Source organism: Sciurus carolinensis, chromosome 9, assembly GCF_902686445.1.
Source record: "Sciurus carolinensis chromosome 9, mSciCar1.2, whole genome shotgun sequence".
In the NCBI taxonomy this organism is placed as follows: domain Eukaryota; kingdom Metazoa; phylum Chordata; class Mammalia; order Rodentia; family Sciuridae; genus Sciurus; species Sciurus carolinensis.
This window is the reverse complement of record NC_062221.1, coordinates 9997943-10068542: the sequence shown is the minus strand read 5'-3', so window position 1 is coordinate 10068542 and position 70600 is coordinate 9997943. Positions and strand designations below refer to the sequence as shown.

Genomic DNA, 70600 nt, shown 5'->3' with positions numbered 1-70600 from the left:
ATTCCTAGGTTTTCCATAGAAACATCTCCATTCCTTCAGGATATTGATGTTTTCTTCTTCCTGGGGGTTATGATATGGTAAATCAGATTCAGAAAGGAAGGGACAATGCCAGCATTCACGGGCCTTCCCCCTCCAGCCTCCCTCTCTCCCCTGTTCTCTCTTCTCTCTCCCTCCCTCTCATTCATTCAGATATTCTCTCTCTCTCCTCTCCTCTCCCCACCCCCTTCCTCCTTCCCTTTCTTTCCCTGCCTCATTTTCTCCCCGTTGTTCAACCAAAATAGGGTTGTGATTCTGGTCTCTTCAAGCCCTTTCAAGGGCCTTCAACTTTGGCGGCGGCAGCAGCAGGTTGCGTTGCCATGGAGACGGTACTGTATGGCTGCGGCGGCGGCGGCGGCGGCGGCGGCGCAGTTCGCATCCTGCAAACAATGCCCAGCCCAAGTGCAGGTTCCTCGCCCTTCTCCGTGCGCTTTTCCCTTCTAATGGGGCTAGTGGCCTCAAATGGGCGATGCATCTTGACATGACAACAATCCCTACCCCTCCTCTTGGTCCCCCTCCCTTGCTGTTCCTTCCTCCCTCCACTGTCTTTGATCTATTAAAAATCAAAAGAACAAAGTCACAGAGGAAAGTTGGGTTTTGTTGTGACTGCCACCGCACAAAATGGGGCTCTTCAAACAGAGTGTGGTGGAACCGAGGCCAAACAATGCTGATCCAGGATTGGTTGTAGCTACAGGTTAAACGGGACAGCTCTACCCAAGAGGGTGCAGATTGTAGTCAGGCCCGCCGAGGGGCAGCAACCCTCTCTGCCCCAAACCCACTGTTGAGGAGCTTCTGGTGGCCAGATACTTCCATTCAGGCTCCAAGTGCAATTGGATGAGATCAGGACTCTGAAGAGGTCCCCTGCCGAGCCACAAGGACCCAGAGCTAGAATACAGGCTCTGTCTCAAATTATCTTATAGTCTGGGTGTAGCGCTGAACCCCACGTACAGCTGAATGAGCTTCAGCTTCCTCCACCCTGTTTTGCACACAGCCGGTACTCAACATAGAATTCTTGGTTTTTGCTTCTGCTCTGCCGAACCCTCCGCTAGGGGGCAGGAGAGAAGATCTACCCAGCCGGGAGGGAGTGGTTAGACCGTACAAATCAAAAAACTAACCATTACACTTTGCCATAAAAAAATGGTTAGATGGTTGAGAAAACAGCAAAGTAAGCAGATACTAAATCAAGTTTTCTGTTTCCAGTGTAACCATAACGTCAGTATGATCAGATGTCATTTGCCACTTTACCTTACTGATGAGACCAACTCTGAGTTAAAACATATTTGAGCCAATTTCCCAGAACCAAAACCAACGTAAGAACCTCAGTCTCGAGATAATCAGTATTTCCTTAGGTAATGTATTCAGCACCTACCATGCAAATATAGGAGCAATATTCACTGAACTGATCACGTTAGGTCTAAGATACTGATAACATTTATAGATCCATTTTATTCCATTTAAATTCTATTTAGACAAGAAAATACAAATAGGTGTTGCATTCCTCTCAATTTCAAGTTAATGAGAAAAATGAATTTGCATACTTCAATAATTTACTTCATTTGAATTCAATATTAAGTGTACAATTCCTTTGGTAACCTTTCCCTTTTCCATATTAAAATAATGGTAAGTGAAAGTTCCTACTTGAATTTTTAAATAATAATAAAATGAGATTGTAACATAAGAAAAAGAAAACAAAACCATCTTGAAAATCTTTAAAATGCAGACAACAGGTTCCTGTTGATAGTATAAAGTCTAGCCAAATATTTTTCAAGGATCCAGTGTGCTGGTGATTCCCTGAAACATCTTAGCAATGTTATTAAGCTTTGTAGGCTAAAATACAGCTAACAAAATGTGCTAGTAAATAAACATCTGGCAAGACTAAATTTAAATATATATCTTTTTAAGTTGGGAGACAAATAGCTATGCATTTGCAGATTTCTTTTTCTTTTTTTGCGGGGGGGGGGTTGTGTGTGTGTGTGTGTGTGTGCTGGAAATCAAATCCAGAATCTTGCACACAACTAGGACTTATCATTTTTAATAATAATGACTATGGGAATCATGTTAACTGAGTTTTTCCTTGTGCATATTATTTGTGATATGAAAAAAAAAGGAAAAACTTGAGAATGTGGAATTGTTGCTAGGGATTTGTGAATATGGAAAGAATTGTACAAAACCTTGTTTAGATCTCAGAACTCTCATTCCTTGATCCTAATCTCCAAAGGCAGACTGGAAATTTCTGCCTTGGTTCTAAATCTAGAATAAATGAGATTGAAAACTATTGACAAAATAAGCTGGGAAAGAAATATGTGAATATTCTTAGCCCAAGTGACAAAGATTTGAGATTTGAGATTTATATTGTCAAATAAATTCAAATATAGAATAGGAGACTTTTAACTAGCAATATGATTACTTATGTTATAACACATACTCTCTTAACTAGTTAAATATTCCATACACATGTGCATGCACAAAAGTTCAATTGAAGAACTTTACAGTTTTTTTTCTTAGGGTTTTTCCTTGTACATTCACTTTGCATTTCTAAATAAATTCAGAAAGTCATCCCTTAGACAATTGAAAAGGCAAAATGTGAGCTAGCTGAGTTTTGGGGCTATGTTCTTGCCCCCAAGGAGAGAAGAAGAGAAGAGAAAGGTCTATGAGGCCTCTTCATGGGTAGCCAGAAAGGAAGCCAAGAAGTAACCATGGTAACCACTACTGACGCTAAAAAGGTGGTTCTGTAGGGGCCAAATTCTCCTAAACACCAAACTAAACAGTAAAATCTCTAAAGCATGTGCACACTTGCATGTGCACACATACACACGCCTACACACATGCACACACACAAGGCTCACATGCAATAAATCTCTCTGGAGTTACTAGCACTTTCGACAATCCAGTAACCAGTTCCCCCAATTCTAAATGTCATTATCCTCATAAAAAATGGTCCCTGTGTCTAGTGCAGTGGCCCGTGCCTGTAATCCCAGTACCTCGGAGGTTGAGACAGGAGGACTACAAGTTCAAAGCCAGCCTCAACAATTTAGCCAGGCTATATGCAAATTAGTGAGACCCTGTTTCAAAATTTAAAAAAATAAAAATAAAAAGGGCTGGGGGTGTGATTCAGTGCTTAAGCACCCCTGAGTTCAATCCCCAGTACCAAGAAAAAAAAAAAAAAAAAAGAGTAAAGTTACTGAGAGCTCAGGAAAAGAAAGGATCTATGTGGGGTTCCCTTTCTTCCTCTCTTTCACAAAAGATGCCCTAACCTTAAAAATGATTCCATCATCTTCTGTCTAAGAAACTAAGCATTCATCAGAATGAATCCATAGTTTCAAAGTATCTTCTTTGGGAAAATTTTGAGGTCTTTTCCTATCTAGCCAGTGTCATTCTCCTTTTAACTTCTGGGTCCTTTGGGTCTCGTTGTGCCTTCTAAATGTACAATCAGGATGACTTTATACTGCTGACATTGCTTAAGGTACCTCAAAATATGGTCCTAGAGCAGTAGCCTCATCATCATCCAAGAACTTATTAGGCAAGTTATCATGGGTTGGAGCCCAACAATCTCCTGCTGTGTTTTGTCTGTGTTATTAATAGATTCGAGGTGACTGTGAAGTTGATCAAGTTTCCAGTTTAAAAGAAAGACCAGCGGGTGGGTGGTGCACACCTGTAATCCCAGCAACTCCTGAGGCTGAGGCAGGAAAATCCTGAGTTCAAAGCCAGCCTCAGCAACTTTCCCTGAGCAACCCAACAAGACCCTGTCTCTAAATAAGATACAACAAATATATTAAAAATAAGGGCTGGGACTATTGCTCAGAGGTTAAGCACCTCTGGGTTCAATCCAAATAAAGAAGGAAGGAAGGAAGGAAGGAAGGAAAGAAAGAAGGAAAGGAGGGGAAAGGCCCATCCACTTTTGTTGATGGAAATGATAGACTTGCAAGTTTCAACTCCTGAAGTTTGGGGACAAATCTGAAAGAAGAGACTAAGAAAAGTTCTGTAAAATTGAGGGCTGAGAACGGAGCAGCCAAGTCAGAGGTCTTTGACTCTGCAGGTGCTCCTGACCCAGTTCAGGTTCCCAGCCCTAGCTCAGCAATGGGTAAATGGGGAAAGTGAAGGGGACATAGCCAAGCACTCTCCTCCAGAAGAAATCCAGAAAGGGCAGCAGTTGATGCTGACCCTCCCTTATGAAAGAAAGCTGTGGCAGGAAGAAGACACAGAGGGTCAAACACTGGAAATCAGGTTCTCCAAAACAGAGAAGCTCAAAGCCCAACAACAAAAGGCAGGTGGTGGTGGGTGGGTAACTTGGGAGCAAGCGTGGGAGTAGGGAGGCTGAGCGTGGAGTATAAGTGAGGGGCTTGTTAACATGGGGGAAGGAAGGATTGAGGCGAGGAGGCTGCCCGGAGAGATGTAAGGGATGTGAACACGTGGGGGTGATGCTGCCAAGAGGGAGTAAGAGGGTGTGTCCCTGGAACCTGGAGAGGGTGAGCAGGAGCAGGAAGGGGTTGCGGAGATAAAAAGGTGGTAAGAGGGAAGGGCGGGTGGAGGAACTGAGGAAGGTGTAGTAGATGAAAGGTGTGTGGGCTCCTGTGGGAGTGGGGAATGAAGAGTGGAAAAGGCAGGGGGAGGAGAGAGGCGAGAGGGGAGGGGTTAATGAAGGGTAGAGAGAGTGCGGAGAGGTGGGAGGGTGGGAGGCACTGAGCGGATCGGAGATGGGGCCGGGGAGGGTGCTATGGGAGAGGGGGCGTCCCTGCAGAAAGGTAAGAAAGCTGCATGGACGAGGATCTGACGGTTGCGCCAAGAGAATCCCACCGAAGGCCCCTGCTCCCCCGCCAGCCTGTTTTCAGAGCCACCCGGGAGCCAGCGCCCAGCGCTCCTCGGGCAGGCGTACCTGCCGCGCTCGCTCCCTGTGGGATCGACTTCCGCTGGTGGCTGATTAGCACACGCGCTCGCAACGCCTGGTGGCAAATTAAGGGACTCCTGAAATGTCAGGTGAAAACGTGGTTCCAGCGCCTCTCAGGGATCCGCGGCCCTGCACGTCCCCCCAGCCCACCCCACGCCTGCGCTGCCCGCGCTCTCTTCTGTGACTTTGCATTCACGAGGTTGATACAAAATAGCATTCAAATGGGACCCGGACACTTAAGAAGTCCGAGATTTTCCCTGACAGCCAGTAGGGACGACTTCCACGCGTCGATCATAAATCTCACCTCCTGACCGAAGTTTGACAAGGAATCCATTCCAAATGCCCTCTGTAATCAAATCCCTAGATAGTATTGCCCCAGCCTCCGCATCCTCCTCCAGGAGTAGGTAATTAGGGACAGAAGGATGACGCAATCGGGTTTGAAAGTCGGTGCACAATCTATTTGGTCAGAGATTGGGAATCAAAACGAAGGTGGGAAGAACTATTTCTCTGTACCAAGAAGACCAAGATTTGTCATCCACCAGGGAATGGCTCTTTCTGTGATCCCCGACTCTAGCCCGGCCTGGGTACCCATGTGCAAAAATACGGCACCTGGAAATGGCATCCTGGGCTATTCCAACTCAAGTTCAGTAATTCATAGTTAAATTTTCATACATCCAAACTATCTCTAAGTTTTCATGTGCATAGAGAATGTAATTTAACAGCAACTATGTGTTGAGGATTATTAGAACAAAATAAGCCCCATTTACATAAATTAGGGGGAAATGCCTTTGAGGAAACAGAATAGGAAGAAGGTCTAGGTTCCTTTTCCAGGACCTCCAAGCCGTGAAACCTAACTTTAATTCTTCACTTTGATTTCACTGCATCGTCAAATAGTAAAAAAAAAAAAAAAAAAAAAAAAAATTAGATCATGGCAGTTGCTCTTTTACAATCAAGTCAGTAAGAAAATTATTAATACAGAGGATGCTGCACACTGCACAGTTCTCTAACGTTTCAGTTTCTGTGTGCTGTAAATGCAAGCAGTACAACTTTAAAGAACATATGGAGTATGAAAAAAGCAAGCGAGGATTCAACTCTTAGGAAAACAAACCAGTTTCCTTAATTTTTTTCAAATGTAAATAAAAATTTATAATCTTACACTCCTTTTTTACTCTCAGAAAAATAACATTACTATAAGTTCTCAAGTATGCCCAGAAATGATGAAAATAATTTCCTTCTTTCTTCCCCATTAAAGTTACTCTTCATATGAATAGGAACAGTTTTGGCAACTAGACTGTGTCTTTATTCATAAATCACAAATGTTCCCTTGAACACGTAAAACCACCTGCATATTTTAAAATATAAATACTTAATTGTATTTTAGCTTTGGCCAAAAATCTGCACAAAACCTAGATGTTTATTAGCAATAGATGGAAGTGACCATTCCTCATCTTCAAACTAAGTCGAAGTAACTGAATAATTAAATGAATGGATGAATTAAATGCTTGAATTGTTGATAGTTAAGATATATATGAAATGTGTTTGTATATATATGGATATTTTTCTAACTTTATGTGTTTTATTAAAGTATTTCTAAAGCTAAATGTTAAAGCACTTTCCTAGCATTTGACAGGCCCTGGGTTCTACCTCCAGCACTGCAAAAACTGTTTTTTTCAAAAATTAAATAAAATACTTATATTTCAAAGTAAAAAAAAAAAATTGAAAATTTCTTGAATTCCTAAACTGACTTTTGTAAGAATTAGCTGCAAACCTAAATTCCTTGTTCATCATCATGGATTGTGAGTTCTAGGTCCCAATTCAATCATAACCTTGAACTAACCATTCACTACGAGCACAGATCTAGGAAAGCGAAGACTGGAAACATATTGCTGCCTTGATTTCTCCATGTCACTATAGAATGACTCAGAAAATGGCACTTTAAAATGTGTATTTCTGTCCTTCATTCCCAAATTCTCTAAAAGTTTGGGAGATGTTGGGAAGGGGCAACACAGAGAAAGAAGAGACTACTTAACAGTCATTTTACTGTAAGATGATTTTTTTTCAAATATAATTAAGATGATCATGTACTTAATAAAATGGACAAAACCTTCTGAGAACTCATGTGATTTCTAAGCCCAGTTAGTTGCCTGCATTGCTGATCCTAATGCCAAAATACACAGGCTACCATTTATGTTGTTTTCTAGCCAGCTTAAAGAACTACTTTAAAATGGTTCATACCTGCCATTTTGTAGATAAACTAATACGAGTGAACTAAAAAATCTGCACTACTAGTTAGGATATTCTTTTCAAAAATTACCTGAGGGCAAATGAGTTCTTAAAGGGGAATGTTGAAAAATTGTTATTTTTTATTTTCTTCTTATGTACCCTTCTGTGGACTCTTGCACTCTTCTTTCAAGTATCTACGTATCACAATTCTCTGCCAGGTACTTGTTTTTAAATATATCCTTTTCCCCTGTATTCTGGAATTGTTGTTTTTACCTTTTTACTACTTTGGTGCTGTACCTAAATTCAGTCTGGAATGTGGTTTCTCTTAAACAAATTCTCTTTTACTCTGAACCACAGCCCAATAGAAAGAAAGGAAATTCTGCCCAGAGATGAAGAAAAAGAGCTTCCAAGGGCAAGGTGGTGATCCACCTTCTCTTCCACCTGAAGACAGCTGAAGGAAACCTTAAAATGACCTTGCAGTGCCCCTCAGACATTCGAATCTGCATTTTCAGACTGTGGTTGTGCTACCCTGGTCAACTGCATCCCTCTGGAATGAAGGAAATAAACTCTTCTCTCTCCCAAAGGAATGACATTCCTTGAAGGAGTATTGAAAATGCCCTGGTTCTTTCTAATTTGTTCTCCCTGTCTCAGCAGTTCTATCTGCCTCAGAAGTTTAGCCCTGGAAATTGGTGAGGTCTTGTCAAGTCCCCGGTAATGACAAGAATGTAGAAAATTCTGAACCCAGCAAGAAACCACAGCCAAGGAGAGTTCTTTTCTTTTCTTTCTTTTTTTCCCCCCATCCTATGTCAAAGTTCAGGAAAAGGCAACTCATTCCTCTAAATCATTTCGGATCTATAGTGTGGAGTTTAAAAAGAGGATTTACACCAATTTAAAAATTTTACAAGGTGTTTTTCTCCTCCTGCTAAAGTATTTGGTTTTATTGGAGAAAGTGTTCAGAACCATAAAGCTCAGGAAATGGGAGAACTTTCTAAGTCCCAAAGGGGCTCCAGGGTCCTGAGAGTCTTTTGACTGGCCACGGCTCCACTAGGAAAAATAAACCCTCCAGAATCTTCAGGTCCATACCCCAAACCTTCCTATTACCAGTTGTGTTAGGCACTAGTCCCTCAGTTTTCTCAGTTTTCTCCACTTTTCCTTTTTTTTTCTTTTTTCATCCACTCCCCATCTTGGTGGAAAAGTCATTTGTGGCCATTTGATCAAACAACAATCTGTTGACTTCCTCAGATACAAACTTTCTTACACTATCAGACTTGCTTCTGGCCATCTTACCGAATTTTGGGGAGGGGGTGTGGGGGAGCTAGAGAGAGATGTGTATCTCACATATAAATGGTCTTCTATTTAACCAGCAACTAGCAATCATCCGACATTAATTTATACGGTTTTTACAAATACCTAAGCCATTTAAAAGGCTGCTCTGGGTCGTGTGTGGCAGGGAACATCTATCTGGTGAATAGGCAGTGTCACACGGAAGCATGCTCCCTTGTCAAGGCCGATTGTGTTTTAGGCAAACATTTGCGCAAACATAAAGGCAAAGGTCAAGGACTGTTCAGCCCCAGTATGTGCTAATTCACCTAGCGAACCAATGGGGCAAAAGTTGCATTTTATATGCTCGCCCCGCCAGACCCAGGCGCAGGAGTCGCTCCTGCTGATGAACAAAATCGCCTCTGATCAATTAGTTCCCTGGTCAATTTCTCTCCCGCTCCCTATTCAATGTCCTGGGCTTCCTCAGAAATAAAACTGGCAAAGATGTGTTGGTCAACATCTGGATCAGCTCTGCCCAACCTCTGGCGCAGCACGGGTTTATTTCCACGTTCCTGGGTAAGGGAAAGCAGCAAATGTTTACTGGTCGCTTTTTAATTAAATGCACTGCCACTCGGCTCTGGCGTCTGAAAATACATGCCAAGAAAACACACAGCAGACCAACAATATCATTCAAACCACAGAACTGAATCCCAAAACCGTGCGTCAGTGGCAACCAAGTGCATATAAACTACGCATTTGTAACACAAGTCTGTGGAACTGTGTGTGCGCGCGCACTGGGAGCCGCGTTTCGAGTTTCTTTGGGGCCACTTTCCTACATTCAGAGAACACAGGGCATCGCTTTCCGGTGAAATATGCCTCCCACCCTAATATGTCTGCACCATCTCCCACAGACCATGCCTCGTTATTTTCCCAGCCCCTGGGGGAAAAAAATACTAGTGATTTCGAGTGGATGTCAACTTGAGCAACTCGGAAGTGGAATATTTTTAGGGTTAAACAAACGCGCGCGCGTTCCAACCCGTAGGGTTTACTTTGCATCGATAATCATCTGGCAAGAACCAATGGCTGAGTTTTTCCAAATCGTCCATTTAAGGGAAGAACATTTTCCCCCGATAAACCCGAGAGTCGCAGCTGTGCGCGTCCACAAGCAAGTAGTTTACACGTGCAAAATTCATTCCTGAGAGTCTGGCGGACCACTGGCTCAGCTGTGGCGCGGCACGGCGCTCGCCTGGGGCGAGAGAGTCCAGGACTTGTTGCCTCTGTGGCCCGAGCGCGGCTCTCCAAACCTTGGCCACACAGGGCTTGCGGGCCTCTGGGACTAGGATGACAGGGCTCAAGAGAAAGAGTCTCCCTTTAAAACACCCACAGATGCAGAGCAAAGTCACAGGACACAGTCCGCCCAGGAAGGCGCGGGCAGTTGCTTTCTAATTTTTGAAAACAACAGAACACCAGTGCATTTTCACTGCGTTCAGAAACCAAAGAGAAAACAGAAGTAAATTTAACTTACCCAGACCTGCCACAATACTACATTTTGAGCGTCCTTTAAACACTTTGATTCTTCCTTTAGTGCGGCAATCTTTTCTTTCCTCTTGCCAGAAACCAACTAACAAACTAGTTTCGGTTACAGAAAAAAAAAAAAAAAGAAGAAGAAGAAAGAAATAAAGAAAAAAGAAGAAGAAGAAGAAGAAGAAGAAGAAGAAGAAGGGAAAAAAAGAAGAAAAAAAGAAAAAGCAGAAAAGAACTAAAATAAAAACAAAACCAGTTTACCCTTATCATATCTTGCCAGCTAGAATCTGTTTCAAATACTTCTCACTTCTTTCTTAACCAAAATTCTGCAAACACCACCTGGGCAGCTTCACAGGCTTAAAGTTTGTACGGTTTGTGTGAGCAAGTGTGCTAGTGTGTGTGTGTGTGTGTGTGTGTGTGTGTGTGTGTTTGTGTGTGTGTGTGTGTGTGAGTGGTGTGTGTGTGTGTGTGTGTGTGTGTGTGCTGGTGTGGGGAGTTAGTTGCTTTAAAAAGACAACGTTGTCCTTCAGAGTAATAAAAGTGTGACCCCCATCTTTGGGTGTGGGGATTTTACATGCACCTCTCATTTCAGTTAACTTTTTTCGAGCTGAGAAAAGCTGCTAGCTTACTTTAGGGAGACTTTGCTCGTTATTCATCTGTTTAGTCGCCTCAGAGGCACAAAAGCGGATCCGCGGCGTTATGAAAAATGGCCTGGGCGCGGAGAATGTCACAGTGGTCGGCGTATTATTTTAGCCTTCTTAAAAAAAAAAAAAAAAACTCAGGGAAAGTTTGCTTTTGATGAATTCAATAAAAGCAAAGCTGCAACGGAAGAGATTTTCAGCTAAAATCATACAGCATGGGGCACAGCTTAAAACAGCCAGATGGCCAAAGGTAGAGGGATCCTCTTGGTTTCAAAACCCAGATCTAGAATTCCGAAGGCTGAGCCTCTTAGTTTATTTAATCCCGCGTGTATCTTTTTTTTTTTTTTTCAATTGATTTCCCCGCTTTTTTTCCCACTTCAGTTTTGGTCCCCCACCCCGCTCCCCACCCGAGAAGCTGCTGGTGAGCCCCCTCCCCCCACGTCTTGGGATTTGCAGAAGTCACTTTTCAATTCTTCCCTGGATAATAGAGTTAAACTTTCCAGTGCCCAGCCTGGAGCGAAGCTAACTCCAGAGGCGGTGGGCGGGTTCACCGCAGGCCACCCTCAGGTTCTAGGTTCAGGTTCCGCCCGCCTTTAAGGTCTGGGGCAGCGGAGGCTTTTGAATATAAGGACAAATATGTTTATTTCAAATCCTTGCTCCCCAACCACAACCCAGGAAAATGAGAAGAGCTGGGTTCTTATCCTCACGGATCCTTCCTACTTGAACTTCAAGAGCAGAGCATTGCTTGGGTTGCTGGTAAATTTATTTGCACTCCCCCACCCACCCATAATTTTCTAGGGATGAGAGACTCACAAACTGGGGTGACCACAGTGGCTCCAGCAACTTTGAAATGGAGGTTGAAAAATGAATATACCTTTCTCTTTGAGTCAAGTTCTTGGAGTCAGATGCTGGTCAAGCAAGATCACAGAGTGGGAGGAATTAGAAACTCACTTTGCAAGTGTAACAGAAGACTGGACTTAGCCCTGGGGCCCTTCTTCTGGAGATATGGGGGTGCCCAAAACCACTCAGATTCTACCCATTAACACCAGCCTTGACAAGATGTAGTTGGGTCTGAGTTTGCCACCACCAGGAAGGCCTCTGGAGAGGTCCACACTCGCCTATTGTCCTTCAGGCTAAGCAACTGAATGTTGGCAGTGGTGAATTTTCAACTCAGACCTGGGCAGAGGAGACCACTCCTTCTAGGCCACCTGTAAAGGAATTGGGGGCATGGTGGGAGGGTCAAGACAGAGAAGAGGAGGGAGGTTGAGCCCTAAGGATGTTTTGGTCTCTGAGAGCTGTGGAGGAGAAAAGGAGGGAAGCATTGAACTGGCTTTTCTGAGAGGATGCAGTTCAAGGAGAAAAAAATATGGGGCCCTTCAGCAAGGTTTCTTCTCTGCCACTTCCGGGGGGAAGTCACCTCAAGTAAAATCCTTTAACCATCCTTCACCTATTTCTTCATCTGTAACATGAGCACAAGAAATAAAATCTGTTTCAGAGGGGATCTTTCGTTTGTTCGTTGGTTGTACATAAAACTGTGAATGCGAAATGCCTCTGGAAAGTTTGCAATAAATATTGATGTGCTGTGCCTGCTGTTGTTTGGATGGTACAGTGGGTAGGCTTTGCTGCCACAGAACCACAAATCACAGTTGGCCCCAGCCCTCTCTCACCTCTGGAGATCCCCAAGCTGTGCTCTTGGACCCCAGGGACCCTACAGAGATCTCTTTCTGACCACTTCAGTTTGGCCCCGGTCACCCCACCCCACCCCTCTTTTCCCTGCTTGGTCTGCAGACCTTCCAACTTCCCTAGAAGGCTCAGATTATTGGAATCCTAAGGGACAGGGAAAGCAACTTCCAAAACTGAACTGAAGAAACCCTCTTGGAAAGTCGCCTTTCTATTTGGAGAAAGTGAAATCGACGACCCCGGGGAGGCAGGCAGGGAACTGGAGGAAGACCAACGCGGCTACTGAAAGGACACCCAAGTGTCTTCCTGCTCAAGTATTATTATTTATTTACGTGTGCTAGGGATCAAACCTAAGGCCTTCCGCACGCTAAAGCAAGAGCTCTACCACTGAGCTACACGCCCACCCCCAACTCAAGTTCGTTTTGCAGAAGACGCTGGGAGGAAACCCCTTCTCCAATGCTGACTGCCAGGGGTAAGGTGGCGGTCCTTCTCTGGGCGGGAATCCCCAGCTGCACCTGGGATGTTGGGAAAACACGGAATCCAAGGCACGCCTCTGAAATATCCTGCCAAAATGAATTCCTTCTCCCGTGTTTTATACAACTGAGCTAAAAATCGACAAGATATGAGGTGGGTCCACATCAAGAGCGCTTGGTGGTACATACCAGAGAAACCCTGTCCCCTCCGCTTGGGGTTCCCACTTCTCTGTGACTCCCCTCGCTCCCCCGCGGGCTGGGCTGGAACTCAGAGCCTCGCTGGCGGGTTGCGCACTCTCCCGCCGGGCGACTCCCCCAGTCTTGATCTCGACAGGTGAAGGACAGGGTTGGTTCCTAATCTCTGCCAGTTTCTGAGAAGCCAACGAGGACTAGATTTCTTATCCATATTTTTTTCTTCCCTGACCACCTCAACCACTCCCAGGCCATTTCCCGGCTTAGACTCAAAGTGGAACCCTGCCTGGCGCCCGGGTTACAAATGGAGCAAGTACCCCGCGTCCTCAAGGGCAAGGGCATGGAGAGTTCCACCCTGGCTCAGGCCCTCTCTCGAGTCTGCCTGGAAAGCTGGGCTGTACGACTGTGGCTTAGGGTGCAGGCGGCCCAGCACCCTACACCTCGCCCGCCCACTCTACTGGGGCTACCAAGGCACCGCATCACCTGGAATTTTCACACTCCGAAAAATAGAGATGGGCAGACGGGAATTTCCAGACCGAACTCAGCATCTTGGTTGTCAATAGGGAAAATCGGTGGAATCTAACCTGAAACCATCTGTAGTTTTCAACTCAACGAACTACCTGTGCCGGACAGATGTGTGCAGGAGTGGGGAGGGGAGGGACTGATTTAAATAACGGTCCCAACAGACCTGCGAAGAACTGTTACGATTCACGAAAGGGCTTGGTTTTGCACTTTACCATTTTAATCAAACTATGGGGGACTCCTCCCACCTACGCACTTGGCCAGCCTGGACTGCAGTATCCAAAGCGTTCGCTTGAGCTCAGCTTTTTCAGCACCTTACTTGGACAACTCTGTTGGGTCCCAAAACTTTACGCAGGAAAAATTCCACCCCCACTCTAACCAGTCATCTCTCCCTCTTAATTCTCATTTGTTCGTGACTTTCTGGCTTGGGCAATATCAATCAAAAGAAACATGGACGATGGGTGGATGAGGTTCCCGCCTGAGGTGGGTCTCTGGCATTAATTGTCCCAATAAATTGAGATATAGTGTGCATAATGCAATGGAGCAATATGGTTATAGTCCACGTGTATGACTTAATTAAGCTATTTGCAGCTTGATGCTGCAAGTCAACGGGTGTGCAAGTGGATTAACAATTGCCGGCTCCCTTATCCTCAGGATGGTGCATAATTACTTTACTAGCGGTACATATCAATTTTTGATGATTGCGGAAGCCATGCTCAGCTTCACCAAGAAGTCGCTTAATAACTCTCCATTGTGTATTAAAAAAGTAGTGTTTGGAAATATTTTGAAGTCGCTCCCAACATTTTTATAGATTCCGATTGTGGCTTTTATTGGGCTGCCGTTTTATTCCTGATGTATTTTTTATAAAGGGGCAAAGGTTAAACTTTAAGTCAGCGCTTCATGAGGGACTTGGAGACATCCCCATCCCAGCCTTCCTTCCACTGGCTAGAGCCAGGTTACCATAGAAGGATGTAGTGGGTACCCTTAGGAAGCTTTGAAGCCAGGCAGCCACCTCTAAAATTCTATCTGATGCCTCTCTCTCTCTCTTTCACACACACACACACACACACACACACTCCCCTTAAATATAAATGAGGGACATTGTGAGTACCCTGTACGTCCCAGCACCCCTTTCCCACCACTACCAACACCAGCAATGTCCTGACTGATGGGCCAGACTAAGGAAAGCAAGGCGTCTGGTGGCACCGCAGGGGTGGTGTGTACTAACTGGGTTGATGAAATTTGCCAGGGCTAATAAAATTATGCAACTTGATGACAGAGACATTGATGTTCCTATTTCCTGGGTTCCTTCCCCTTTGTTTGGAGTCAGATGGCCCAACACCCCAACTCTCTTTTGGCTGGAGATGGGTGGTGATGACATGCACTTTGTTCCACCTGATTTACTGTATGAATCTTAAAGCTAATCATTTGACCTCTCTGGATTAAACTAAATTCATCACCTTTAATTTTATTAAAAAGCCCATTGGCTATCAATCATAATGAGAGCATGGGGAGCCAACACTTTCCAGAGAAATGTGTCAACTCATGGACACCTGGCCCTTCTAGGGTCCTTTTCCTGCCCTGGGCTGAACAGACATACCTGTGGTTTCCTTTGAGGATTCAGATTCAATGGTAGCACCCAAGGTGCAGTAGCCTGTAAGAGAAGAGGATTTTTACTGGACTAGGTTCAGAGTTGAGTGACACTGTATCCACGTCCTGATTTAGGTCAACCCTCTGCCTTTGGATTCAGGAGATGGTTTGACAAACTGTCCCAGCTTTAAAGGAAATTTCATAAAATTCCAAAAGGAGAAATTTTAGGTTCAGAGTTACTCCCCCTCCATTTCTGACAGAGATGTTATAAATCACTTTGAAATTATTGTTTATCTCAGCCTACTTATATGTCAGACTATCCATGTCATTACTTGGTGGAGAAATAAATGTAACAGCAGTTTCATTAAACGTTTTTTAGGGTAAATACTTCCAGTGATCTTTTAAACTGAACTTGACATAAATTCCTTAAAATTAAGGTTGTAGAGTCCCTGTTCTTAAGGGTTCCTAGTTGAAGTCGATTTGTTCTTGTACCTGAAGCAGGTGATGTTTCTGCAAAGACATCTGAATGACAGCGGGAGTGAAGGACAAATCTAATAAAGCCTAATAAAGCGTGAGCGTTGAAATGTCATTAAACTTACAAAGATGAGAATCAAAATCACCAAAAAGGTAAATGTCTTCATTAGTCTGATCTCTGAAGACTGTCGAACATTTCATTAATTTATAATTTATGATTGTTTGACAAATATTGAAAAGTATGTAAATATGAGCCGGATAATGTCTTTTCTGCGGGAGATGAGGAAATGACCCAAACTGTACGTGCCTGCAAGATTACACACAGGACCCAGCTCTCTGTTATCAAACTGTGCCGCCCCTTTAGCCAACATATTGTGCAAGTGACAAGTGAAATAGTGCAGATAAACCAATGGTTTAAAACGTAATAAAGACAACAGCCATTTGCATTTTTTACATTTTATTACAAAGGTAATTTACTATGACACATTTCTGAATGTAATTTATGAAAACATGTTAAAGCAATTACATCGTGTGTACAGCCCTCAGAGCTACAAATTTCAGATAAATAATATTATAGATCTTCAGAGACTTTCACTACTGAAAACAGATCATAAAGGGAACCCTTTATTTCAAAAATAGGTTGTACATGAGAAAATAATGGCATTAAAATTTAAACTTAAGAATAAAATCTTGAAGAACAATAGAAAGTAAATGAGTAATATTCTTTGCTGGAGTTACAAAATTAAATCTTCATGATGACAATTTGCTTATTTCACAGGGTTTATTATCAACATTTTTTTTTTTTTCTTTCCCAGAGTCAATGTTAGGTACAAAGAATTAAAGGTTTCTTGGGAGAGGGACAAGAGGGATACATATATTTCCTTTTTTAAGTTTCTGAACTCATTTTTTCTCTACATTTCTTCTCTCTAAAGCACATGACTGTGACAACTTTGGAAAGTAAAAGAGAAATCCATTCCCTGATGGTCACTACTGTCTGAACCAATCCTTTCAGCAGACCAGCCTGTGAGCATTTCTCAAAATGAGAGAAAATTCCATGGAGGCAAAGACAAGAAAAGTTTACATAATAAAACATAAAATAAAAATGAGGGACATTTCATTCCTCCTCCCACTCCCCACATTTTAATTTAGTTTGTAGTGGCTCCATAATATCTTCTAAATCTGAGGGTGCATGATTATGTACTTATATTTAGCCCCCCAACTATTCTTGATGACTTTTGGTTTTCAGAAGGGGAGAGTCTTCTTTCCTTCTGTATTCACAGATGTGACACTTTTCTTAAATACTTTAAAAATCAATCATATTGTAGACCTGAAGTAGGCCCTATTCCTCCTATGGGGGTGGTGGATGCCCTGGGTTCATTCCACAAACATGAGATATTCTGCAAGGCCTGCTGTAAATTGACCTGAATTGTCCCCTAGGGACACTTACCTGCTCTAACAGACTTACAGCCCAGTTCCCCTCTTCAACTTAAGAAAACAGGCTCCAGACACACTCAGATCCCAAACTTACAGCATCATCTGGAGCATGTAATAATTGTGCAGGGGTCTTCTGCCTCAGGAGAGTGTAGTCCAGGCTACAGCTGCTGACCTCAAAGCCTTCACATTCCTCCCAGTTCCAGTACCCAACACCCGTCCCCCGAGGGGATGCAAATGCATTGGGGTCTTAATAGCATTACCAGACCCATTCAGTTACCCAAAGTGGACCATCCTTAAAGGTAGGCCACTGCCTGGTCCAGATGGCCAACATTTCCTGAAAAAAGGGGGCAGGTGAGTCCTGGGGTCTAACAACCCAGATGCTTGGAATTCTTACCCACAGTTCTGGGGTCTAGCCGCCCAGACTCTGGAAGTCCCTGCCCACAGATACGTATTCTAGCTCACCTCCTGCTAGACTCCAGATAACAAAACCCTGCACGTGTTGATGATCTATCAGGTGAAGCTAGGGTCCTCTTCCCCCAAGAACTACGAAATCAACAGTCCTGGCTGGCAATCAACATTCCTGGCAGGCAGACAGGAAACTCAAAGGTTTTTAGATCCCCTTTCCTGACCTTTCTGCTCTTCTATCCTGCATTAGAGCCTGTCCTCACTGTACCACAAGGATTGCCTCACCTCAACTCCTAACCCAAGTCAGATTCGGATCTAAATTTGAAAACTACTGTCACTGGCTTGGTCTCCAATCCTTGGCCACAGCCTCCAGGGCTCTGTCGGGCGAAGGGGGTGGGCTGTGGGTTAGTTTTAACCAGGGTTAAGACGTCTTCAGCTCCAGCCTTTGTCTTTCTTGGAATGTTTAGGGGCTGCATATGCTTTTGTGTTGCAAACAGCAAGCAGGGTCCCCAGGAGTCCCTGACCTCGTGCCTTGACGGGAGCGCCGTTTCCCTGGACGACTGTGGCTGGGCAGAGAGCCCTGGAGCAGGCCCGCTGCCACTGGCACCCGAGACCTCGCAGACACGCAGCGCCCCCTGCGTATACGAAGGAAACTTCCCTCGCCATGGAAGAAGAGGAAGGGAGACGAGGAAGGGATAATAGATTCAGAAATGAATTTCACTAGTAGTGCCACTACCTGCATTCGTGGGCTACCAGAAGGATGAAATGTAATGAGAGAGGAGGGTTGGGGGGACTGATACCTGCTGATTTGTCAACTCCGATAGGCAAACAATCTCCTAATAACAAATGAAACAATGAAAGGGCTGCATTGTTTCCTACTAAGCTCTCTGTACACGACCCCATTTATATCTGCATGGCCACGTTTTGATGACTTATAGTTATATGCAAAAACAAACTTTCCCGCGGTGTTTCTCCCTTCTTCTTCTTCTCCTCTGCGTCTAAGACTTTTCTTTCCAAACAGATGATTTTAAAAGCAGGCAAAGGAAAGGAAAGGGGGGGGGGAAAAAAAAAAACTACCACCATCACCACCCAAGAAATGATAAATAGTGTCGCATAGCTAATGGCTGGAGGGCGCGTTTACCAATTCATAATCATTTATTCTTGGTGATGTATGGCTCTTACTCTTAAATCTGAAAAGCTTCTATTTGAAGGTGTAAATAGCTTCCCCCACCCTTTCTTGCAGTAAACCTTCCTGCATTAGCAGTGATTGATCTCATGTACAATTCGTCCCAGAGTGCTATTTTACAGGGGGAACACTAGCTTTTGGAGATTAACTGGGGAGTCTGTTACATATTAATGAAGCCGGGAGATATACTAACGTTTTGGTAATTTAGTTATTTGTGTCTATAGCTATCGTCGTTATTTTCTTTTAGACCCCTGCGGTTGCTATCTATCGAATTAAAAAGTGGTCCTTAGAATTATTTTTTTTTTCCACTGGCAACTAAACGCCATTTAATGTGAAAAACAAATGTTGACTTCTCTCTTGAAGGAAGTGTGTTTCTTGGCAAGACATCAAAGTGTTTTAAAACTGTATTAGTGGGTTATGTTAGTTTTCTTACCCAGAGCCTGAGCTAAAGTAATAACTAACAATGAGAAGAAAAAAAGAATATCAGGCCTGCCTCTATCCAAGAAAAATTATTTGATCTTCTGGAATATGAGGAGAAATTTAAAACTTTAAGAGGAAGGTGTTCTGGCAGGAGGTTCCTCTAAGTATTTCGAGGTCCAAACTGAATCAGTGTTGGGAGTGGGGTAAAGAGAAGGAGAAATGAAATTGCTCATTGATTTGCAATCTGATCATTAATATCCCACCAAATGAGACATCAATGTCATTAATGCTGTATGTTCAGGGATAGAGGGAGAGGTAGGGTGAATTCCAATTCCAAATAGAAGTCACATGGGTAAAAAGGGTGCTTCATGGCTCAAGATAAAATGACAGTGATATTTTGATTTCCTGGACAATTTTTGTAGCAAGTTGTTCCGAAAATGCCCTCTAACTTCCCACCAAACATCTGGGGGTTGTCTGTGGCAAGGAAGTCTTTCTAGGTTGTACCCCAACTCTCTTGCTCTGTGAAGGACTCAGGACTGCAGCTGATTGAAGGGTGAGGTGAACAAGGGAGAAAAGTGTTTTCAAAACACCGTGGTCAGAGGGAAGTGAACGCCCCACATCTGCCTGGCAAAGAAGCTTGGGTCCCTCTTTCCCACTGACACGAAGTCTGAGAACCGCCCGCTGAGTGTCCGAGAGCCCAGCAGCGAGACTGCATCACATCCCTGAGGGACACAGCAGTCGCTGGATGCCTAGCGTATTAACCTTAGCCCGATCTGTCTTACTACTGCCTGTCCCACACCAGATCCCCTTCCTCCCCCGAAAGGAGGCCCCTTTGCAATCCCCTCCCACAGCCTCTGTCACCACCCTACTCCAAGCCCTGATGTGGCGCTCTGGGCGACCCGGGCCTTCCACTAGTGTTTGATGAGAGGGCGGCTTCAAGAAGCAGCAACCTTTGCGAAGCTGCGAAACGGTGAAGCGTGATAGCGCCCGTTGGTCGGGGCGCGCCCCTTTTGTTTTCGGGGGGCGATTTATGTTCTTTATAAAAATGTGGTTTGGAAAAATAGAAAGGGCCTTGAAAACGTTGTTACAATGAAAAAGGGACAAATTAGAAGACATTTTCTGTGATCAAAGGCGAGAGGGAGAGCGCGCATGGGCATTCACAAAGCTTGACTTATTCACTCCCCTCCTTTGCAAGCAGGGGCAACAAGCGTGTCCCCCATTGACAAGGAGCGCTATTCAGACTGCAGGTGCGAAGTGGGCCGGCGCGCCCGGCCACATTATGTCAAGGTTGTTGGAGATTAGTGTTCGGCCTTAATAACTAAAGCGCTTGATTTACATTGGAAAAAAGCCCCCTCAGCCGTGAAAACAAAATCGTTGAACGCGTGATCATTGCGAGGGCGGCTGATATCCTAATACTAGCATTGTTCTCAGTCGGGCCCAGGCGCGCCGGCCTCCTCATGAAGGGCACGTCCAGTCCTGGGCTGCTGGCCGAGGACCAGGTCCCCAGTCACATCCCCTGTCGGGGGGTGGGGGCAGAAGAAAAGGTGATATGTGGAAGTGTCATCGAGGCCGGAGGAAGACAGAGCTAGCGAGAGTCCCCATTTGGGCTGGGCCTTGGCATGACCTGGGATAGACTAGACAGTGGGCTCCAGGTTCGTTGACCGTCAGGTCAATGCTGGGGCGGCTTCACCAGGGTGGGAGAGCTTGTCTTGAAGCGCCCTTGGTAATACGGGCTTTAGTAACAGGTGAAGGTCATTTGGGGGTAGCTGGGAAGCTGAGGGAACTTACAAAGCACTAAGGTACACCTGAGTGTTCCGGGTGGGGCAGCCTCCAAGAAGGCTATAAAATCTTCTGGCCAAATTTCCTTCCTGCAAGAAAAGACTATTTCAGAAACTCCCCAGCACAACCTGCAGCCCATGCCTTGGTGATTTTGCCCCCCTCTCCAGGTTTTGTCTTCCCAGGGAGGGAGGAGGAGTCCACCTTGGCCTTGGTACCGTGTGCCCCTGTGTGGCTCTTTCAGGGCGGACTCCATCCCCCTCCATTCTCTGCCTCCCACATGTACCCCTCCCCCATCCATGAGAAGGGCCGCAGAGAACAAGAGGTCTGTAGTAGAGAACTATGAGCAGGCATTTCAGTCTGGATCTGTATGCATTCTAGCTGCAATATCTTTTGTGGAAGTCAAGCTACTTAAGGCAATTTCCATAAGATCTGTCCCCAAAGAAAAGGTTCTGTGGGGACAAGGTGAGAAAGCTGTTAACCATTGTCTGGCCCTGAAAAGGTCGTAAGTCAGCGCCTCAGTAGCTGACCTGTCAGGGGAAGGTATAAAGGCTTTATTCATGCATTGGCTGCAATGTTCTCAGCCCTCACAAAAGTGTTTTTATGATTCGATTTTCTTACCTCTTTTCTTAATTAAAAAGCTGAACCATTAGAATAGCACCTGCATCACGTCTTGACGGTGCCTGCATACTAATTCCAGAGCCTTTACAGGCAGTAATTATAACATAAAATCAGAGATTGAATAAAACAGAAGGATTTTGCTCCCAAAGCCCTGCTAATCCCCTTTTAAAAGGGTCTGGTGAAATAATTCAGAACAGTTTCCGGAAGTTGGATTACCACTCCTTTTTTCACTTTTTACAATGAAATGATATTTCACACTTAAAGAAGGCTGTTTTTCTACAACAGTTTTTTTTTGTTGTTGTTATTTTTGTTGTTGCTTTTTTCTTTTAAAGAAAATTGGCAGGTTTTTTTTTTAGACAATGGAAAACATTTCACTAGAGATTCCTTACTCAGTAAGTACAACAGCAGAAAAGGTGAGGAAATTTTTTGGTATATTTGAAGCATTTATATTTTTCTCAGGTGAAAGTGGCTGAACAGGAATTGCTCATATGCATCAGGCGACTCTCCTCAGTTCTCTCAAATGAAATAAATAAGCGAATCTTTGGAAAGACAGATCTATTTTTCATGGCTTAGAAATGTACACATTTCCGGCAAAATACTTTTTTACCAAAATGCTGAGAATATTCTTTAAAATCATAATAAAGGGGCCTGGGGTTGGGGCTCAGTGGTAGAGCGCTTGACTGACGTGTGAGGCACTGGGTTTGATTCTCAGCACCACATATAAATAAATAAATGTCCATCGACGACTTTAAAAAAATGGGATGCACTGATGAATGCAAAAGCTAGAGGCCTCTATTAAGCCCTGAGTAAGATCTTGCTGTGACAAAAGGGAAAGGACCTTGCTATTTTGGCACTTCTCCTTAATTCTGGCAAAGGATACCATCCTCATCTGGCTAATATGATCTTGTGTGCCAGTCAGTCAGTCACACACAAGAGAAAACTGGGTCATTCTTTCAATATTCTAAATTAATCATGGGAAGATGGTGGTGGTGGATATTTTTCTTTCTTTTTGCCATCACCCACAATAGCTTGGCCCGGCCATGGATTTGCCTAATTTTGGTTTATTCCTTATGCACACATTTCCCAGAGCTGTCCATCCATTTTGAGGTTCAGAGCCATGTGCACAGCCCTGCTCACCTTGTTTTGAATTGATCAGTATCCTCACTCCAGATTTTGACTCATGTCATCTTACACTGGCTCTACAGGAGAAAAAAAAAAATGTGGGCCAAGTTTCAATGTCAATCTGTGAGGCCATATTTACATTAGATTAACCTGTATCCTCATGTATTTTTTTTTTCCTTTTTTCTTTTCACAAAGCTCCTTTGACATTTGTAAAGTCACTGGAAGATCCAGAGGAAAAACCCAAGACACCCCATCCCCGCATTGTCTACTGAATTACTCTTTTTTCCTGAATGACTTTGGGGTCTGAGCTTGATAGCCTGCCTAGAAAAGTTCTGTTCCTTTTCTTCATTGGAGATATTTGGGGGGAAAGACAGCACAGTCCTGGTGCCCAGACAGAAAGTTGGCAATAATGGAGAGTGTCAGTGTAGAATATTCAGTCACTTGGTGACCAAGATGGTATTGATTTTCCCTGAAATGAGGATTCAGTAAGAGAATTCATGATGGTGGAAAAGTTCCTAGTGCCTTCCTAGGAGGAAAGCTCTCCTTTGTGAATTTTACCCCTTCAGTCTCCCAGTTGCTCACTCCCACTTCCCTCTCACATTTTACTCACCTCCACACTTGAGTCTTAAGAAGCCCCACGTGGGACTCACAATAAACTGCAGAGACTTATGATAAAAATAAATCAGCATCACTGCCGGCTGGGCCACAGACTCTAGTACAATACCAGAGTCTTAACAAGTCATAAGGGTGACATTAAGGCTATCGGTTTCTTCAGCGTCATTCTGTACTGAAATAAACTCAGTTCTCTCTAATTTTTCTTTGGACTTGAAAAAATAAATTGCTTCTCTGCCTCAGTTTCTGGCTGCACAAGGCTCTGGAATTCTCAGAAAAAACAAAGTCACCATGGCACCAGGACTCTGGGCTGCCTGAGGGAGGCGCAAACTGCTGGGGAGCTTGGGACCCCTTCCTTGGAGTTTGCCAAACTTTCCAGAAGGAACTAGAGAAAACCATCTTGTTCACTGAGGCACTATGGGCGTGTCTGAAAAATGGAATCTCAAGCAATAGTAATTACAATTAACAGCTAGTAAACCTAGAGGTTTCAAGGGTCATCTTATATCACAAACTCGCTAAAGATAATACAGCATTAAAAAAGAAAATCTCATGGAGGAGGTTCATTTCCTTCCATTATACAGACAGGGAGTTGAATCACAGGAAGGTTGTATCACTATCCAAGGACAAAAAGCCAGTAGGTGGGCAAGTGGGGCAGACCGGCTCTTCCTATCCAAAGTCTTTGCACCAGAGGCGCAGTTTTTACCTAGTGCTTTAATTTGGAATTGGAATAAGGGGGAGAGAGTAGGGGCGGGACGGTCATTAGCAGGCTAATAGTGCCCCAAGGTACCACTGCAGGGTGGGAGTGGGTAACTTTCCCACAGAAGGAGTGAGATGATTGTAGGGTGAGGCTCGCCATGGGCACTAGGAGACCAGTGAGTTCAGTCCTCTGCCAAAGGTTACACCATTCCATACTGCCAAAATAATAATAATAATAACAATCGATAACATCCCAAAGAAGGGCCAGAACCAAAGTGTCCCCAGCACTTCCTCTTTCACCTCTCTCTACCCTGTGTTCCCCCGCCCTGACTCGGACTGGGAAGTTTTAAAGGCAGGTCTTTGCTTCTCCAAACCCCAGCGTGGGATGCAAGGGCAGCTGCTCCCTTTTCTCTACATTCCTGCCAGTGGTTCAGGTCGCGACTGCCGGTGCCCTCGCCGCGCAGGGCTTTCTTGGGCCGGACTCCTCTCGAGTCCTCAGGAGGGGCAGCTGTGAACGGGAACAGCCAAACCCGGCAAGGGGCATTGATAGCCATGAAGGGCCCTGGCTAGGGTTGTCGACTTCTTTCCTAATCGCCACTTTCCCGCACCCCAGTGCTTTCATGTGAGCCCTGTCTCGAAGAGGCCAGGTTGAGAAGACCAAAGCAACAAGAGGGGCTCCTCCAAGCTGTCCCTGAGCGCAGGTGGCGGGGGCAGGGGGCTCCGCGATTGGGACGGGAGGGGGCGCTAGGGGTAGTGCCCACGTCCAGGGCCTTCGCCCACGCCCAGAGTCTTGGTTTCCCCTGGAGGCCGCCCTTCTCACCCCCGCGCATCGCCCTTCCGCCTTTGCACTCTGGGATCCCTTTCCCCAGTGCTCCCTCCAGGTCGCTGCCCTTGACCCGTGAGCTGGTTCTTTAAGGAGACCTAGCAATCCCAACACAGGAGCCACAGTCCTCTGGCGCGGTTCAGCCCCAAGTCCCAGCCAGGCCAACGGGAACCAACTTCTCAGCAGTCGAAAAGGTGTCAGGGCTATAGCTGGAAGACGCGGGCCTGCGCCAAGGGTGGAGGGAAGAAGGGCGCTGGTAATCTGGTGACGCAGTGACTTTAGTGGAGTCAGGGAAGAGGACTCCGGTGATGTTGATACATTTAAAATGCATGTTCCAGTGGCAGGCCAGATAAACAGGGCATCTGCCTCAGATGCTAACACCATCAAAGATCTCAACTGGGGCCCAAGGAAGAGTCATAGGGCTGTAGCCTCCCAGAGTCAAGGCTACGACCTTCGCAGATGTCTGAAGGGAGGACGGTGCCTCCCCTGCTCGCCCAGGGGGCATGATCCAGCTAGGAAGACCCCTGCAGACCCCTCCGAGGTGCTCCGTCAGCGTTCAGGCAGGACTTAAGGTCAATTGGCCCTCTCTTGTCCTCTCCTGGTTTTGATTCCTGTCAGTCACCAGATTTTCCAAATCCGGAGGTGGTTTGTGAGAGAGTGCACGACCGGTGCCCAGAACCGCCGGAAGAAAGCCTTCCCCAGCGGACCAGATTCACCCTGTCCCTTCTGTAAATCGGTTGATGCCATTGGGGAGAAATCGGGGCAAGAGCACTGTCTCCCACGATGGTCATTTTGGCGGGTCCCTCCATTTTGCTCCCTGTGCTAGGCCCCAAATATGTTTCTGTGGAACCATGAAGAAAGAAGGGGAGAGGACTCTGAGCCGCGGTAGGACCCCCAATCTCTCCCAGGATGGCGAAGCAATAACAGGACACCCGGATTCAAAAGAGGAAGGAAAACAACACGTCTTTTATTTCCAAATAAAATAGCAAAATGGAGCTCCATGTACACAAAAGAACTTTAGAGGGAGAAAGAATCGCAGGTTTTATTTCATTTACATTTACATGTTTCCAATAAGATTATGAGCCTCAACTTTGAACTTCATTTTTCATTCAACAATCACTTCCAGTCAAATACATAACAACTTCTTTTTTTTTTCTTTCAAATTAGTTCATAATTTAACTGATGCTAAGGGGACAGATGATAAATCACAAACTGTGGGTAGAGAAGGTATCAAATAGTCTAGGGTTTCACTCAAGCTTTTGTGGTATGTGTGAATTATGATTATAAAATGTTTGCCTGTCTGTATAATTCACATTCATTGCAATCATTACATTTTCCCATAAATTAGCGATATAAACAAACATATGGAGACCTCCAGTAAACAAATAAAATCAATATAAGAGACAACATTTTGCAGCAACTATAATAACAGCATGGGTTACAGCTTGGGGAAACTTCTTTACAAATCATTTAGTCAGCACACACAGGGTGGGGGGATGGGCACATCCTTGTTGATTTAAACCACCTTTAAAACCACAACAGGAGGTTGGGGAGACCTGAACAAGGGCGAAAGTTTCTTTCCTGGGCACAATATAAAGTGTTAAGAACTGCACGTGTGGGTGGGGGAGGGGAGGATGAGCTTTAGCATGCATTTTTGGTCATTATCATGTCGACCAAACCTTCGCAACTCCAATTACCAAGATTCTGAAGACAACAGGAAATTATTAGAATGTCTCTCTCCCTCCAGCCACTGTCCTTTTGGTTAATGCATAAAGGGCTTGCTGATTGCTGCTAGTGAGAAGAAACACACAATGGGTCTATTTTTAGCAGAGATGTCTTTGAAGGAGCAGGAAATACTAAAAATTGCTGGACTGCAGCCTCGGATTCCAAGAATCCCAGGCAAGAAAATTCAGAGCCTGAGGGGTCTCCAAAGGAAGCTCAATCAGGTGATCCAACTCGGGCTGATAAAGTGCAGGCCAGAGCAGAGAGCAGCAGGCATACAAGTATGGACTTGGGGTATGCACCCTCTGCCTGCACCCTCTCTACATTCTTTTTCCCATGTCCCAGAGCTGGAGCAAAGTGTCCCCCAACATCTGCACACTTCACCAGGCCCTGACCCTGAGGGCTAGGCAGTGCTTTTGTCTTTCCCTTAGCAAGACTTATCCCTAAAGTTATCTATTGGTGTAGTGTGTGGATATTTTTTAAAAGAAGTTTGATTTTATCTCTTTAGAAACGGTTTGAAACTAACGGGGTAGAGGGAGTTTGACAGAGAGGAGAACAAATCGCTGACAAAGAACCTTTTACGTTTCATCAGCGTTGTTAGGACAACAAGCAGGAATGTCTCAGATAATAACTCCCACTTCAAAGATTTCTCAGCTCAATAGAAAGCGGACCATCCTTTTTATTCAACCACAAGGACTGGCACTAAAGAAGACTCCACTGTTTGATTTTTTTTCCACCGTGTTTATTTTCCCCTATTCACTGGGGTACTTGGATAAAATAAACAACAAGACAATTAAGGGAACATGGACTTCTAACTTTCCTGCCATCTTCCCTATCCCCTTGGCCTTGGGCTTTTGAGTTCGTGCCCAAGGCCAGCCCAGGCCTAAGGATACCACACACCCAAGTCCTGGGGCAGAAAAAAGTTTAGGGGTTGCAAGAGTCTTTTAGGACGGAGGGGCAGAGACCAGTACTGGGAGCCAGAGTGGAAATGTCCCTATGGCACAGTGTGAACTCCCCAGAATTCCCCAGGGTGGCTCTCTTCCCCCCAATCCTTCATCAAATTCAAACCCACATCTTGCTAAAGATCCAGAGAGGACCTCTGCACAAAACTGAGCTAGGGATGCTCATTTGTTAAGCTTCTGAGTTTGCCCTAAAGTCATTTACTCCTGACCCTGGAGCCTCTTTGGGGCGCAATCAAGATGCACGGAGTCCGGCTCCTTCCTTTCCTGAAAGCGTCCAGGAGCCAAAGCCCCCTACATCAGGGTGCAGGGTGAACCCCTAAACTCGGGCGAGGCAGGTCCTAGGGAGGAAGTATATACTGGAGAGCACAGTGACAGTATTAAATGGCGTGAAAGCAAAGGTCAGCGCAAATGTATCTTAATAGAGTGTCTGCAGTGAAGTGTGCCGCCTTTGAAGCGGCCGCTCCCCGCGCGCATTTCCATGGCGAGCCTAACACGGCATGCTGATGCACCGTCAAACTCACACTTTCAACCCCAAAACCCGACTCTTTGAACAACCCGAGCTTGATTAGACCTTTCTCCTTTTCTTTCCCCTCTTACAAACCATTTCCTCGCCTTTAGAAACTCGCCATCAAACCCAAATGCGCCCTCTGATCACCGCAGAAAGCAGAAACAAAGAGGGCTGAGCGGCGATTCAAGCGGCCCTTTTCTTCCCTCACATTATTATCCATTTTTATTATGATCGGGAACAAGTGCCCATTCGCGTGGGTTTTGTTTACCGGAAATTAAATGAAAATGATTTAGTCCGCGTCAAACAAAAATATATACTTGTATACACAAGAAAAAAGGCCTGTTAGACGTAAATATTATGTCCTTAATGAAAAGCCTGGACGGGCTCCAGGCTCGGCCTTTCAGGATTTCAGTGCGACTTGCCCATTGCCATAGAAATCCTAACTTACCATGAAGATGCACCGTGGCGAAGAAACACTGCTTTGTGTGCGGGCCCTTTGATGTCGCAGGCACGAGATGCGGGCGCTCAGCTGCGCAGGGCGAGATTACCTTGCGAGCAACGCGGTGGACATCTGTAACAAGCAAATGAAAAATTAAAGGCGATTAGTGATCGACCAAACACTTTTATTTTATTTGGTTATTTTGGATTGGGGTGAAGACGAAATGCGGTGCCTAGAAACAGAGGGGAAAGAAGCGAGTCCTATTTGAAGAGGGGGCACTCTCTAAACATCGCCAGGAGAAGCAAGTTCGGCAGATGCCCTCTGCACCTTGGCGGTGGGGCCAGTGTTCCCTGATGGGAACCAGTTTCCTCCGGACTGCCGCGCTGGCCAGGCGGCCACTGGACCCTATTGTAGTGGGGGCTTGGAAGGGATTGCAATCCACGTTCCTCAACGACAGATTCACCAAAGACATATTTGGGAGATTCCAGTTTTTACTAGGGGCGATGAAAATAGTCCCCTCCAGTTAGGATTTTATTTGGTAGAAGTTGTGGGGGTCGCAGTGCAAGCGTGAGAATTGTCTACTGGATTCTCAAGAGGAGAGAACAGAACATCCAGCAGAGTGGCAGGGCCGGGACTTGTTTGTTCCAGCTTTTGTTTGTTTGTTTCAGTGCTGGGGTTCGAAACCAGGGCCTCACTCATGCGAAGCAAGACCTATAGCACTAACTTACATCCACAGCTCCTGGGCTCAGCTTTTAAATTTGAACTGCTTAAGGGGCTCCCCCAGGGGGACATTTAGCCCCCCCACACACACACTTTTGTTTCCAAATTCTTAGGGAATTGCCATGGGTCCTTCAAGCCTCCTCTCTTTTTTCATCTGCCTTTCATATTTTTTCTTCTTTAAATCTTAGCTAGGATTGTGGGGCAGCCTCCATCCGCCCTGCAGAGGAAACAGACCCCATTTTTGTGTTTTGGTTTTGTTTTTTGTTTTTGTTAACTCCTTTGGCAACAATTCCAAAGGTCTTCCCTCTCCCCCACCCCCAACATCTGGTTCTTTCTTCTGGGGACTTCATACTAAGCATATCAAATACACATTCAATCTAGACCCATTGATATTTTCCTTTACAATATTTATTATTGTAGTTCGTTTCTCTTCCAACTCCCCCTTTTGAAATAAAACAATATTATGTGATTTTTGAGAAAGACTGTCACAGAATTGACGCCATTCACCCGTCGCCTAGGTCAAGCCCTGTTGGCTGTGGAGGCCTGGATTCAGTGACGTCATCAGCCAGTTCCACACCCCCAGCCCAAGCACCTACAAAACTGAACAGCCTGCATCTGGACCCGGATAAGGGGGTGGGTAAGGGGACCCGGAGGCCTCGCAGCTTTGAATACTGAAGCCTCTCTGGCGCTCTTTTGTCTGTATTTCCTGTAGTTTTGGACTCCCTACCCCAAGTATACAATGTATATAGAATCTGTGGTCATACAGGCAGGCAGACATAGTATTTGTATGCCTGGGTCAATCCATGGGAATGGAAGTATATGACCTCCAGAGAAAGGGGCTAAGCACCCTCTTATCTCCTCTATGGATGTGGTGGGAAATTTTAGAATTTGGTATTATTGTAAAGGAAAACTAAGGAAGGGGAAAGTGGAGGGGGGATGCTGGGGGCAAAAGAAAAAAAAATGGGAGGCAAGAAAATGGCTGTGGAATTCAGTAGGCCACTTTCCAGACTTGGATCGTCTGAGGTTGGGATTGATGGGAGAGGGGAGGGGACAGGAAAGCAAGGCTCTGAATGGGAGCTGGAAAGTGAGAGGGGGAGGGGGCAGTCCAGGCCTCAAGGAAAAAATTTCCCGTTCTATGATCCTCCTGGGGACTTTGTGGCCTTACCTTTGCCACCTGCAGTTGCCAGAATTGCATATAAATTTTGATTTTTTTTTTTTTTGTTGTTGTTGTTCCATCTGCCTCTTTTTATCCCCAACACTGGATTCAAGCAGTCATGAGGGCGAGAGTGGGGGTGGGGTGCAGGGGATAATTGTAGAATAAATATGGGGACCATATTTATGTTTTTTAAAATAATGCATATTATACCAACATACTCAATGACCTCTGGGAAGTTTTAGCGGTGGCCGGCCCGCCGGCTTGCTTCCTTTTTCTTCCTCCACTTCCTTCCCCTGCCTCCCTTCCTTCCTCCCTCGCTCTCTTCAAGCCTCAGTACCCCAGCCTAGGCTCGGAGTCGGGGTACGCTGAAGCAGCAACCACAGAAGCAGACCTGAGACCGGAGGTGGCGGTGGCAGCGGCAGCAGCAGGGCCAGGAGGTGCCGTGGGGCTGGGGGGCGCGGCAGGGGCAGCCGCGGCGGGGCCCGAGCCCTGACACACGTACCATTCGCTCAGGTCTGTGCCGCGCACCGCCACCGCCGCTGAGGAGGCCACCGGGGGTTCGTGGCTGCAGTCTGACGAGGGCGATACGAGGGCAGATGGTGTAGCCGAGTCGTAACCAGAACTGGGCGGCGGCGAGCGACCGTGCACTTTCATGTGTTTACGAAGGGAGCTGGGATGCGTGTAGCACTTGTCGCAGCCGCGCACCTTGCACGTGTATGGCTTGTCACTCGTATGCACGTGCGAGTGCTTCTTTCGGTCGCTGCTGTTGGCGAAGCGCCGCTCGCAGCCCTCGAACTCACACCTGAAGGGCTTCTCTCCTGGCGGAGGCAAGCAGAAACATTAGTGCGGTGGGCCGAGTCCTAGGCTCACGATCGCCGCCCCCCACTCCTCTTTCATTTTCTCAAAACACACACACACACACACACACACACACACACACACACAAAAGATTTTCAGAAATCCTTTTTCTCCACACCTCGGGTTGAGCACCCCTCTCCACGCACAGAGCGCGCCCCCGGCTTCCTCGCGCCCCCTCCCTCATGCCTCCACCCCTCCCCCTCTTCCCCCTGGACCTAGGGGGAGGGTAAAGAGGAGGAGCGACAATGACTCCATCTTAGTCGAGTTTCCATTCTCGAAATCCTGGTCCACTCAGGTTGTTTTCCTCCAAATTTTATCCACTCGGAGCCAGAGGAACCTCTGCCCAGAGAATAGGGAGAGTTGATTGAAGAGCTCACATCTACTCTATTTAAATTGCAGTTCTAGCCAAACGTCTCTGCCACCACCATTCTCGCCCAGCAGTCCACCCTCACATACCCTTCCTGTCCCAAACATTCCCTCAAGTAGCTTTTGTGCAAACGCAAAAGCGATGAAATGATTTCAGAGGATACGAAACCTATGCACACGACGTGTGCATAATATGGGTTCTTGCTGCAGGGTTAGGTTTTCGGAGCAATGTTTCACCTCAAGGGCGACTTTTGCGGGAAATGGAGCCCCATCCCCTTACTTTTATCCCCCCCCCCCCCAGGTCAGACATTTAGCAGTATTCTTGGAATCTTGCTAAACCATCCGATTCCTCCAGGGATCCTCCAGATATGTTCGTCTGCAATATTATTATGGCTCTCCAGCAATCTCTCGGACACCTCGCAATGTGCAGCTCGTCTTCTCAGTCCACACTGTGCAAGGACTCCCGGCCTCCCCAGGCCACCCCCGCCCGACTGTCGGGCATCTGAGGTCTGAGCCAAGGGGCCGGCGCGGGAGGAGCCACCCAGACAATTCGTGACCTGAGGTCTCTCTCCCAACCGTGCCCGTTAGCGCCGCAGCTTCGCGGGTGAGTGCAACTGCTGCGGTCAGGCCAGGTCCAGCTCCGCGGATCCGAGGCCAATCGGGTGGCCTGGATAGGCCCGCGAGGGGCTCGGATCGGGGCTGCGCTGCCCTGCAAGGGCGCAAGACCACCGTATGATGAAACATTGGCGGGACCAAGCCCCAATCCCCGAGCTCATTGCAGCCTGAATTAGCGGGCGTGAGGGGGAGGAAAGAACCCCGAGAACCCGGAAGCCCAAGTTCCTGCCCGCGCTGCAAATGCTGCGGAAATGGGGGCGGGGGAGGAGTGTCTAGGCGCTTTAAACAAATGGATGTTGCGGAGAGCTCTGGGTCGAGGGAATCGCTACCTAGCGTCGGGCTGAAGAGCAAGAGATGTGCGGGCGAAGTACTGTTGGCTCTGTGGTTGGTTCTCCGGCCGCTTCCAAGAAAGATAGGTGCTTTTTGCCAGGTTTGAACAAACAAAGCCTCTATTCCTAGCCCTGATGAGGCTCCCGCTGAGCCAGAGGTTTGCACGCAAGCATCCCTCCGCTCTGGCAGCGGCTTGAGAACCCGGACTCCGACACCGCCCAGTCGTAGGGTTCACCCCCTGAGTAGTAGTACTGTACATTAGGCCCTCTGGAAGGTGCTGGCCTCTGCTGTTTCACGGGACACCGTCAACGTTTTATGAAAAAAGTGGACAAAAGATGCAGAATAAGTCAATGTCCCTATTTGTGCCTATTTTCTCCCCACTGATCCCTGCCAGCATCTGCAAATCCAAAAATGTCCTTTTTTCCTTCTCTTTCTAAAATCACTTATAAAAAGAATCATGTAATTCAGGGCCTGCAAAAGAAAACAAGGTTCTGATAAAACAGTGGAGGAACAGAATTGGAGTATGATTCCCCTTCGCCCCAGAAAAAGAATTCCCGCCACACTTAACCCAGTCTTCTTAGCGGTTCCTTGAACCTTCATATAAAACAAACGGATTTCAACCCAGACGAGAAGCAGAGGAGAAGAAAAGCAGGGTAGTGGGGTGACTCGGACCGCCAGGAAGTTCGCAGGCCACAAGCAGGCCAGGTGAGGCCGCGCCCCAGCGCTCTCCCAAGCTGCAGGAGGCGCCCTGGTCCCCTTGCTTGACATCCATCCCGCCCCCCGCCGACAGTCTGCTGTCGCCCTTCCCCTCCCCCTGGTCCCGGCGCTGAGCCCGCCCGGGGCGGCCTGAGCCCTGGACTGCGGTGTGAAAGGTCCAATCTCCTCCCAGGGGCTCGGCAGCCACGGAAGGCCTCCTTCCCCGCCCCGCGCCAGGTTCGCAGGACAAAGTTCGAAAGCGTAGGGGCAGCCGGGCCAGCGCCATTTTCTCGCACTTGTGGCTGGATCTGCTCTTCCTGGTGACTCCGCCCCAGCGCAGTCTCCGCTGCTCTGCCACCGATCCCCAGCCCTGACTCTCTATCCGCCGCTGGGGAAGGTGGGGGAGCCCCCAGAGGAAGGGTTCCGGGAGGGGCGCCCGGCAACCGGGTCCGGACAGAGCACGGTGGCTGGCCCGCGCCTCCTTCGCCGAGGCACCATTGTTCCAGGATCGCTGTGACCGCCACAAAGTGAAACCTTTCGGCGTGAGCAGTCTCCTCCAAAGCCAGGCCTGGGATTCAGATCCGAGGGAATCTCAACTCCTGAGAAATCTGCTCCTGTTCGCCGCTTCCGCGACTCGAGGAAATGAAACGCCATTAATATTTGAAAAGGCAATTATTTTCCTGTTGCATCGAGAACTGTCTTCATGAATAATTTGTAGTGAGGTCTATTGCCATTTGAGAAACATTTTCTCTCTCCTCTCTCTGTCTCTCTTCTCTTTTCATTACTTAGGAGGGGGGTTTGAGGGAAACGCCGAGCAGGAGAGACTGTCGATTTTTTTTTTTTTTTTTTTTTTTTGAACTCAAGCGGTAATGAATCAGGACTGGGAGCGAAAAGAGCGCACAGAATTCTACCCTGAATAGATGCAAACCTGAGAGCCAGCCCTGGCGCACGGAACTTGCTTCTCTGCTGTAGGTCGATTGCGCTAAGAATTTAACCATTTTCTGCTTCACAGACTTCAAACAGTGGGCCGGCAAAGAGCAGTAAAAGTTTGTTTGTTTAAAAACCCCTGTCATTAAAGATGAGTTTCTTCTCCAGCTTAGAACTGCGCGCCTACCTTCCAGGTGCCAACTGCCAGCTCCTGGAGTAGCAGGCCTGCAGGTCGGGGTCAGGATCTTACTCAACGCCCCCCTCCCAGGGGATATAACGGAAGAGGGGGTAGATGCATGCGAGAGGGTGGGGGACCCCAGAAAGAGCTCCAGAAAACAGTAAGCCTCCAGATATATCCCGGAAATAAAATACAAGATTCAAAGTGGACTTTGGTGTTGCCTCCGAGTATGCCAGTGTCCTAGATCTGGACCTTCGCGGAGAAGGCAAGAGTTTAGAACAAGATTAGCAAGCTTCTTTCGCCACTGGCAGCCTAAGGGGGCTCTTTGACTCTAACAATGGTTGGTTTTTGAAGCAAGCAAAGGAGTAAAGCAAGGCGCAGGGTAGTAAAAGTGGAGCACCAAGCCGGAACTTATTTCATCTTCTGGTCCCCCCACCAGTCGCCTTCTCCCGCCCCCAAAAGGGGGGAGGGGAGATGTCGACTTCTTAAACTTCGAGGGAGGGGGAGGAGTAAGAAGCGTGCAAACAATGGCTGCTAAACTAATTAATGTAACTTCACATGCTATTCTGGAAGTGTGAAAACTTTCTTCTTGCAATTGTATTAATTAGATGCTTCTGGCCAGAGAGTTCAACTTTGCAGGCTCTTGCGCAAGGCTCCTTTTCTTTCTGTTAACTAGAACCAACAGATGTGGTTGACACATGTCCCTATTTCGCTTAACAGCTCGGTAAATGACATTTAAGGCGGATGAGTCCCGTTGGGTCTCTGCTAAGATAAGAGGGTTAGCAAAACCTTCCTGCTGTCGGGCCAGCAAGACTCGCCAAAAAGGGAAAAAGTTAGCTTATGAGACCCCCAAGTCCTAAAGAAAGTGCTAAGGACATGATGACCCCTCCGTTCAGGTGGCGGGCAGGTTGTGAGGCTAACAGGAAGAAGAATTCTGTCCCTTGATGCTAAAGAGATGGAGAAAAGTTAGGCAATTGTTCCCATGTTTTTTAAGACTTTGAGGAGCAGAGCCGTTTTTGACATGCCTTAAAATCAAACTCCAGGGTTTGGGGGGGTGTAACTCAGAGATAGAGTGCTTGCCTAGCATGCGTGAGGCCCCAGGTTAGATCCCCAGCACCGCAAATAAATAAATAAATAAATAAATAAATAAATAAATAAATAAATAAATAAATCGAACTCCATAAGCACACATTTGCCTACACAGGATCGGAGGCATGTTCACCCTTTTCACCCAGAGCAGAAATCCTGCACTGTTCTCCCTATACACAGCCTCCGGAAACTTCTGTGGTTCTAAGAATAGAAGCGCATAATTAATATTTTATGGATTTGGCTCATGGAAACAATACCAAAATACCTCCCTCCTCCCCTCAGTTGGAACTTGAGGAAATCCAGACCCGAGGGCCTGCTTCCCCGGAGGGTCCGCACGAGACAGACAGCGCCGAATACTGACCTGTGTGAGTTCGTTTGTGTATTTTGAGATTTTCTGATCTAGCAAAGACCTTCCCACACCCCGGGAAAGGACAGGGGAAGGGCTTCTCGCCCGTGTGCACGCGGATGTGATTTACAAGTTTGTATTTGGCTTTGAAGGGCTTGCCCTGTCGCGGACACTCCTCCCAGAAGCAAATGTGGTTGGCCTGCTCCGGGCCGCCGACATGCTCCACGGTGACATGCGTGACGAGCTCGTGCATAGTGCTGAAAGTTTTGGAGCAGAGGCGTGGGGGCACATGGCCGTCGGCCGCCAGCCACTTGCAGATGAGCTCCTGTTTGATGGGCTGGCGCATGTAGCGGAAGAAGGCGCCAGGGCCGTGGGACGCCGCGAGGTTCACTGTCAGGTTCATGCCGCCGTAGCCATGCAGGGCCGCGGCAGCCGCCAGGGCGTCGCTGCGGGCCGCGGACCCTGGCGCGAAGGGCTCAGGCCTTGCGTACATGTCTCCGGGGAGCCCCAGACGCAGGAGTCCATTCAAAGGACGGCTGTGGGAGGCCTGGTGAGGCTGCTCGTGAAGGCCTGGGAATACCGAGGGGCTGGAAGCGGCGGCGAACTGGGGGCCATGGTGTCCGGAGCTGCTACCTGTTGTTGAGACAAATAGCGCGCGTGAGAACCAGTGGCGTGGGCAGCGCACTTCCCCGGGCCCCGGGGGGCAGGCCCAGCCCAGCTGCACCACGGCTTCTGCGGTCAGCTGGGATCAGCAGCCAGTCTGCTCTCCCAGTGAACCCGGCAGACAGAGCAAGGCCAAACGCCTTCACCGCGGTCGGGCCAGGCTGCTGTTCCGCAGAGTCCCCTGCCGCGCCATGAGCTGGAGAGGGATGGTAGCGGCAGGGTAGGTGGAAGGGGCAATGGTGGAAGGGGCAGCAAGGATGAGTCTGTGGGTTGCTGGGGGAACCCGGCCTCTGCCCGAGAGGGATCCGACTGCGCCTCAAGCGCACTTTGGAGGCCAGAACCCTGGGGCGCTCCGGGGCGCGGCTCCCTGCCCCTGAGAGGAGGTGATAAGAAGCGGTGATGCTGCAGGTGGTGATGTTGGAGGTGGTAGTGGTTCTGAAGTGCCCCGGTCATATATGTGAATTTCAGTGCCCTGCTTGTTTGGGAGAGGGCGGCCTGCAGCATCCCGGCCCGGCCTCCCCAGAGCTCCCTATGCCAGTCGCTAATGCCACCGGCACCTGACAGAGGGAAGAGGAAGGATAACCACACACACACACACACACACAGGCAGAGACAAAAAAAAAACTTGTACAAAGTGGGTTTTTCCCCCTTAAGTTTGGGGTTTGGGGTTTTAGCCCCCCCCCCCACACACACACACTCTGCCTTTAATGTCTACGTGAAATCCCGTACACTACAGAGGCAACAGCGGGGCGCTGGAGGAAATGAATAGAGATTCGGGGCCGTGGCCGGGGCCCACCGAGAGGAACAATCGCCTAGGTCGCCCATTGGCCCACCGCCCTGCCCGACGTCAGCGATGACAGGTCCGGCCGTTCAGTCTCTCTCTCTCTCTCTCTCTCTCACACACACACACACACACACACACACACCACACGCACGCACACGCACATACACCAATACACCCGCTTTCCCTCACCCCACCCCCATCCCGATAGCATTTCACGCTCCTACTGCTCATGCGCTCTGACCCAGGCATAGATTCTTTTCTCTCCCCCTTAGCCCCCTCCTCCTCTCCCCTCCAGAAAGCTGGGGGCTGAGGGAATCAGCTTTGCCTCAGGGTTCCTGGAAGTGAGCGGGGCTGGGTTATGCCCCCTTTCACTACGACTTCAGGAAGAGTGCATTGTGCTGTGTGTAACATCTGGGCAGATCAGGACACCCAACCCGGCTGGTCTTGCTGGGCAGAATCGGGATGTCGGGCAGCTTGGGCGGTTTGTCCTAGGAGCTGGACGGAGGAGGGGGTCAAGATCCTGGCAGGGGAGGAGGCTGCAGACAAGGCTGCCAGGAACAGAAACTCCTAGGCTAGCGGCCTTGCAACTCAATTTACTTTCTTGCTTCCCCCCTCCGCCCCCACCGAGCTTTCTCGTCCCCTTCCTCATTTTCCTTTAGACCCCCCACCCCCCGACCACACTTTGCCTTCCTGCTGGTATCCTTTCTCCCCTTCGGGCTCTTTCGTCTCTTCTCTCTTCCCATTAAGTCTTGCTGACATGCCCTCGTCCCTGTGACGGGCACCCTACCGGACTCCCGAACCCAGAATCCATCCGGTCCTGACTAGAGCCAGGATTGGGCTGAGGCGGTAATGGCTTGGGGGAGGCTGACCTCGAACCCACCTCAAGGTTTCCGGAGAGGTCCCTTTCGGTCCGAATCACATCAACCCGCGGGCCGACTGGCCAAAGAAATAAAGGCACAAAGGCGAGGGGCGAGCAACTGGAAGGAAAAGGTCCTCGCCCCCAGGGCTGCCCGGGCGTCTGGGACCCTGGGCTAGGTACCCAGACATCAGACGGAGTTTCTGGGAGAGGGTTTTTTGGGATCACTTCCACTTTCAGCTCTGGACACTTGTTGCCCGCAGGCCTAGCCTGTCTCTCTCTTTGCTGGCCTCAGGGCTCTGAAAAAAGTGGACTCCAAGTTTCGCGCGGTCCCAGCTCTCAGGCCCTCTAGAGCCTGGACGCCGAAACGCCACCATAGTGGAGTGGGGGACGGTCGGCTGAAGAAAACTTCAGTTCTGGGCCAGTCGAGTGTGTCATAAACTGGAGGGAGTGTCCTTTGTCTGCACCGGGCAGCTAGGGTCAGCTGCTTCGTCCCGCGATTTAAAGAACTGCTGGCCGCGAGCTCTGCCTGCTAGCTGTGGCCCAGAATACCGGTCCAAGTGCCTGGGACCTCCCTGACCGCTGTAAAAAGGCCACCTCACCCCCAAACGCAGAAAGGCTTGGATTTTTAAAAAGAGAAGTCTTACTGATTGAACAAAATATCCTGTGCCCCATTAGCAGAGGCAAGTAAATCTGGGTAAATGATAAGGAAACTCCTAAACTCAGAGTTGATCCAACTGCCCCATCCACACCCAGAAAGGAGGAGCATTCTTAAACATTTCCTAGTCAGTAAATAAGAGTTTCTTTTACATCATTTAGTAAAATAATTAACATTTATAAAGGTTGACACATTCTTTCAGACTTTCTTCATTTAACACATCCTTCCCCTCTTGAACTTTAGCAAGGGATTAACTTCCACAACAATTTCTCTGCTTTGACTAGTCTGGGTCTTTCTGCTCCTCCACCTGGAAGGACTTGGGCAAATCTATCAATAGATTGCGTTTCAAACAAAAAAAAAAAAAAAATTTTAAGTGAGAGGAGAGCATTTGATTGGCAGACTCCTCCAATCTTCCACACATTAGATTTGACATTAGACTCTCAGGATTTATCTTCTTTCCTGGCTTTCACTTTTCATGGTTTAACCTTCATCCAGAGGTGCTCCTCTCTGTCCCTTGATTTGTTGTCCCTTCCTCCACAACTGGCTAGGCCTGGTCTCTAGAAAGTTGTTGCCAAATGTCAGTGAGTAGTTTCATATCTTACCACAGTGCAGAAGGAAGCAGTTGTCCACATGAGTCTGGGCTGAACCCAGGAAAGGAAAACAAAAACAAAAACAAAAACAAAAAAACACCACCACAACAACCACCAAAAAATAAAATACAAATACAAAAAAATAACAAAATAAAAAGAAAGAAAATATGTTGCTCCCTGGCTTTCCTTCCCCATTTCCTTCCCTTTCCACTAACCATATCTCAAGATGAAGCTCAGTCAACTTTTCAAGCTTAAGTGCAGGGAAATTTTGCAATACTCCATCAATTAAAATATTTTTACTTGCATTTGAACCTAGATGACCTATAACTAACTGCTCCAGATGTTTGCCAAACTCACCAAACACTTTAGCTTTGATTAAGACCCTGATTTCAGGCTGGAGATAAGGCTGATTTGGTGGAGTACTTGCCTAGAATATCCATGGCCATGGGTTCAATTGTGGAGAGAAAAATGAAAAAGAAAAAACTCTGGCTTGCTCCAGAATGATCTCTCAATATACACACTGTGATCTTATTCCCATTAGAAACTTTGAATAGCAGTATAGATAGGATAGTTGATAGGCTGCTGTAGGCTGTGGACTATTTTGGAAGTCTGATGAGTCTTGTAAAGTCTTAAGAGTCCTGTTGTTACTGTTCATACTCATCATAGAAGAAAATGCTAACTTTCCATTTGTGGATTGCAAAAGAAGCATGTTTTTATCTATCCAAGTTCACGTACCTCCTGAATTCTATGCACTGACTCTGAGGACTCCAGGGGGAGAAAGCAGAGGTTTTGTATACATAGACTGTCAGTATACTGCACAGTTTCTCTTATTAACTTTGCCCTTGAAAAGCTCTGAACATGTGTATGACTTTTTGTGCCAGCAGCAAAAGGGCAGACACATCTGATTCAGCCAAAATCACTGACAGTAGTCTGGCCCCATGGAGCTCCTTCCCAGATGCAACCTTCTCTTGAAGCACAGAAAACATCTGGTCACATCCTGGGTAGATGCTTCTTGAGTTGCCAGGGGTCAGTGGACCTGCAGGTCACTGAGGTTGCCTGATTCTTACAAGTTTCTTGAAGCCATATGGCCCAAAGCTTGGTTGGCTAAACACAGCAATGGGACCAGACATTCTCTTTATGAGGACAGTGATAAGGAGAATAAAACTCTTTTGTACCCCAATATTTATAGGCAAGGAACTTTGGGCAATTATATAAGAGTTTTCAAGGTGCTTCTCTAAAATAAGCCCCCAAACAGTATCAAGCTAACCACAGATGCCACATGGTGGAGCACCAATGTCTTGGAGGCATGTTTTAGTCTTCAGAGGAATTGCTCTGAGATCTCAGGAAGCAAGGACACAGGTTTCAGAGACTGTCAGTCAGGGTAAGGAGTGATAGCTCTTCACTAGTCTTTGGACTTTCTCATACAGAAACTTATCTCAATCCACTCTACCCCAATTCTATTCCTAGCCTTTCTCAGTGTTACAGTATCATTAGGTCCATTTTCCTCCCTGACTTACAGAGTAAACAAATATCCTGTAGCCTGAAGGTCTTTGGAAAACGTCAGAAAAAAGTACTGAAAGGCTTCCTGGGGCCTGGTTGGAGCAGATTCCACCACCAGACCTCAAACTTCCTTCTGTCTCTAGACCCTCTGTAAATCAGTGCTCAGAATCATGCCCTAAATGCTTTCGCTCATGACAGTCAGGCCAATGTAGTGTCAAAAACAAGTGATTTTTCTAGTCCTACTTTCTAGAAATAGGACATTTGGTGGCTCTACCATCTGGCGGAGCTCCTCATATTACTGACTCAAAAATGTCTGACCTCTCTCCCTTGGAAAGGAAAAAGAGATGGAGGAGATTATAAATCAATAGCTGAGCTATTTTTCCATTTTGATCTTCTAAGCAATGCTAAGTGATGATTACCTGTTGCAGATTTTGCCCAGAGCACAGTCTTAGTAGTTGGGGGCCACACTGCACAGAACCTGGCCAAGCCCAGTTTCTGTCATCTGAATGTTCTGCTTCTAGAACTGCAACCCCTTGTTCAGTTTTTCTCCCCCCTGTTTATGACCAGGTTACCACTCCAAATGTGGAACATATCTCTTTAGAGGCCATTCACACACAGACTTCAGGATTCCCACAGTGGGAAGTGTCTCCAGTCTTGTAAAAAAGAGATCATTTAAGAAGGCTGCCTGTATGTTCAAGCATGAATTGTGCAAAGGAGATGAGATCTATCGGGATTTTGGAAAGGAAAGAAATTCTTTTCTTCTACTGGGGAAACTTGAGCTTTAATCATCACTAATGAAACTAAGTATGAAAGAAAATAGTCTTGGACAAAATTTAATTTCCAAGCAAGGCTTCTGCAAACGGTTTTTTGACAAAAGATTAGGAAATATTGCAAAAGGGTCTTCCAAAACATCCTTAAGGAATCAAAACAACTGAATTTACATAATAACCACATCTGTCTCTTGAGAATTCTTCCATCAAATCTTCCCAAAATAATATAAGAGAGCCATTCTCTGAGTTATTCGCTTTACTTTTGTTAAGAGGGTTGCTTTGCCTACCAACAAGAGAACCACTTTGGAGGTAACCATTAGCTAGTGGTATAGTTGAAATAAAGGAAACTGGACACATGGAAAGGAAAACACCCAACCCTAAATCATAGGCTCATTCTAAATGGAATATTAAATTAAATTCTTCACAATGAAGGTATTCCTGACAGAGTGGCTGTCAGTCACTCCCTGTTCAGACACCACATTGTGGGAACCGAGTCGCTGCCACATTGCACAAGGCTGGTGTCCCTGGTAAAGATGATGCATATCATGTAAACCCCATCACCAAGATCAAAGTCTGCTTCTTTCATGGAAGCCAATACATGTCAAACCTCATTCCAATCAAATCGTCCGGAAATGAATTCAAGATGAATATGTCATAGAATAATGTGACAGTGGAATTGCAGAAGGTCAGGGGTGGTTGTTTCAATGAGAGAGTCGTCAAATATTAATTCTAGAACATCCAGATGAGTAGGCATCGAGGAGGATTAGCCAGCTGCTGATAGGATGTTGTGTCATTGATTTGTGTGCAAATACATTGAACACCAAGGTGTTATTCTAAGTTTCATTTGAACTAAAGAGGCTCACCTAAACTCACAACTGAGACTGAGCATAATTAAAAGAAAAAAATTTTGTATGTAAAACCCCCAAAAACCAAAACCCCAAATTTCAGCAAATCAATATTTAAAAGGGGTTTTGAACTTACCTGACTCTTTCAGGTTATTTCGGTAAAGCCGCAATCGTTTCCTCATTACCAAGGAAGTCTTGTATCTCATTTTCTGACTTTGAGCCTGTTTGGGAAGAAAGGAGGGACTGACATTACTTAAACAATTCTATACCTGTATCTGTGGCAAGATTTTGTGACCTGAATGTACAAATGAAAGAAAATGTTGGTCTGAAAAGGGTCTTTTGGTGTTTGACCATTTTTAAATTTGGAAGCTAAAGAAAAAAGACCCTGCTGGAATCTGCCCACATTTATTGCAAAAGGATATGTGTTTGGTAATAAAAATATTTAAAAATTATAATTTGCCAGATAGATTTTTTTTTTTTTTTAAATCTGGAACTCATTTGTTGTCCTGCCTTGCTGATAGAAGTAAATACTCCTCCAACCAGTGTTAAAAAATCTGTAACTCTAGAATTTGAAATGATCGTTTGAGAAGACCCCATTATTTCTTCAAGCTTATTATTTAAGTTTAGTGAGGTATGGTGAGTAGGGCTCCCTATTCTCAGAGGGGTTAGCAGGTTAAAGTCTTAGTTGTAAGTGTTGGAATTGAGAACACAAACTTCTTTGTATATTTTCAGATCCTGTTCTCTGTGGGGATGCAGAAACCTTTAGCCTCAAATGACCCATAACCCCAGACCAACCTGGGGGCTCTAACTGTTTGATTTTTTTAAGTTAATGTAAAATTCACTGGATTAAACAGGTATTGTTTTTATCATTTGGTCTAAGCTGTCCCCATTTTATAGTTGAGAAGGTTTGAGGGAACACCTCCCCCTCAGGATCTGTACTTGATCATGTATTTGATTACTTGTTAGTGGTGGGGCACTACCAAGCCTTTGGTCATCATAAATTCTTAAAAGCATTCAGAGGACTTCTGCATCTGTCAGATGAGGCTGAAGGCAGCAGAGCAGTTAAACAGAGGCGATCTACCCAGTCCCAACCCTCAATTTGGCCTAGAAAGACAAACAGTCATTGTAAAGGTCTCAGGCTGGACAAACACAGCAAGCCCTCTGTCATTGAGGACCGGTTGCCTGTCTTGACACTCCAGCCCACAGAATGAGCGTTGTTTAACTTGTTGACCCACGGGGCCGAATCCAAGTGGGTATTGCTGTCTCTAAGGACATCCGGTTCTCTATGTTCAAAGATCTTTCTCTCCTCCCCTCCACCTCCACACTGGACTCTAACTTGCCTTGTTGTTTTTACCCTTCCCTCTCCTTTCTTTTCTAGGTCCAAGCCTGGGATGGGGAAGGGGGTTGACTCACCTTTTCCCAGAGGATTTTACTTATTTTCAATTCTTTCTAACCAAAAGGCATCCTTCCCCAAAGGTAATAAGCTCCTTCCAGCACAGATCAGGAAAAAAAGGAGGCCCAACTTTGCATTCCTACAGAAGGGCGGCATGCTGGGTGTCCTCGCTCTGAAATTTCCTCATGGCAGGGTATCTGGCAGGGACAAATCCTGGTTGGTTGGCAATAATAGAATTTACTTTTTTGCTTCTGAGAGAAATGGGTGAGAGGTTTCCTGAAGACCTCTGTCCACCCACAATGCTGCCCCAGCCCAGTTTCCAAGAGGTCCAGGTCACTTCTGCCCCCAAGGTCCCGCGTCATCCCTTTGTGCATTACAAACCATTTCGCAGACATGCAAACAAATGTTGCAGAGGTTGGACCAGGGCAGACAGCAGGGACCTTAAGAAGCTGTGTAGCAGCTCCATCACCGGCCTGTGCAGGGAAACAGGGTAAACATCTCCTTTGGTTCTAAATCTGACACCACTTAGCAAGCCAGTCATTTAGTTGAATGAGGCGAGAGAATTTGGGAATCATCGCTGAGTCCCTGAACCTGAGGTCCCTGGGATATGGAAACCTCCAAAAGGTTAGGTCTGATTTTCCCCAAACACTTGCTCCTGACACAACTTCTTATACCAGCCATCCACCCAAGCACCAAATCAGAATGGAGCACATTGGAGACACTTTTTGGAGTATGCTTTTCACCCTGCACCTCGAAAAGAGGAAAAGTTGTTAGGGAGCCCCAGTGATTGATAGTGTCCCATGAGATCCAAGAATGTGGGACAGTGGGTAGGTGCAAAAGGCAGTATTTTTATTTGGGGAGTCTTCTAGGCTGCATGTTTAAAAGCCCATTTAGTTGGTACAGGCCTACCCAAGGTCAGAGGTCAGCCACAGCTAGAGACTTCAGTTCCAGAGCTGCTTCCACAGGGATTAACTGGCAGGCACCCTCGGCAAAGGCATGCCTGCCTCTCGGTACAGCTTGGTCCTGGCTGGTGTCAGAGCAAAACCCCTAAAGACTGGCTGGGAGCTACCAAGCCAAAGAGGAAACCCAGCTCCTAGCTCCTGCCTGCTGACTGCCGCAGCCAGCTGCACCCCTCACCTCTTTGGCTACCCTCTCTTGGGTCCTCAATGCCAGGAGGTATAGCTAAGAGACTGGGGTTGTGCTAGGGCCTTTTCGAATTCTCCTGTTCTTTAGAGGGAGGAGCTCCGGTTCCCCCAGCTCTGCTACATTCCTGAGTCACCTGCAGATGACCAAGTCTGGGCAACTAATCGTCACTTTGAATCTCCTTCCCCAAACTGTGGGCATCTGAGACAGAAGAAGGGAAAGCGAGGCAGTGGCGGGGATCGCTGCCAGGCCAATGCTGTCGGAGAGGTGGGAGGAATATGACTGAATCCAAAGGAGATATCCTGCATACAGTGCCGGCGGAGATGCGGCCCTCCGATGCCCCCTCTCCATTTCTAAGAATACCCTGACTCTCAAATGTCTCTCTGGGCCATTACCCTGAACTTTCAGACACAGACTTTGAAATAGTCTTAAGTCTTCTTCACAGCCCAAATCTGTTACCTTTCCAATTGCCCCAAATTTCCTGTGCCCCTGGATTTAAAGTAGTGGCCAGAATTCTAGAGACTGCGGCCTGCTACTCAGAGCCAGTCGCAGCCCTCCTTCCGGAGAGAGGAAGCTAAGTCCGAACCCACGGCCCGCGTGCGCAGAGAGCGGATCCCAGCGGTCAGCATCCTGAAGCAGGACCAGGATGAGCGAGGGCAAGGAGCCGGCCCCGAGGCGCACCCAGCCGGCGTCCTCTGTCAGAATGGGGCGACGAAGTTCCATGTGTTACTGCCAGCAGCGCTCACTTGGCTCTTTGGCCCTAGGGAGGGGAAGCCAAGATCCTCCCCGCCATCCCTCTGGGGGCAGGGCAGAGAGGCTGCCTGCAAGGACCCCCCTCGCCCGGCATCTGCCCTGCTCACTCCGTGTTCCGAAAGCTCTGGGCTGTTCCTGCCCTTCTTGTGACCACGGTGGGGCACCCAGGCAATTTACAAGCAGGGGAGGGGAGGCGGCCGGGTAACAGGCTGCTCTCCGTGCCCGTGCCAGTGGGAGCCCCATTTGTCCTTCTTGCCCCCCCTCCTCCTGGGAGGACGGATGGACTCATCCTCAACACTGCCCCTCCGCGGAAGGGCCCCCTCCCTCCTTAGAGCCAGTGGGGTGGGGCCTGTATCCGAGGATGGGGGGCCAATGAAGGAGGAGATAGGGAGAAAGTCTGGCTGGGCCTCTCCCCCCAGTGGGGTTTGGGTGCCAAAGGCCCCCCATGAGGACGCTAACTACGCGGCCGCTGGGGGTACAGGTGTCGCCTGTCTGCCCCTGGTCTGCAGCACTTACCCTCTCCACCTGTTGCCCGGATCACCTCATTTCTCCACATCACTTCGGGGTGGCTGAGGGGGGACCACAAACCCCTCTAAGCTTCTCTTTTGTGGTTCCATCGAGGCGGTCATCCTTCATTTCTCCTTTTCCAGCTTTCGGGAAGCAGTTGGGGAATGTATGATGAAGCAGAAATGAGCCGTCAGGATGATATTTTAATGGCTTATATGTCACGTTGGTGCATGTGGCTTTGAACTGGAGCCGCTCGCGTTTCCTGCAGAGAGCGCCGCAAATCCCACTTGATAACTTCTACAACCCACAACTTTTTTTTTTTTTTTTTTTCTCACATTCACTCTTACCCTGTATATTTGGACGGATTTCCTAAAAATACCCTCTTGTCAACGTCCCCGTTGGATTTTCCACGGACTGGAGAAGAGAAGACTGACTTTTCTGTTTTGAAGAATTATTTTCCCTCCCCCCTCCCAACAGCTCCCCTTCCCCCTCAGGTCCCCTCCCTTGCTTTTTTTTGAAAGGCAGGCGAGGTGGGCTCAATATTTGTTCTCCCTAGCGAGAACAGTACAGCCTCCAGAGAGAACTTGTCCTTGCAGATAAGGTTTTTTCTTTTTTTCCTCCCCCCCTTTTCTTTCTTTCTTTTTATTGTAATTGCAGCACCCAACTTCCCCCTTGTAGATAGTAGAACCAACCGAGTAGTTCTGATCTTAAAACACACACACACACATGACACACACACACAAAATATATAATCTTTCTTTTTAAACACCCTCAAGTCCCAGCCCTTTCCCTCTGCTCCTCACTCCTTTCCACTCAAAGTTAGTAGGAAAATTATGGTTGCTAGGCTCAGACTTGTTGCTGAGGCCAGACATTAAAAAAAAATTTTTTTTTCTAGAAATTTTATTTCCCAGCACAAATGCTCAGTTAAATCCCTTCAGACACCAGAAAACCTTCTCGGATACACCACCCGACTTTTGAGAGGAGAGAGCCCAGTGAAAGGGCAGCAGCCCTGCTGCCAACCCCAAATCAGAATTAGTCGGTGAGAAGACCAGAAAACCAGAAAGGCGAGGAGTGGCCAATGCTGCTGACCCTGCCTCCCTTCAGCCCGGGAAGCCAGCGCTGGCGACCAGGCGGAAAAAAAAAAAAAAAAAAAAAAAAAAAAAAGGAAAGAAAAAAAATCATTTTCATTTTCCTCTAGCACTCTGGTGAGTTTCCTAACCCGGCCGCCTGTGAAAGGATGAGTTGGGGTTTCTTTGTCTGGAAAAAGAGTTTAGGGCTCTGATTCAGCTGCAAAGAAGCCAAATGAAGTTAGAAACAAAGGGCAAATTGAAGGATTCCGACTCTTGGCTTTTTGTGTTTTCCTTACTAGAAAATAATTAGACCTAATGAATATGCAGACGCTTCGGCTAAACCCTGGGCCGAGCTGCTGGTTTTTAAACAGAGCTGAGGAGAAATGCAACCTTCATTCCCCAACCCCCCGCATCCGCGTGCATTTTTTGAAATGCATAAATGTTGCTCGGTTTAATTGATTGAGTCACAGGGATTTTTTTTTTCCTGCTTTTAAGTGCCATACTCCTCTACCTTTCAACAATCATTTTAATATATAGTCAATGGCTCTTTGTGGATGGGACAAAAAGCAACTACGCGCAGTTGTTGAATAGACTTTGCGCTGGGCAAAGACAGGTTAATCGAGGGCCGCATCGCGAAAACAAGCGAGTGTTGTATGTTTGCACTGAATCCAAATGTCTGCATTTTCCTAACTAAATCAAAGGGAGTGTTATTTCTTTTTCTGCTCACTCATCTGAAGGTAAGTAAATTTTCTCTGGCGATCAAAAGCCTGGTCGGCAACAAAGACCGCGCCCGCTTTTTCCACCGTCCTGGTGTGGCGAGTTGCGGAATTTCAATAACTGTGACAAGGGTGACTGATTTGTGAACTAGAAAAGGTTTGAATGTCACAAAATTTACATTGGTCCTATCTATCGGGGATTTAAATACCAAAAAACTATTCGGGGATCTCTAGGGAGCTTTGGGCAGCCCAGAGGAACAATGGCGCGTAGGGAAATTTACAGTTTTACCTGAATGAAAGGGGCCCGAGATGGGAACAGGAGTGCAGAGGGAGGGGGTTAGCGGGGGCGGCTAAGGGAGACAAGGGAAAGGGAGAAAAGAGAAGAATCACACAAGAGGGGGTGAAAAAAGAAAATTGCAATTTGCCGTTTAAAAAACCAAAACCCCAAACCTCAATAACCCGCAAAGTTAAGGGTCCCTGTCCACCTGTGTTTACGGGGGTGGGGTGGCACTCACGGAAAACCTGATTGACTTCATAAAGTTTAAAAAAAAAATCAAGGCTACCGGTTACACTGAGAAATCACACTTCTAGTAAAGACAGGAGTGCAAGTGTGCTCCCAAGATCTTAAATTATAAACAGGAGGGGGACTAGGCAAGAAGGAAGCAAACTTCAAAAGAAGCAAATAACAAAAGCCTCCTTTGCTGCCCTTGAAGGGGGAAAAAGGGGAAAGAAAGAAAAGAAAGTTGCTGAATCGGGACATTCTGGAAGTGCCTTTGCTGTGTTTACCAGTCCCATCCCCGCCTCCTGCTCTCAGAGACGCCCGAAGTCTCTAGTCTAATCGCTCAGTGGAGATCAGGTTTAAAGTAGGACCGGGGGCGGGGGGGTGGGGTGAGAGGGAGAGAGGGAGAGAAGAGGAGAGAAAAGAGAAAGAAATGACTATGAGAAGGAAAAGAAATCGTGGCAAAATTTTTTTTTTCCGTGAGAAGAGGGAAAAAAATTTGGCTAAAAAAAAGTTGCTACTCCTGGCAGCTCTGTTTGTCAAAAGGGGATGTCAAGCGCTTTACAATACCTGGGATTGATGGGGCGGGCGGGCCAATGAGCAGCGCGCGGCGTCTCGGCGCGCCCTCCGTTGGCGCGGCGGCAGCGGACGGGGGGAGTGCGGGCGCACCAATCGGCGCCCGCGTCGGCAGCACGTGACGCCTCCCCCTGCTCCCATTCATCAAGGGGGGGACGGTGTCGTCCTTTCAATTCATTTATCTGCAGGAATGATTGCTGCTATCAGTCTCGCGCTCACCGCCCGGCTGAGGAGGTGAAAGTTTCTCCCCAGGAAGATAAACCGCAAAAGACAATATTGTGCATGATTTGCGCCTTTTCTTTGGCTTTTTCTCCCCCCCCTTTTTTTTTTTGCAAAAAGCGGAGAGGAAAAAAAGGAGAGTGAAGGAGCGAGGAGGCGAGCCTGAGAGAAAGGAGAGAGAGAGAGAGAGAGAGAGAGAGAGAGAGAGAGAGAGAGAGAAAAGAAAGGGCGAGGGGCTAGCGGAGAAGTGAGGAGGGGCGCGCGGCGCGAGGCGGAGAGAGGGCGAGCAGTCGTAGCTCCGGCGCTCACATTCCTCTATGCCACAAATCCGGGAGGAAGTTTTTTTGGGGGGCTGAGATGTTCCATGTCTTTCCTCGGGCAGCCTTGACTCAAGGCCCTTTCGGCAGAGACTAAGCGGCGAGAAAGTGAGAGCCGGGCCGGCGGGGTTTGCGCGGCGGGCACTGGAGCCCGCCTTACTCGCTGCCCGCAGCCGTCCGGCTTCCCTACGCTTGTCCGGGCGGGAGCCCGGACGCGCCGCGCCACTGCCTGCAGGCTCAGACTTCGCTAGGTGGGTCGACTCCCCCTCCCTCCTCCTCTTCTTCCTCCTCTTCCTCCGCCTCCCGTTCCTCCTCCTCCTCCTCCCGATTTTCCCTCCTCGGCGGGCGAGGGTGGGGGGGGCGGGGGAGGCCGGGGCTTGCCCCGAGCAGCCACGATGCTCCTGGACGCCGGCCCCCAGTATCCTGCGATCGGTGTGACCACCTTTGGCGCATCCCGCCACCATTCGGCGGGCGACGTGGCCGAGCGAGACGTGGGCCTGGGCATCAACCCGTTCGCCGACGGCATGGGCGCCTTCAAGCTCAACCCCAGTTCGCATGAGCTGGCTTCGGCGGGCCAGACCGCCTTCACGTCGCAGGCACCCGGCTATGCGGCTGCTGCGGCCCTGGGTCATCACCACCACCCGGGCCACGTCGGCTCCTATTCCAGCGCAGCGTTCAATTCTACGCGGGACTTTCTGTTTCGCAACCGGGGTTTTGGAGACGCGGCGGCGGCAGCCAGCGCACAGCACAGCCTCTTCGCTGCTTCAGCCGGCGGCTTTGGGGGCCCACACGGCCATACGGACGCCGCGGGCCACCTCCTTTTCCCCGGGCTTCACGAGCAGGCGGCGGGCCACGCTTCGCCCAACGTGGTCAACGGGCAGATGAGGCTCGGCTTCTCTGGAGACATGTACCCGCGGCCCGAACAGTACGGCCAGGTGACCAGCCCGCGATCCGAGCACTATGCCGCACCGCAGCTGCACGGGTACGGGCCCATGAACGTGAACATGGCCGCGCATCACGGCGCCGGCGCCTTCTTCCGCTATATGCGCCAACCCATCAAGCAAGAGCTCATCTGTAAGTGGATCGAGCCGGAGCAGCTGGCCAACCCTAAAAAGTCGTGCAACAAAACTTTCAGCACCATGCATGAGCTGGTCACGCACGTCACTGTGGAACACGTCGGCGGCCCAGAGCAGAGTAACCACATCTGCTTCTGGGAGGAGTGTCCACGGGAGGGCAAGCCCTTCAAAGCCAAATACAAACTGGTCAACCATATCCGCGTGCATACGGGCGAAAAACCCTTCCCCTGCCCTTTCCCTGGCTGCGGCAAGGTCTTCGCGCGCTCAGAAAACCTAAAGATCCACAAAAGGACGCACACAGGTACGGAAACTGGTGTAAGACACCCTTCCCCCAGTCCCAGGCCTGGTACCCGAAATCCGAAAGCCAGCGTCTGGGAAGCACACAGATCCAGCCTCGGTGCAGCCCCGGCATCAGGTTCTGGCAGGCAGGCAGCCAAAGTGTGCGCTGATTTTTAGTTTGGGGCTGGAAATTATGGGAGGAAAAACGGAGAGAAGGCGGATGAGAAGGCTATGAGGATATAGATTTTTAAAATGAGGAATAAAAAGGGCCGGGAGAACAGGAAGCCAAGCCTTGCTTGGCAGAGCCCCTGACGCGCTGGAAGCCGGAAGAGGTGGCCGGCTCCGCGCGGCAGCAGAGGCGCCAGCCGATCCAGCTGCAGACAGATCTGAATGCTCGCTTGTGGCCAACATCCCTCTCCACGAGTTAATCGAGGGCTTTGCTAAAGGCTGAGAAAGTTGAAGCGATAGTGTTAAGGGATGTATAAAGAAACCAAACAGAAAATGAAAAGGATGCGGGTGGTCGGGAGGAAGTAATTTGGGATTTAGGAGCTTTTTGTAGGTTTACTCATAGGTAAAGGAGCCCAAATTTAGTACTGATGGGTTTGAGAGAAAGCTTGAGGGACGAGGAGAGTCTGTGGAAGACGAGGAAGTCCTTTCTGTCGTTTAGATTCCATGGGGACTGTTTTTTAAAATACCGGATCCCCGCGTTGGCCTTTAAAAATAAAGACAAGTCGAGAACAGTTTAAGAAAAGAACAAAACAAAACAGAACTTCATGGCAACTCAGGACTACAGACTCGGACAGGCAGGACATTCTGGGCCTCTTCCACCCACGAGGTGGGGAATCCGCTCTCCTTTCCTATTTTGGTGTGCTCGGTGATGTCTGAGAACCGCGCTTGGAAGTTTGGATTTAACACCCAAGTCAGGGAAGAACTTGGCGCGCCCAGCTCCCCCCTTCTCAGATTGTTATAAAATGTGAGTGTATGTAGGGGGTGGGGTGGAGGAGGCGACGAGGGGCTGTAGAGAGTTGGGGAGGAGGTAGGGGGAGGAGAGAAGAGTAAAACAGCGGGAGAATCAGCCCGGAACGTAAAAACCAGAAACCAACCCACAGTTGTGTGTATAGCCCCAGGCAAAAAAGTCAGCATCCAGACCTGCTGCCACTCTGGCATGTTAAAAACAAAAAACAAAAAACAAATGACGACTGCTATTACTATAAATACAAACTAAAAATAAAATTTGATCTAATTGCCTAATTGTACTGGGAAGTAATATATAGTTAAGATATTTATAACTGCACTGCAGGTATATAAAGTCCGGGATTTTTAAGCTTGCAGAGTGCTTGCCAATCCTGGGCCTCTTTTTATTTTAGTAAAATATTTAAATTTTAGAAAAGGGCGGCGGGATACGTTCTAATAAGACCCCTCTCTTTCTCGCCTTTCTCATCAGGGGAGAAGCCCTTCAAGTGCGAATTCGAGGGCTGCGATCGGCGCTTCGCTAACAGCAGCGACCGCAAGAAGCACATGCACGTGCATACGAGTGATAAGCCCTATCTTTGCAAGATGTGCGACAAGTCTTACACGCACCCCAGCTCGCTGCGCAAACACATGAAGGTAATCGCCGCGCTCTAGCCGTTGGCCTTTAGAGCCGGAGCGCTCTCTGCTCTCGGGCTGGGGTCAGGCGGCGGCGAGTGGCAGCTGGGCGGCTGCAGGAGCCAGAGCAAGCGGGAAGGCGACGGTTCCATGCTGTTGAGTGGGGCTGGGCGAGAGGAGAGGGACTGGAAAAGAGGACAGGAGTACCCAAGCCCGTTTTAAACTCGCTGTTTCATAATAAAAGTTAAAAGAAGTGAGCACTCGAGCAGACACCGCGTGAGTTTGGCCCGGAGCTCGGGAGCTAGGGCTGAGCAGCGGGTTGACGCTGCGGAAGCTGCCGCCATTGCGGTTGGCAGCATTGATCAGAAGAGTTGTGGCCTTGTGCCCTGGCCGGAGCTTTTGCTCATCTAAACCTGGGAAAGCAAAGTCTTGGGGAGCGAGCCGTCCTAGACTCTGGCCTCAAATGAAGTGTCCTCCTTCCCAGGCCTTTTTTCCTTTTGTGAGCACCCGGGGTGCACAGCCTCAGCCGGGCTGTGATGGGGGCACCAAGGCCAAGCGCCACCGATCCCACGTCTCCGGAGTTGAGGGGGATCCAGGGCTCCGGGAGGAGGGGGCACGCTGCCTTCACCAGCCCTGGCTGGCCGCCGAGCTGACTCTTTATCTCCGTAAAAACGCAACTTTATTCCCGCAGGTCCACGAATCCTCCTCCCAGGGCTCCCAGCCGTCGCCCGCCGCCAGCTCGGGCTACGAGTCCTCCACGCCGCCCACCATCGTGTCTCCCTCCACAGAGAACCCGACCACCAGCTCCCTGTCGCCCTCCTCCTCCGCGGTCCACCACACAGCCGGCCACAGCGCGCTCTCTTCCAATTTTAACGAATGGTACGTTTAAAATCAGAAACAAAACACCGAACAAAACCCTATTTAAGAGACTGAACACACACGTATACACAATATTATTGAACGAACCCTGCGAATCAAAACAACCCCTCCCAGACCCCGCTATCCTATTTTTTTTTTTTTTAATCTGCCAACAGGCCCAGGACCGAGTCAGAGAGAGGAAGTATCAAACCTTCTTAAAATTTCCTTCACTTTCTTTTCCTTTTTTTTTTTTTTTTAAATTGGCAAAGGCTTGCTAGCCGAGGTGCGGGAGGGGGGTCGAGGAGGAGGCGACCGCCTGACCAAATGCCGCCAACCCCAAGGGCCAATTTCTTGTTGGATCAGAACAGGCTCTCCGGGGCTTCGGCTTTTTTTTTTTTTTTTTCCTTCTTCTTCTTCTTCTTTGCTTTCTTGTAAATACAGAATTATTAGCTTAAAACTGTTCTGTTGGATTCTGTAAATAGTTATATCTTGGTTGGAGCGGGTGGGTGGGATCCTGGCGTTGTGTTCTTTGCATTGGGGAGGGGGGAGGGGGAGGGGGAGGGGGAGGGGGAGGGGTGGGCGGCCGAAAGCCAACTGTTTGTACTGAATGGCAAGAATGTTCTAGTAAATGTGTACCAAAATGTGAATTACTTTGTACGATTACAGTCTCCACGTCGATCTAACAGAATATTATTGGTATTAATGTGCTTTTTTTGTATAAAGTGCAAACATTTCGTCCCAAAGTCTTAAGTACTTTAGTGCAGTAAAATGTTGTTTCACGTCCTGTCAAGAATTCGTATAGTACGAGCCTGGATCTGCGTGTCAAACTGTTCCATTTGTTTATGTAAAGTGATATTAAAAAAGATATAAACTATAACTGTCCATTGCTTTTGGCAAAAGATACAACCACATAATGTATATAATTCCTAGTTTCCATATTTATCCGCATGTAAAGGGCCGGTTTATCCATGTTACAGCTATTCAATATTTATGGCTAGAAAAACTCGTATGTACACTTTAGTTTCCAGAACTGTTTGGTAACCTTTCGTACCTTATTAAAGATTCTTAAATCTCAGTGATTGTGGTAGGAATTTATTCTTCACATTCCCCTTCCTGACCGCCCCCCCCCCCGCCCCAGCAACCTGCTGCCTCTTCTGCCAGTCTTGGTGGGTTTCTGGAAAAGCTCTCTAGTCTCTTGCCTTCCCTTTCTGTCATCGCAGGTCGTATAAACGTGATAAATGAATGCTACCCTGCTGGCTCTCCGAGAGTGTGTAATTAGTATTTATATCAAAATTTATGAAACAAATTTTCGGCCGCAGTATAATTTAAATGACCTTTGTAGACGTAGAATAACAACCATAAAAATAACAGAAATAGATTGCACAGGCGACATCAATATTAATGTAGTCGAATTGTGAGAAGCTCAGGGGCTCACTCTACAGCCTGGCAAATGAACTCGCAGCCGAGGGTTCCGCTGTCCTCCAAATTAAATCCCCCATTCTGAAACCGAGTTGCAGATTTACAATATCATATTTTAAATTGCTGTCTTCAATTAAGCCATTTATGGTCATAACTAATTTTCAGAATGTGGATGCATGCTTTTCCAGGCCTTCCTTCTTTGTACAAAAGTAAATGTCCATAAAACGTTTCACTTATATTTTTTCAAACATGATGCTAATTTAAATTAATTACTTCCTATGATATGTTATTATTCCTATAATTTTGCCACTGTTATTAGTTCTCTCAAAAAAATACATCTAGGGAAGAGAATTATTTTATGTAATTTGATTATCTTTCTATCTCTTTTATTTATTTCTCATTTACTTAAGAAATTCGTTCCATTGGCTGGCGTTGATACAGTAAATTTGTAAATGAGGAGACAATATAAAAAATCTAAATTACTTGTGCTTAATGACTGTAGCAGAACGCCTTTTCTCTAAATCAGATTGTCTTTCTTGCAGTTTAGTTTGATAGATTTGCAAGCTATGCTGCTTCCACGAAGTTAGCTTCACTGGTAGGAACGCAGGCTTCTTTGTCTCTGCTTGTAGCTTGCATGATCGCCCCATTAGGCAGACGACGTAGCCCGAGATCACTTATCAGGCCCTTGGCTATAGCTGCAAGGGTGTAGATGTGTTAGATCGCCGGGGAAACTGACCTAGCTGTGGGCAAGAAGGAAGGTGGATCTGATTCTTTAATAAACTGTGTCCAGGAAATCATAGGCCAAAGTATGAATGCCCAGTAGATCTTCATATCTGTTTTCAGTTAGTATTATTTTTTTCAAACCCTACCGTTGACCAATTACAAAATCAAAATGTAGCATACTCTTTAAGAATACCTTGACTTGTTCCTTCCATCTCTTGCCATTTGTATCTGTCACTTTTAGGCAACTAAGTCTTATTTGCTGATGAAGGGATTTGCTGCCTTTCCAGGAGCACAGAGAAAACTGGGGACTGTGTTGTTTAAACTTTTTAAAAAATAGTTATTCTGATTATTGCAGGAATATTGGCCTTTCATGAAAGAGCGCCACCTTGCAAAATTTGGAGATATTTAAGAAAGTAGCACACCTAAGCAGGAATTGCTGCTAGCTCTAAAAATTTGTGAGACCAAAAGCTGGCCCCATATAGCTTTGGAGGTATGAAATTGATTAACAGTGGAGTATTTGAAGTGACTCCAGACATTGAGCCCAATAGTTAAAAATAGAAAGGAATAATGATAGTTCATCTTTCTAGGAAAGAAAACAGCTCAATTAATAATCTTTCCCCTTTTCATTAAAGTTGTCTGGGAACCTAATATGAGTATGGTAGTGATAATCATAATAATACTTTTGTAATTTTGCTAGAGCATTTAAGAAGATAGTAAATGGTGAGTTTATCTTTGCTTTGACCATCCCTAAATGCTGTTTACTTCAAATTTAAGATTATAAATGTCTCATTATTTGTGATGTACCTCATGTCTCTTTTACTTTAGTATCATAGTGTAATAATGAAATATAACACTATGATGATTTATGTAGAATATTTTGAAGATACATTTTAGAGGTAAATGTTTATTTCAAAACTTCATATTCCAAATATTTATTTAGACTTTGAAGATCAAATAATTTTTAAACAATCATCTGAGGGTTCTTCTGTTTGTGTTATGAATAATCTCCCAGTAAAGGCACTTTTACAATAGAAGCCAACATATTCAGTCTCTCCTCCAACACCCACCACAAAGAAAAAGTCATTAATGGTGTAAGTTGCCTAAAATAATGCTTCAAACTTAAATGTAGTCTATTATTTTTCTGGTACCTTTAATGTCTGCTTCTTGAGATGTATTCTTCATACTTTTCTTCATGGACTATTAGGTTTTGAAATACATGAATGTGAACAGCGAAATATATTGTTAGACTCTATTTAGCAGGAGCTGAAGATGCTGCAAATGGCTGGTTTCTGTGTGTAGCTGTGGATTTTGATTTAGGCAGAAGGCCGTACTTGTTCATATTGTGACTGCATTGTATTCTGGATACTATCAAATGATTAGAACAGCTAACAAGTTATTAAAATGTTATTTTGTGTCAACAGAAAATGCCTGAGTACAAGCAATCATATTTGAGAAATGAAGAGAAATGAGTTGTGGTATGTGTGTGTACATTTATAGAGCAAGCATATAAATATACAAGCACCATTTATATGGGGGCTAAGTAATTTTCAAACATTTCAGATCCTTTGTTTTCTTCTTCAAAAGCTACCCCCAACTGCTTTAAGCATTTGCAGCTGATGATTTTGATTTTTTAAAGTCAAGCATTCAAGTTAACCTTTAAGAAGCAAACCACCTCCAAAAGAAAGATGTAACCTTTCAATTGCCCCATCTGCTTATCATTTTTTTTTTTTTTTTGGCTTTAGCTGACAATGAAAATAGCACTAACCTTCTTCGCTGATGGGCTTGGCATTTAGATGTTTTTATTTGTTGATTGTGAAGTTTTCTCAGAACTTTTAAAGGGTTGGCAACAGAACTACACCTCCAAATTATTTGCCCTGCCCTAAACCTTCCAGAAGTTCCTTTTTTGAGAGCAAGGTGTAATCAATGTCCTGGATCCTGTGTGAGTCATGACTGGTGGAGTTGGTACCTGAGCATACAGCTTTCGAGGAAATGATTTGGAGGAGGTCCTGGGTCTTAAAGAATGGATTCAGTTTGTATTCTGAGGAGTAACTGCATGTGATCTGGACACTCAAAATGAAGACACTGAGCTTGTGCCCTTAACCCACTGTTGATTAGATATGAAGACATCAGATTTTACACATTCCTTACTTGCATTTCTTTCCCTTCTGCAACTTAAAATACGAATTACTCATCCTCTCTAGGTAAAGACTTCTTACCTCCTTCCAGCAACAAATGTGGTTTTCTGAACTATGAGTTCATATGGGGGTGTATTGTTTTTACAGTCACAGTTGATATCACTCACTGTGGTTTTAGAATTCTTGAAAATAGAATGGTAGTGAAAAGATTGATCCCATCTATGCCAGTCAAGCCACCAAAGTATCTCTTTATCTTTAATGCCCTCTCTCTAGCTTTTTAATCACCTCATCCACCTCTGTAATATACATACCATTTACTTAAAATAGTTAGATACAGAAAGTAAAATTTTCTGTAGGGGTAACCATACAACAAACTATTTTAAAAAAATGATTGGGGCAAGAAGTAAAAAAAAATGTTAATAACTTATAACATGTTACATTCAAGCCTTTTCCCTCAACCTCTATTGCAAATATGATAATTTAATAGCCACAGAAAATGAACAATGTTCTCCTTTAATTTATGCAAGGCTGACTGGCTCCAGAGTCTCTTCCTTAGCAAGAAGAAACACATCAGGCCAAAGTAAGGGCTATTTTTACCCCACAAGCTGGAATCTGTTCATCAGTTCCTAAGGTTGATTTCCACTAGAGAAGGACGGGCTAGTCAAACAGTATGAAGTTTCCAACTGATGCTACATACTCTAAGAGGTGAGTTTTTTTTTTTTTTTGTTTTTTGTTTTTTTTTTAAGATTAAGAAATCAGGTTTAGCTTGCTAATATGGAAATTATGTTTGGCAGTGATGATGCCACAAACTTGTGACTGTCAACTGCACACATTTTGACTGCCTCTAATGCTCGTGGGGCATCTCTGTAGGCCTCCGCAGAGAGGCTGCGAAAGGTGCACAGTGATAACCTCGCCAACAGCACAAGATCAACTATGGGCGTGGGTGTAAACACATTGTAATCATTAACACTAGTTCCAAGGCATTTCACCTTAGCAAATTTAAAAATTGTTATTTCCTCTCCATTGTGCAACAATTTCCATTAAGACACAGAAAACAGAGACGTAAACAGGGCGAGAGAAGCTCATACTGCGATTCTTTTAAAAATTTTTTCTGTCCATCCGGGAAAAATCTTAACCTGTGGGAAAGAAAACTAAGTTGGGGAAGAAGATGGAACTGGGAGAAAGAATAGGGGGTGGGGTGGGGTGTGCTTAACGAGAAATTTTTGCTCTGGAGAATTTCTTGAAAGTATGAAAACGCAGGCCTTGAGGGTGGGTGTGCAGAGAAGCACAGCTAGACCCCCGCACAGCACTTCCACAGAAGGCCCCGCCGCCAGCGGTTGAGGAGCCTCCGGCGCCACCCCGCAGCCCGGCAGGGCGCTTTCCAAATCGCCGCCGCGGGCTCCGGCCGTGCTGGACGGGCAGTGCGCATGCGCAGCTCGTGGCCCGCGGTTCCACGTGCTGATGAATATGCATGAAGCGCCCCCGCCCTTTGCGGGCTGAGGAGTGAACCGCGCGGAGCTCCGGCCTGTGAAAGTCTCTGGCCGGGCTCCCAAAGTAGTGCGGCAGGGAAGCTGCACGTGTTTGTTTTCAAACCGCGCTGGTTTAAGTGAGTTCACAATGCCAGCAAAGGCTCCTGCAACCTGCGGCCGCCGCCATCGGAAATGCGAGCCGAGCCAGTGCGGCGGGGTCTCCCCTTCCCCAAGGGTCCGGGGCTACCGGGTGCTTGAGTCCCAGTGGACCACACTTCTGTGCTCGGGACGCCGGGTTCCTGGCTTCCACCATGTCCACCCGGGAGTCTACCTTCTTTTCTTCCCTCCCAAGCTGACACCTTAACTTTTCTCCTATCCCTTTCCCCTCAGAGAAGACGTGTCCTGGACTCACCTGGTCCCTAGACAGAGCCCTGACCCGAGGCGACAGGGGCGGGGCAGTGGGGATTTTCCTGGAGCCTGCCCTCTTTCTTTGCTCAGATCCCTCTTGGAGTTCAGGTGCTGGAATACCGTCTTCCTCTCTTGGCGATAGTGGGTTCTGCACACTGAATGGTGTTTTGTGGTCAGTGTGCTTGCTGATTTCAGAAAGAGAACATAACCTGCCCGATGCAGTGGCCAACACTTGTGAACAAAGGAGAGAGGAAGTGGAGCGTCTCTGGTCACTCTGCGCTCCCACCAATGTCTATAGAGTTAACGCCTTTGGGTGTTTTAGTCAAAATACTTGCCCCATGATAGTAGGAATGGCAACCAACAGGTCCCAGTCCTCCTCTGGATTTCACTTTCAACCGAATAGATAGCACCCACTTCCCTCACTGACAACAGGAGAGGCCTGGGTCACTGCCCAGTTCACACTATAGTCTAACTCAGGGCCAGCTCCACCTGTGCCAGTTCTGGAACTCTGAAATCATACTACCCGTCCACTAGCACTCTCCAAGCCTTCAGCTTTGAACCTGAGGACGCAGGGAGAGGTTTTGGAAACATTCCTGGCAGGACAAGGCCTTTCTTCCTAACCAGCCTCTGAGCTCAAGTCCAGTTTAGTTCAACCAGTCTCAGAACCTCAATAACACGGGGATGGTCAGAGAAGAGCCTTTGCCGTGGGCTCTCTGCCTGCCTCCGCTCCTTACCCACCACCGCCCAGCCCCGGGCCCGCGGAGGCCTGGCAGAAGCCATGCACTTCCGATTCCCGGTGACTGTGAGCAAATTGGTTGGGGCACCAGGGTTCTCCGGTCAGCGCCTCTGGAAGGCCTGAGAGACCAGTGTCTGATCAGGGTCGCGCAGTACCCGAATCCCCGCCACAGGGCTCACCCCAGAGTAACCCCCTTCTCGATGTGGGTCTTTCTGTGGTTGGATATGGGGGAAGGGGGACCGATCTAGGTCCTCCGGCCTCCCAGCAGATGATGAAGACCTGTGTGGTGCTTTCTCGGAGCAGAAAGCTCAAACCCAGCGTGGGTTCCCGCGTCTTTCCCAAAAGGCCAAGGCCCAAAGAACCCTTTTCATTTGGCGAGGGGCTTGAGGGAAGGGAGGGGCGGAGGCGGGAGCGGGTTGGGGGTCTGCAAGCCACCGGCCCGGCGCTGCGGACTTGCCGGGCGGCTCAGCTTGGCCGCCAGCCTCGGAGCCGGCCAGGCAGTTCTCCTCTCCTGGGCTGCAGAGCGGGGACGCCCCTTCCCCGCCCCCCGGCGTCCCCGGGGTCGGCGCCAGAGCCCTGGAGACCCGGAGGCTCTGGCTGATGGCGGCCAGGCGGGCTCAGGAGCCTCCCCTGGTCAGGCCGAGCTTAATGTGGAGGCGGCGGCGGGGGACGTGGGGGCCAAGGCAAGGGGAACCCCAAACCGCACAGGCGCTTTCTTCCCCTCACTTGCGCCTTAGGCTCTGCCCAAATTGCCGGTCTCCGGTAGGACTGACTCTCTCTGCCCGGCCTTTCTCAGCTGCCAACCTTGCCCGAAATCTAGACCCCAGACCTGGTAAGTGGAGATTTCCCCTACCCCGCCCCGCCACCTTCCCAGCGGACGCGGCCCGCGACTGCGCGCGCGCGCGTGGCCTAGGGCGCGCGCCAAGAAGTTGGGCCGATTTGGAGCAGCCACGCCAATTCGACCTTTGCGGCTGGGGCGTGTGAACGCCGAGGACCCCAAGGTAGTCAGAAGAGTAGCGGGGCTCCCCGATGTAGCAGGAGCAAGAGGGGCCTGGCCAGGCCCTCCTGGGTCCTCTTTGGCCTTGTGGACACCAAAGCTATCTTTTAAAAATCAGCTTTCGGAGGGTCTTGGAAAGAGGGAAGGGCAGCGGGGGAGGGGAATTGCCTCTTCCCTTAAGCACTTTCTAATCACTAAGGTCGCCAACAAAATTTACCCCTGCTTTCTAGTGGAGTGCTGTGAAATTATCATTACTATTCTAAGTTAAGATTTTAATGCGTCACAGCTTCTCAAATATACGCGCCTCTTGAGGACATTTGGACAATTACCTTACCCGCTAACACCACACCCTTCCCAATAGAAAAAAATAAACTACGCCTTTTTAGCAGTTGCCTTAGGACACGTCGTTTACATGTCACTGATGTGAAGAAAGAAGGAAGGAAAGAAAAACAGCCAGGGCCTTTCTCCGAGCGCCTGTGCGCTCTGTTATTGAAATGTGAAAGATGGATTTTGGGGGGGAGGGGGAGACAGGGCGCTGGAAGAGGGCTTTTGAACCCCTTTGCCCTGTTGCACGGGGCTGACCTTTGGCTGACACGGCCACGGAGCGGGCCGTTAGTTAACGAGGATTTGATACATTAGACATTCGAGCTGGGCGTGTAAAACCACGCTCTGAATCCAGATTTCGCTCAAATTAGTGTTCTAGGAAATGATCTTTCCAAGTCCTGAAGCTTAACCAAGCGTCAGGCGGGTCTGACCGATCACTGCCTGAAAAGGGCAGCGAAGGATGCCAAGGATACCGGATAAAAGGCACATCCCTAGCTCCTTTAGATAAACAAACAAACAAATAGCAAGAAACAACAATACAAAATAAACCTTCTCTGAATCATTCCTTCTGAAATGCTTCAGGCCTCCTCTTTGAGGCGATGCTTGTATATAAGGCTGATCATCTTCGAATTCGAGTTCTTGTCTGAGAAGTCCTACCACCAGACAAAGCTCTGAAGGCAGTGTCACACTTATGACAATACTTTTTTTGAGACTGATATATAGCTTTATTTAACTTGCAGTTTTGAAATCCTAGAGCGGGACTATTTATATCCACCAGTCAGTGGAACACTCACGGGGGAGGACAGTCACAGGTTTTAAAGCCTTTTTCAAAGTTGGAGAATCTCAATTTAATTTGGTTCGACTTATTCCCAGACTTTGGAGCCCACAAAAGGAAGGCAGGCTGGCCACAAAGTCCCCGTCCTTGCGCCGTGGCTGACCTGCAGCACCCTCGCAGATGTGACTGCAGTTGGAGATGTCGCTGCAGCCGCGGGACTAGCAGGCCACTTACTTGAGGGTGCGGTGACTCCTTCTATATGTATTGACGGACTCGGGAAAGGTGTCCTTTTATTAAGTCGTCATTAAAGCTTTAACTTTAAAAAACACATCCCCAGAAAATGATTTTCTTCCCTTTCCTTTAGTAACAGAGCCCGCTGTCTGCTCTCAATGGAAGAGGCAGAGAAATTCGCTCCTTCCGGAGAGTTCCAGCCACTCTTAGGGTGGAAGCGGGAGAAAGGGAAATCGTGTTCTTGTCCTGAGCCTGCAGCCCTCCCACGGCTGACTTCCTTCAGCTTCTGCTCTGGGGAGAGCGCCCAGCAGCAGACTCAGTTTTCCACACCTGAGTTGTCTTTTGCCGCTGGGTTTTGCTGGATCGGCCAGGGCTTGTACTTGGGACTGAATTCATTACTGCAGAAAACGACAATAAGCAATTTTGGGCCTCAAATCTTTGCTCAGGGAGTCTCTACCTCCACTTCCTGCTGTTTCCCGGGTGTAAATGAAAAGATGGAAATTAAACGGAAAAGGCAACTGCTGTCATTAAAAAACAAAACAAAAACCCAAAAAAATCCAACAGCTTTCAAAGTAAGAAGTCTAGAGAAATCATTCTAGAAAACTTAGGCTGAAGAAATCCAGACAGGACAGGGCCTAGGGGAGCTACAGCGTCAGCTCCAGACTGATCTTTTGTCGACTCAGTCCCAAGCCCCAGCCCAGCACTCCCCAAACTTGGGTCCCTCCGACCCTGGGACGTGGGCTACTCATACTTTTCTGTATGGCAGAGGCCTAGGCCCTCTATGGAAAATCAAACCTTTCCACGTTCTGGACAACTCTCCAGCTTGGCAGGGTGGTAAAATCTAGTCTAAAGGTGAGGAGGAAAGTGGGGGAGAAAAGAAATTTGGGGAGAGGGCGGGAGAGGAAAGAGAGTGGACGGTTAATCGCGCTGTCAGGTTCATTTTCCCCAGTGACTGGTCTCTGCAACCTCTTCTACCAGGTTGATCTCTAGCGAGAAACTCCTCGCGAGCAACTTCAAGTTGTGTCGAGTTAAGGTAGAGACAGAAACGGTGGGTCCATTTCTTTTTAGGTTCACATTTTTGAAGTCAGTGAAAAATAACTTTACGTTGACCCTCAGAAGAGTGGAAGGAAGGGAGGACGCACTCTGTCCTGCGTTTCTCTCTGGTCTCTTTCTCTAAATCCCTCACCCTGGTCTAGCCCGGGGGCCACCGCCCGGGTTCGGGCCTACAGACCTGGTCGCAGTCTGGGCTGCGGGCTAGTCCTCCGCAGCCGCAAACGGTGCGGTTGAAACTTGGAGAGCAGATTCCTGCGGGCGCTGGGCGCCGGGGGAAGTCCCCGTCGCCCCCTCTGGGGTTTCATCTTGCCCTGCCGGGGTCTCCCGCTCCGATCCCCCCCGCAGCTTTAGCCCAGGCCACCCCGGGGACTGCGAGGGACCTGACGCAGGCAGCACGGCCGCTGACGTCAGGGGCTGTTGGCGACCCGAACCCGAGCCCTGGCCACAGGCTCCAGGACGCGGGCATCATTAATTATCAGGCACGAAACGTTGCAAAGAAGGCGCAAGCTATTCAGATGGTGGCTGATACATATTTTTTTCCTTTGGGAAGGGGGATCGGCAAAGAAAGAGTAGAACTGGAACGAGAAACATTGTTTCCTAAAGCATCTTTACTAACTTCGCACCCTCCTCCCTCCAGGTCAGCCCCTGTGTCCACTCTTTCGTAGGTACGGGCGAGCGACACTTTTTCTACCTAATTTGGGGCGATTCTTGAAGGAAGGGCCAGTATTTGTTCATGTGGGCACGGCATCGCTGCAACTTCCCTGCAGAGCAAACATGAGGGGCTTAATCATATCTATCAACCAAGGGGGGCATTGTCCCTCAGGCTGGATCTAGCTTGTTCCTACCACCTTTTCCCGTTTGGTCCAGATCCTTTGCCCGAGATCTGATATTGTTGTTCAATAAAAAGGACCCCCCTCCCCGCCCCGCACACCGATAGGGCCAAGTCAACGAACAGAGCAATCTGGCATCAGGAATGAAATCTTTTATTTGTAACATCAAAAGTAGTTTTCCTTTTTTCTTTTGTTTTAAAAGGAATTGTAATGACCAGCTTAAAATGGAATTTTAAACAACTAAGCAATAACTTCTTCAAAATCACACCAGTTCGTGGTTGTAATTCTAAAGCGTTATGAAAATTCTTCCTCTGAGGATCATTGCGGAGTAAACCCAGGGCGGAGCAGGGTCATTGAGAGGCGAATTCTCTATTGGGCTCTTCCCTGCAAAGAGGAAAAAAAAAAAAAGCAAAAAAGCATGCCATTCATATCGGAGTTCCACAGGTGATATTGAAATGATTTTTTTTTTTTTTTGGAGGGGGAGAAAAACCAAACGAACAAAGGGAAATCATACTTAAACTTAAAAACTACTCAAGTTAAGAGAGCATAAATGTAAGAGGAAAATCCTGCATATTGAAAGAACAAGAGTATTATCTTTTTTGTCAAAATTAATTTCCTTGAAATTAGCTAATTGACTCGTTTGGAAGATCTTATATATAAAAACGCAACTCAAATGTATTTTGCATGTTGTTAGTAAATAGCAGATTTTGAAAATTAAAAAACTTATTTTAATAATTATGCATGTAAAATGTATTTGTCAGCACCCACAAGGACAGAATAAAAAGCTTCTCTAGTTATAGAAATAGCCAGAAGAGACTGTTACAAGAAAAATATTTAGTTGAATGTTTAAGAAAGTAAATTAACAGACTGAATTTTGACTTTCTGTTGTAACTTCTAGAGCACTTTAAATTGGTTTTAATTCAGTATTATGATAGTGATGATTTTATCTTAAAATTAGTTATTTATTTTTAACCAATAGTTATAAACACATCATATATATACTGATGCTTCAGAGTTGGGCAGTAATTATTTTTATAAAATATAAGTCAAACAGAAGTTTCTTCATTTTTATATAAAGCATAACATTTTTTGTGCTATTTATATCTGTATGAGTGAGAATTTTACAAAGTTTAAGTGATCACACTAATGTACAAAATTCCACAAACATGACCAAATAAAAACTTCCTAGAATTATCTTAAAATGATTTTAAAAAGAGACTGCTGTACAAAGAAGGCAAAATAAAACCCATGTAGAGTAGATAAAAACAATCAAACAAAGGTTCAAGGTCCAAAGTGTTTTTCTTTAATGATTTTTACTATTTTTATGTCTTGTAATAACTAGACTTTTAATTAAAATTCCAAAAATGTGTTCACCAAATTAGAAAATATTTGGAGTTGAGGACAACAATCAGCATTAAGTAACTTCAGTACTGTGTTTCTATTTTATGTACTACTTCTTTTATGTTCTATAAGTCTTTCCAGAGGGTTCTGCTATTTTTAGTACAGCAGACTGAAATTTATGTGTCTAAGATATATTCCAGACTCTGTGTATGACACTCTGGCTGGGAAAACCCCCAGGATAGTCACTACATTTAAAAAGTCAGCTGATATTATTATGATTCTGGAATCAATAAATATTTACAGGCATAAGGAAATAATTGAATTAAAGTGCCAAATTTCAAAGTCATTGTATCTGTTTATATCTGTTTGGGTATGTCTTCAAATAAATGATTTGCACAATTTAGACAGCAGTCTATGGGGGTGTGCTGTTTTAGGTGCTACCTCAGTCATGATTTCACCTCTGACCTAGTAAAGTCAATTGATACCTTTGGCTCTTAGCTTTTTTGCTTGTGAACCTCAGTGCCCTAGACAAGATGCTCCCTAAATTCTTCAGCAGTTTTCAAAGTAGTGATTGAGCTTACTCTTGCTTATCAATTGGGGGGAAGGAACTTCTAAACATAGTTGGTGAGGAAACTTAAATCAAGGTAATTACTTGATTGATTTGGATGTAAATGTAGTTGACCAGTAATTCCTGTTTAACACCTCATTGTTAAGGTCTTGTCTTTTCTGACAGTCCTATTTCAGTAGTATGCACTCTATTTAGCATGGAAAGATACAAAATAGAGCTATCTTTCTCTCTTGGCTTGAAAATTAATCATATTTAAACTTTTTAGATGAATTATAAAGCATATTTTCCTAAGCCAGGGCTAGAGATGGGTGCAATATTGAATTCAATCGCTTAAGGACATATAATCCTTAGAGTGTGAACTTTAGGTTCTGGCCATATGTAAAAGCATGCAAAATATATTTGCTATATTCTCTGAAGTCTATACAAATCCCACTTTGTAAAGTAACAATTAAAATGGCAGCTAGCAATCTCTTACACAGTCATTTTGTGATAAGTGTGAAGAACTAAATATATGGTATATATTATCCAATCTACAGGTTCTCAGCTGTTGCTTGTCACTTATCAGCTGACTGTACCTGTATGGATCAATTAATTGATTAATTAATAAGCACAACAAGCTCTAAAGACAAATACAGTCATTGTTATAGTGACCATGGCTTTTTAAAATGTCCTCTTCCCTCCAGGATTATAACAGGAGGGACAAATACAGTTAAACAAAATATAAGCTAACATATGGTATTCGTTGTAAGAAAAATATACATAAAATTGAACTTGGGAATTTTCAACTCTTTGATCTCATTTGAAGATACTCATGTCACTTGCTCTTTGAGATAAGAGGAATACATCACAAACTTTCTCTCCCTCTCTCCTTTGTCTACCTTTTCCCTGCTTCCCTTTCTTCTCACCTCCTCTTCCTTTTCTTTTCCTCACCCTTGCTCTGGAACTTTAGGCAATACAAAATTTTCAAAAGACCTTTTTCAGAATGGGGCAGTGGTGTGGCAAGCTTGCTGCCTGAATCTTTGCCAGGTCTTTGTCTTTTGGGGACAGTTTTGTCTGAGTGCCCATCTGCAGTCAGCTAGCCGGGCTCCCATGGATGGGCTTAGGCTCTGTGAATGCTGGGCTCTGGGTCTGATCCAAATTTTCCTGCTCCCAGGATGCCCATATTCATGGGTTTAGTGGTTCAGACCAAGAGGGACCAAGTTCTGAAAACTCCAGGCAAATATTTGAAAAAGGACACTCAGTGGTCACCAAGACATTAATATTTTACAGAGTTGTGTGAAATTTCTCTCTCATTACTTGTTTGATGTAAAAAGATATTCTCTTTCACTAGTAGCCTTTTTTTTGCTTTTATTATGGTTCATTTATTCATTTGTATCAATTGTTTAATATTTACTATAAGTGTCAGCATACTGACAAATTCTATCATGAATTTTCCACCTACTTTGAAATAATGAGCCATGGTTTCCCTTTCCTTGAGGCTGACTTCATTCTCTGGTAATATTTTCCAGGGAAATTTTGTGACCTTCTTATAACATCTAATAGTCACCCCATGGACTAAGGAAGAATTCATATTCTCTGAAACTGGTTACATTTAAGTTCTATGAAAGTTTTAGGTGGGACTGATCTACAACTAATACCAGAGCTAGAAATAACCAGTCCATTTGCATTTTATTTGGATTCCTGTCCTTTCTCTCTGTTTTTGTACTTCGGGTGAAGTGAAGAGCAACTCACACCAGCCTGATTAGTACTTGCTAGCTCTTTGGTGAGAGATTGTGGCAAGGGAGCTGGCAAATTGTACTTGAGGACTTTGCATATGTGCTTGTGTGATTCTTACCCTCTTTATAAAAAAAAAAATCATTCTGAACAAATTTCAACATATACAGAAGTACAGAGAAGAGTATAATAAACCTCCATTACCCAGCTTTTACACTTCTCAACTCATGATCAATGGTTTTATTTCTACTTCCATCCACTATTGTCCCCCAGAATTATTTTGAAGCACACCCTAGACATTGTATTATTTAATATGAAAATATTTATTATTTACCTAATATATGGTTAATGCTTGCTATGAAGCAAACTGGGTTTTTGAAGGCAGCTAGTGTGCTTTTTGGAAACCCGTTCATTCTCAGCTTTTGGATCATTATTCTCACTGCTTTTAACAGAGAGCTGCTTCCAATGCCAGAGCCTTTATTAGCCACTGGAATCAAGAAGCTCTGTGGTTCTCGGGAGGAAAGGAATAATTCAGTTGATTATCATCATAATCAATGAAAATGGAAGCTTCAAGTGGAGAATCTCATAATTCCCAGGGTCCAGTAGTTATAAAGGAAGCAGAGCAATTCACTCAAAAGTTTCTGAGTTTGAGATGTGATGACTAAGAATTTCATTTTGAAAAAAATGTGATCTTGTACTTGTCTAGAAAGAACAATTGTACTTAAAAAAAAAACTGTGACTAAAAACCCATATATTTCAGCTTCAAACCACTTAGGGCAACCTCTCAATTATCAACAAAATAATAAATATGAGTTCATGTGGTTTAAATGAAATATTTTCTGATTAAATTACATGAAGCTGTATGTTGTGAGTATTTATTTATTTAGAAAGAGAGCACTTACATTTTAGGAATCAAGGCTGAAACAATATGATGTTTGAGATTTGCTTCAAATATCCTTGGGTGAAAGAGAGTAAGTGAATGTACGGGGCACCAAAATTTTTATTGCTTAGGTGATGGGAACTTGGGGATTCTTGATAATGTTCTTGTGCCTCTGTATATGTTTGAATTTTAAGTAAAATATTTAAAAATGAAATAAAAAAGACAGGAAAAGCTTCATCAAAGTATCAATCTATTGAATGATCAGAAGAGGTGTCAAAAGACCAATATTTGGAATTTAAAATTAGAAAAGTTGGTGCTTATTTCCTTTCATCCTGGAAAATCTGTGTGTTTACCTGGATAAACCAATGAACCTCCCCTGACTTGGGTTTTTACATGTGTAAAACTACCCCCTCTCATTTAAATAAGGGATAGTACTTTTTCCTGACATGTATATTTATTTGCTGTCAATTCCTAAAACCTTGCAAGAAAAAGTATTGTTTAAGAATTTGAACTTGTGGTTACTTGAGTGTTTGCCATCTAATTATTTTGACATCTGTTGAAAGATCTAGTTATTACATTCCACTTGTTGTTTTGTGCATTGCTTATGACTCAACCTTAGTATATAGCAAAAATCATGATCATTATTGATTTTTAAATGAGATTATTACTATTGCATAATCCTGGTGGGGAGGGTGGACCTTGGAAATTGGTATTATAGCTCCCATAACCATCTGCCTCTGAGACTGAATTTCTGGGCCCTTCCTATTGGATTTTGAGAACATATCAATGCTCTCAGCTATAATTCATTATGGAATTCAGAATTAAATCACAAATTTTAGACTGGGGTCTCTAGGGTATTTCATTTTGTATTATCTTTCCATATATAACCAGATTTGGACTATTAAGGATGAGAATAAGTGATCTTTTCAGTGTACACAGTTGTCTTCTCCTTAAGCTTTGTCCTACCCACACGTTGGAATTCTGTTTTAGTTTTCTTTCTCATGCTTGCAATTTCTGCGTTTTCCTGTCTGGGGTCAAGATCTCCTTTGGAGTATGAAGCAGCCATAGATTTTCCTATGAGCCCAGGATGTTAGCAACATCCTGGTTTTTTGATCTTTGGAACCAGATCCTAATCCACACTCCTTCAACTGCATGGTTATTCTTCCAGTGCTCAGAAACAATGGCTTTTCTTCTCCCTGTGTTATGTCTGCTGTAATAGACCGTTGTCACCAAACCATATCTGAACATGCTTGGCTTGGAAGGCATACGCTGCACTGACTGACCTTCCCTAGCCTAACCTTTGTGAGGCTGGTGTGCGCCTGCTGCACTAAGGAGGCACCTTCTAGCCAACCTCTGTAGTCATGTCAACTCTCCATAGGCCTGTGTTTCTCGGAGGACTTGCATCAAAACCATCTAGAGGGTGTGTGTTAAAAGTTCATACTCCTAGGCTTTACTTTGCCTGTAATAAATTAGAATGTCTCAGTTAGGGTTGGTGATCAGGGATCTACATCTTAACAAGGTGAACTTTGAAAATCTTTGACTAAAGAGCCAGGCTGTGCCCTTGGATTTGAGTTTCATCTGGACCGGAGGTTTGTACTACAAACTCCTGTTTTTATTGCTGTGCTTTGAAACTGCCTGTGTGTGGTTTCTTGAATCTGGAATTGTTAAAGTTCAGAAAGCAATAGCAACAACAACAAAACAAGCAAAACACACTGGACCAGTTTTTAGCAAACAAATCTGGTTATCTCAAACACACTCTCTGTGTTACGACCATCCTCCTATTGCAACCTACAGTCTTCTTGATCTAGCATTAGAATAGGTACATGTACATG

At 46.4% G+C, this 70600-nt stretch overlaps 2 protein-coding genes across 5 annotated transcripts; one reads left to right on the top strand and one right to left on the bottom strand.

Annotated features, from left to right (window-relative positions):
- Positions 1–25532: 25532 nt before the first annotated feature.
- Positions 25533–46426, bottom strand: Zic4 (Zic family member 4). Of its 4 annotated transcripts, XM_047564947.1 has the most exons (7): positions 46317–46426; positions 45979–46231; positions 43587–43763; positions 42310–42394; positions 35523–36140; positions 30605–30920; positions 25533–28358 (listed from the first exon to the last, which is right to left on the bottom strand). In XM_047564947.1, coding segments are annotated over exons 4-7 (1005 nt in total). In that variant the 5' UTR covers positions 42380–42394; positions 43587–43763; positions 45979–46231; positions 46317–46426; the 3' UTR covers positions 25533–28357. The 4 variants fall into 4 exon arrangements, with proteins under 4 accessions (XP_047420903.1, XP_047420904.1, XP_047420905.1 ...); XM_047564948.1 differs by lacking the exons at positions 45979–46231; positions 46317–46426 and adding an exon at positions 45169–45901; XM_047564949.1 differs by lacking the exons at positions 45979–46231; positions 46317–46426 and adding an exon at positions 43948–45113.
- A 2578-nt stretch (positions 46427–49004) lies between these two features.
- Positions 49005–53571, top strand: Zic1 (Zic family member 1). Its single transcript, XM_047565573.1, has 4 exons — positions 49005–49064; positions 49432–50743; positions 52166–52329; positions 53000–53571. The coding sequence occupies exons 2-4, from the start codon at positions 49762–49764 to the stop codon at positions 53195–53197; spliced, it is 1344 nt and encodes a 447-aa protein (XP_047421529.1). The 5' UTR covers positions 49005–49064; positions 49432–49761; the 3' UTR covers positions 53198–53571.
- The last annotated feature ends 17029 nt before the right edge of the window (positions 53572–70600 follow it).

Excerpts from the sequence above, each read along its gene's own strand:
- Zic4 (XM_047564947.1), bottom strand. The coding sequence starts at position 42,379 with ATGAGATACAAGACTTCCTTGGTAATGAGGAAACGATTGCGGCTTTAC. Across the intron at positions 36,141-42,309 it reads AAATAACCTGAAAGAGTCAG|GTAGCAGCTCCGGACACCAT; the intron begins GTAAGTTCAAAA and ends TCTCAACAACAG. Across the intron at positions 30,921-35,522 it reads ACACAAACGAACTCACACAG|GAGAGAAGCCCTTCAGGTGT; the intron begins GTCAGTATTCGG and ends TGCCTCCGCCAG.
- Zic1 (XM_047565573.1), top strand. The coding sequence starts at position 49,762 with ATGCTCCTGGACGCCGGCCCCCAGTATCCTGCGATCGGTGTGACCACC. Across the intron at positions 50,744-52,165 it reads CCACAAAAGGACGCACACAG|GGGAGAAGCCCTTCAAGTGC; the intron begins GTACGGAAACTG and ends CTTTCTCATCAG. Across the intron at positions 52,330-52,999 it reads CGCTGCGCAAACACATGAAG|GTCCACGAATCCTCCTCCCA; the intron begins GTAATCGCCGCG and ends TTATTCCCGCAG.